This window comes from Lygodium microphyllum, chromosome 13 (assembly GCF_053477565.2).
Source record: "Lygodium microphyllum isolate KBCC chromosome 13, Lygodium_microphyllum_v1.1.10, whole genome shotgun sequence".
NCBI classification, from domain to species: Eukaryota; Viridiplantae; Streptophyta; class Polypodiopsida; order Schizaeales; family Lygodiaceae; genus Lygodium; species Lygodium microphyllum.
The window spans coordinates 100,016,279-100,088,367 of NC_141147.1; the positions used below are offsets into that span (position 1 = coordinate 100,016,279).

A 72,089-nucleotide genomic window follows, 5' to 3' on the forward strand; every position below is an offset into this window, starting at 1 on the left:
GTGATTGGTTATATAGTAATGTTTTTATTCATGTTCATAGTGAAGTCAAATTCTAGTAGTAGTAGAAGCCATCTTGTAATATAACTTATAGGACATGGTTTGTTCATTGAGCAAAGTAAAGCTTAATGGTCTCATTATATTTTGCATGTGCCTATTAGCACACAAGGACTTTGCATGTGCACATATGCAATAGATTTATTTTGATGTATTTATTAGAGAAGACAAAAAATACTATTTTTGTAAAGCTATTAAAATAGAGCGTGTTTTGATTTATTTGCACAAAAGCAAGTCATGCAAGGTGAGGAAAAGCAAGAGACACAAGAAGGATGTTTTCAACCTATTTTGGGCACAGAAGCTTAATTCAATATTATAAATACATGTATTGGTGGGGGGGGGGGGGGGGGGGGGGGGGAAGGGGTGATCACCCATGCATGGGGGGAGATTGTACTCAATCTTGTGTCGTGCATGCCTTCTCTATTTCTCTTCTCTTGTTCAATTTGTGTTTCTTTCAATTTTGATTAATAATGGGTTGTGTATGGTGAAGGTTCTCAACAAAACTAAAGCTAAAATGTCTTTTCATCATTCATTCTAAGGTAATGTAATAAAGTTACAAGCTCTTTAAACATTGTAACTTTTTGTGAAAAAATATATGTACTAAACTCAACATCAATGATTTTCTTTTATCCAATGCTTGAGATAGAATTAGTACATTAAGAAGTGAAAACTACAAAATGTAACCTTGTTGGTATTTCTAGAGGGATTAAGTCTATTTTTTGCAAAAGAAAAACTAATTTTCTAAGGTTGGTCTCCCTTTAATTGGAGGATCTTATTTTTTCACTAGTCTAGAAGACCCTAAAATGCACTTAGTGTTCATCTAATGGTAAAGTTAGTTTTTACTTTTGTAAACTATTTTTGCATGTCTTCATGATTTTAAGGAGGGAGAGAGAGAGAGAGAGAGAGAGAGAGAGAGAGAGAGAGAGAGAGAGAGAGAGAGAGAGAGAGAGAGAGAGAGTGTGTGTGTGTGTGTGTGTGCGTGTGTTTAAAAAAATAAAAATAAAAACTTATTTATGGTCTCCTTAAAATATATGTTTGAATGTCTAATGTGTTGTGGTACCTCTCCCTAGGAGATAGCACTAGTCAGAAAATCAAATACACAACATGATCATATAACTTGTAGCCTACATAACATACTTTCCGTGATAAAATTTCAATTTTTCTATATAAGGAATTGAGTGTGAGATGTCACTTTCTCAAACCATAAATATCGTTAGCATTTATTTATAAGGAAATATTCACCTCTTGTACATGTTCAGAAGATGGTGCAGGTACTATTTGGCTAGATTGTTTATTCAAACCACTTTCGTCCTTAAAACGAAATTAGATTTCCTATTCATTTCATTCTCCATTGGCTTGTACGTGTTTCCAAGCATGTGAAAGCAAAAGAAAGTGTGTAAGTTTTATATTATGTTGTTCATGAGAAGTACCTATTCATTTCATTCTCCATTGGCTTGTATATTGTATTTCCAATCTCTTGAAAGTGAAATAAGGTGTATAAGTGGTATATTATGTCGCTCTAATTGACATATTAAGCATTGAGTGTGCTTTAGTGAGTTATTAAGTAAGCTTTAATATGCTCCTTAAATTAGTGAGGTTTATCTATTGAACCAAGCTATGCATTGAATGAGTTGAGAAGAGTTTATTTATTCAAGTTTGGAACCACCATCAAGTTGAAGTGTTTTTAACAATTGAGTTGCAATGTTCAAGATAGTGATTTATGAAATTAAAGATTCTGAGTATGGATAAGACAATGTTAGTTGGTGAACTATATTGAATCTAGGGTTGCGTGAGTGGGATGGTAAATTATATTCTCTATAGAGACACATGCATACAAGTCAATAGCATTGATCAAAGATAGGATTTTACCTTCTTGCATGAGGTCCTTCTCGCTAGGTCACTACTTGAAGAAAGTGGCAACTTTTTTGATGCACCTAAAATTTTAGTGGATTAATATGGGGTATGGCATTTTTTTAATGCAAAGCTTTTCTCCTTTGATATTGACCCACCCTATGGCATCTAGATCCCATCCACCAAACAGTCTTGACTTGAACGATGTTGAGCGGTGAGGGGTGGTGATTGTTGTGTTGATCTAGGCCAAGTTGACCGTGGTCGAGGGTTCATGAGGATCATTTTTGCCACATTTTGGATGGATATTTTAGATCAATCATATTTGCCACATTTTTTAGGGATCTTCTTTCTAAATTAATGGATTTACACATACTTGTATGATTTCTACCTGAGAACTTTGGGGACTTTGGGTTAAATTAAACCTTCACCAGTCAAAATTTCAAGGTGTTTTTTAAAAGAAGCTAGCATTTCTTTATTAGCTCTACGTACAGTTTTTATAGAGTTAAGGGAGTTGAGAAAGAGGAGTAATGGCACAAGAGATAGTGAGGAGGGGTATGGTGATAGAGTAAGGAGGGGGTAGTGTGATGAAGGTGTGAGGATGATGATCGGGGCGTGCTTGTATGGGGGGGCCTTGGTAGCGGGGATGGGGATGGCGCAGAGCAGCTGCAGAGGCTGGCCGAGGGCGCGGCTGTCGGTATTGATAATGCTAGTGCCTCTTCTCATGCTCTTCCCATGGACGCTCCGAACCTGCCACGCTCGGGCCCTGGCCGCCTTCCCGTGCCTCTGGCTGGGTCCCTTCAAGCTCCTCCTCGCCTCCTGGGGCGCAGGCCTGGATGACCTCCGCCTCCACGCGGCGCCTTCAGATTCGTTGTCGCAGCGCCGAAGCTACATGCATGGTATCCGTGCCTTCCTATACGTCGCCGTGTTGCCCATTCTTCCTGTCAGGGTGACGGGCTGCTCATCATCATCGTCATCATCATCGTCGTCGTCGTCGTCGTCTTCTTCTTCTACCAACATATTCAAGGCCGCCTCCCAATCCATCGCCTTCCTCGCTATCCTCTACCTCCACGCCCGCCACCGGCACCGCCTCCCCGCCTGGCTCCTCCACGGCCTCTACAGCCTCCTTATCTACCTCGGCATCGACCTCGCCTTCGGCGCCTTCGCCTCCCTCCTCTCTCTTCTCTTCCACGTCCAATGCCAGGCCCCCTCCCATAACCCCCTCATGTCCGCCTCCCTCTCTGAGTTCTGGGGCAAGCGCTGGAACCTCCTCGTGTCTGCCATGCTCCGATCAACTGTGTACGACCCCGTCCTCCATTATCTCGATGCCAGACCACTCAAACCACCCCCTATCTGCATCAGCTCTAATGGCGGCAGCCCCGATCATGATGTTGATAAACATACGGTACATAATGATGATATTGACGATCTCGATAAGCATATCACGCCAGACACGCTGGACAAGAAGAAGAAGTCCTCACTCCAAGCTCGCTGCCTTGCCCTCATGGCCACTTTCCTCGTCTCTGGGCTCTTCCATGAGCTCATCTTCTTCTGCATCCACAATGGAAGACAAGCTTCTGGCGAGACCACGGCCTTCTTCCTGGTACATGGCTTGGCCACAATGGCTGAGGTTTGCTTCAGAAGGTGGATGCGGTCGGGGATGCGTCTGCGGCTGCCTCGCCCATTGTGTGTTGCCTTCACCTTGAGCTTCTTGTATATAACGGTCGTCTGGCTTTTCATGCCTCCTCTCACAAATGCTGTTTGCCCATCGGATTTTCTGCGATAGCAAATTAGTAAGAAACGCTGATCTTTTACCTTATATCAGTCGAAGTGGGTGGGGTAATTAAGGATAAGTAGATTTACTTGGACAGCATGCAAAACCATATGCACAACCAAAATTAATCATGCTTCTTTACATTCAATCCTCAACAACATCGAACCTCGCTGATTGATCCACTTGTGCAAAATCTCACAACAACAAATAGTTCAATGGTTATACCTATAGAGTTTTAGATGCTAAGCAATAAGTTTAATGAGTAAAGCTATTTAGTGGAGGTTCCCTTGGGTCGATGAGAAGTTGTGTCTCACAACAATAGGGAGTTCATTGATCATAGATAACAAGCATCAAATGCTAGAGAAGAAGTTCTATGAGTGAATCTATTTAGTTGAGCTTATGTTGGGCCAATGAGCAACTATGATGGTAGCACTCTATCAAACTTGTAGTGTATAATGGCATGCTATGAAAGGAATAGGAAAATCTCTTAAAGTTTTTAAAAATGAACCACTAAGGACGATATGTACTTCGTACAATATGTGTTACAGTGCATGTGTACAATATACAATGTGTACAATGGACTTGAAATGTATAAACACAAGGGTCATGTAGTTCCCTATTATTTTGTTTCATATCCTTGTCTTAATCTAAAGGCTTAAAGTTTCTATATTTTTGCCCACACCTAAGATGCCACATGACAATTGGGCAACATGCACAGCCTGTAGATGGGACAATATCGGCATGTGATGTATCATTTATACTTTGTGTTTGCAAACTTTGGGAGGTTTGCCCTTTCTAGGTGTACTTAGTAAGCTTCTAGCCTTCTTGCCTACTTATAGGCAACTGCACAACAACACACCCATTCAACTTCAACATCGCCTTCATCTCCTCTTCATTGCCTGAATTCCCTCATCATCAACCTCTCCTTTCAATGCATTCACTAATGTGCTCACTCACACATGCATGGGTTGGACTTGAAATGTATAAATACAAGGGTCATACCCTTTCCTATTGTTTCTCCAATATCCTTGTCTTAATTTAGAGGCTTAAACTTTCTATAGTGTTGCCCACACCTAAGATGCCACATGACAATTGGGCGGCATGCATAACCTATACATGGGATAATTTTGACATGTGATGTATTAGTTGTTGCATTGCATTAATAGGCTTTAGGGAGGGATGGTAGTAGATCAACCCTTTCTAGATGTAGTTAGCTAGTTTCTAGCCTTCTTCCCTACTTATGCAAAACACCACAACACTAAATCCATTCAACTTGATTATTTCCTTCATTCTTCTCTTCATTGCATCTCGGGCGGGGGGGGGGGGGGGGGGTCACCTTATAGAACATGTAATATACCATGTGAGTTCAAAAGAAAGGATATTTTTATTATGTTGACTTACAGTTTTCCAAAAACAGAAGGGGTTTATAAATGCACCTCATGTGAAATTTACATTAGGGGTGTTTTTATTCAAAAAATTTCAGAAGCACACTTTTTAAGGGAGGCCGGGGGGGGGGGGGGGGGGGGGGGGGATGTTATGTGGAGTGGGATGGGGATGGGTGGGGGGAAGATGGGGGGAGGGGATCAATACTTAAAGGCATATATGTTCTCATGAGACAAATATTTACAACTAGCATGGGGGAGGGGGAGTGGATTCTATCATAGATTTTCATCAATATGAATTTACCTTGTGTTCACATTAAAATCCAAACAACTTCCAAGTTTGAGGATTATAGGCAACACACCATGTGCTTTTGTCGGGTGAGGCAAAGCATCCATAGTTGTTTCCTCTCCTTGCAATTTTATTAGCCTTTCCCTTTAGGGCATATGCTAGTAAAATGGTGCATGGCAAGGTGGTGCATGGCTTCAAAAAATTAGCCACACTTTACTCAAGTTAAGTGGCTCACTATCTTGAGTAAAGTGGCCCATTTTATGAGTTAAGAGTTGTGGATCTTGGAAAAAAAGGAGTCCTTAAAATTAGGCATTGGTTACATCAAGGCAGATTAAAAGTGTTGGAGGAGGGCAATCAAGAGGTTGCTCATCTCGCTCAACCTTGTAAACTGTCATGGATAGTGGTGAAAATAGAATTGGTACAATGGTGTAGTAGTAAATCACATCTTAGTATGGATAGCACCCCCCCTCTCTGCATATAAGGCAAGAAGATAAGCCAATCATTGTCTTCCACTCATGTTATGAAGCTATTGTTAAGGTGCAAACCTGACTTTAGCCACATTCCTAACAAAAGCTCCTTATGGATTGCGAGTCATTGGCAAGCAATCTACTTACTCGTGTCTTTCTAATTTCATGAGAACCCATATATTGGAAGGTCAAGCGCATCAAATAAGATATTTGACAAATCAAGGGTTGAAGATGGCAGCGATGTCTAGCTCAAAAGACATAGAAGAAAGCAATGAAGATAATGTGGTTGCGGTTTTAGCTGCAGGTAGAGGAGATGGATATTTTTAATAACACTCACGATGGTAAGTGACATCTTTTTAACTATTGAAACCTCTAGTAAAATGTTATTTTCATATACCATAATTACTGGTTTATGAAAGAGTTGAGCTTTAGTAAGGTTTGGGTTTGTTTTAAAATCACTTTCGTATATGTATCTTAGGTCTAATTTCTAATCATTTTGGAGATTAATTTGTGAGAATCTTGACTTGAAATTATACAGGATCTGATTTTGAGCTTATTGAGGCAACATTGAATGACTACAAAGATAAAGGGAGAGTAAGAGTTGTCTACAAAAGTATGATTAAACATATCAAGTCAAAGTCTCACATCATGGCTATATCCAAAAAAAAAAACCAACCATGTAGTTAGGTTTTCTTAAAATGCAACAAGTGAAAAAAACCTTCTATATAAATGAATCATAAAGATCAACTTATGAAAATGGGAGTGCACATTGGATCCTCTTTAATACAACATTTTGAACTAGTTGTCCTATTGAAATGTCTTGTGTGATGTCTAAAACACAAAATTACCTTTTGGGGCTGATATAAGAACCATGGTACTTTGAAAGGCAATTTAAGGTAGCCTAACACTCCTTCTCATGCTCAAAAAGGGTGATCAAAGAGAGTGAAAGGAAGGCTCTAGTCTTGACCTAAAGAGCCCCACCCCAAGGAGATTAAGGCATTGTGCCAAGGGTGTCACTCTGGACTACTCAAGGACCTAGGATGATCACGGAGGTGATGGATATTTTCTTTGAGTTGGCCAAGAGGTCACCCCATTGAAATCAAGACATCAGAACAAGGGTGTTGCAACGGATTGCTCACAAGCTTGCAATGATCGTGAAGGCAATGATTTTTGTTTGGTGGATGTTTATTTGTTTGACTTGGCCCAATAGTTCATACAAAAGTGAAATTCAAAGTACAAAACCATAATCAAGGGTGTGGATGTAAAGAGTAGATGAGGGTAACTGCCTAACTAGTGTGGTAGTTGCTTGGGATCTTGTATGAGCAATGAATGCTCATAATGCTCCACTTGATGAGGTAAAAGGAAACATGATGCTCAATGTATGGTTTTCCATTTGGAAGTGATGAGTTGGAGAAGTAGTCACTATGGTAGTATTATGTTTTAATTTGAATTGTACAGAAGGGGCCATGAAAATGCACATTCGATTCAAATTTTAGATTTATAGAGGGGATATAACTATTGCATTCAAAATTCACAAAAGGGGTATATAAAATGGTGAAAAAAATTTAAAAAGGGGTTTTTAAAGTATCCTTTGAATGCACGTTATATAGTGTGCTTCTATAAGGTGACCCCCCTCGAGCATTGCATGAACTCTCTCATCATTAGCCTCTTATTTCAAGTGATTCACTGATGTGCTCACTTACATGTGTATGGGTTGATTGTACTTAGCTTTTCATGTATTTAGATTAGTGTTAGTATTTTTATCATGCTACACTTCTTCTCTCACTATCTAACTCTCTCTCTTCATGTTCATTTGCTTCCATACTGCACAGCCATGGTGTCATCACTAAGTATTGTGCATATAGAGATATCCATCATGCTACAATATCCTTCCACTATTGCAAAATTTTCCTTCCTTTTAGTCCTTATATCAATGTGATTGGATTAGGTCCTATGGAGGACATAACTAGTAGATCATATCAATAGTCATGAAGAATCAGTAAAATTTGTTCTGGTCAAATCCAAAGGATAAAGATGTCAAATCATTACCATTAGTAGGATCATCTTATGGGATGTGATCTAAATTAAGGATGCAAGGATCATTGTGAAGATTGATCAAACCATGAGGATGGTTGGAAAGACCATTGAGATTAGGAGAATCCTTGCAAAGACCATCAAGTGATCATGAGGATCCCAAGGATCAACACAAAGATTGAGATGATTGTGTCATGGATTGACAAGTAGTGGACCATGACTAGTCTCCTCTCATCCCCCCTTCATCCATATTTTGCTTCTCCCTTCTTCTTTTGAGATGTCCATGCAATATTTGGGAGCAAGACATCTTATGATCCTTAAAATTCAGGGAAAAAATCTATGGGCATCACTTAGCTTATATACAATGTCACTTAAGTGATGGAAAATAATTTCAAATTTTTTTATCATTAAAGTGATGACAAACAATATCACTACAACTATAAAAAATAATATAACACTTATTGCATAAACAATGAAAGTAATTATGTGTGTTAACTACATGTCATCTCTTTGTCGAGGTCACATTAAACAATGTAGCTCAAGTGATGCTTAAGAATTGTCATTATTCTCCCAAACATAGCCTATTTAGAGTAATCTTGGAAGGATATCTCATACATTTAAACCTACCCACCCTTGTCAAGTTTTTTTTAAGATTAAGCAATTGAAGGCCACAAAGATAGTTCAACAACGATTGGCTATTGATTATTCCATACGAGCGATCTCCTATCATAACAAGTGGAGAGAAGGAGGTATACAAGTAGAGAAGGAAGACTTGCAAGAAGTAGAGGGTGAGGAGGAGTTGCAATAAGTGAAGAAGGCAAGCTAGGAAATTGTAGCATGCAGGTCACCACACTTAGTCCAGAGAAGCATTATGAGACGATAATATATCGATGAGGAGTTGGAGGAAATTTTTGTGCATATGTCTCCATATTAGGTGGTGCATTTTAGACATAAAGCATATGTTAAGTTGTCTCAGTCGACATCCTCACATTTTGCATTAGTACACTCCAACACTTTAGTCTCTAGTAGGCACAATCAACACTTCATGTTGACCGTAGAGGGAGAATCAAATACACCTCAATTAACTAAAGTAGATGGTGGATTTGGTGGATACTCTGGAGGTATAGAGGTTGTGTCTCCTCATCATATTAGAAGTTCTCAATATAGGACACTCCTGACTTTAGGGCAACTAGCTCCCAAGGATGTTGTGGAGATATAGATGCTATGATCCCACGACCAGTTGTGAGATGTAGACACTATGATCCCATAGTGAGTTGGTACTCCTCTCACTCTTCAAGATGCCAGTAGGGAGAGTGGCTCCTATGTGGTTACCGTGGTGACACAAATGTTGTGATCCCCTCCCATTGAACAAGTAGATGATGGTCACCCACATTCACCATATCCATAGGTATTGTCTCCCTTGCAACACACTGGATTTTCTCAATCTTCTACAAGTGGCACCCCTAGAGGTACACTTGATATAGAGGGTTCTCTTGGATATGCTAAGCAATATAGTCCTAGGTGGGAGAGGACTTATGTTACACCTTGCCCACTACTAGCCTACATGCACTTGGTGAGATAAAACCATAGGTGCTCATGAATGATGAGGAGGGGGAAGAGATTTATGGCATGCATGTGCAAGATATGTTAGCAAGTTTTTTAACATAATGTATTCTCCATAGGATGGATGATGCAATAGATGAACACAAACATGTTTCATAGGCAATTCGATGCATGCAAGGCAATAAACTATGAGAGAGGGAGGCCCCAATGGCTACACAAGGAGGATTGGAGGATACTCAAGGAGGAGGCCACTTCCTCCTCAAATGGATGGAGGCAGCAATGGGGGTGATGAGGGTATGGCTAGAGGCAATCGTCATGCATCACCCTGGAAATGTTAGCCATAGAAACTACTTGGAGGATTTTGTAAGTTTTCTATTTGCTATGAAGGCTTTATTATTTTCAATATAGCTGATAATATCCCACTTAGCTTGAAACAATATATACAAAAAGGCATGGTTTGAACGCCCTCATCTACAAGCTCTATGTGTGCCATGGTCATGGTATGTCATGTCTCTTTTGATGGTTCAACAACTTGTAATTCTCATTATGTCATATCCAAATTTGGATTAATATTTGCTTATGTTGTAGAACCCTTTTGATGATCTACTATATCGAGATGAGCTCTCAGATAATGATCCTCTGCATTGTGCTCTATCTTATTCCTTTAGTCATGTAATGTCTTCTGGCCTACACCTTTGTTCTTTTTTGTTATGATGACTATGGTTATTATATTTATCATATACAATTTACATCGAGAGATATTCATAAACACTTTTTCTTATTGTAATTTGTTAACCCCAACACGAAGAAAGCAAAATGAAATAAAAAAGACGCAGAGCAAAGGCAGAAAAAAGGTAGCTCGACTAAAAAAAGAAGAGGAGAAAAGGCCAGAAGCGCAAGGGCAACCTTAAAAGTTCAAGGCAAATGCAAAAGGGGAAAGGTGCATTTTAAAATACAAAGGCGTTCCCTGAGATCTTGTAAAAGAGTGCCAGGCGGTGGAAAATCCAGAAAGCCAAAACAGAAGATAAAGACAAAGGCCAAGGCAAAGAGAAACGGAAGACAAAGGCACACGAGGAAAAGCGCAAGTCAAATGTGGGAGCTTTCACTCAACCGCCAAGACCCACGGACTGCTTATTGTTTTAGGCGTTCCAAGCCGAGCACTAATGGCTACCTCTCACATAACCGACGTGCCATCCATATCTACGGGTGTAGTGAGCTTACCTCCGTGCCGTTCGAGTTGCCTCCTCTCCCACGCACTCCGGTAGCTCCACGATCCAAGTGCAAGCTTCAAGAAAGCTCCATCCTCAAGCTCCACGCTCCAAGCTCCATTGCCGCGAGCAAGACAAGACAAGACAAGAGAAGAGAAGAGAAGAGAAGAAGAGAGGAGAAGATGGAGAGCTTCTCCTCCTCGGTCCCTCACCCTCACACACTCACTCCCTCACACTCTCACACTCCCTCTCTCAAGAACAAGCTCAAGCAAGCAAGAAGAAGAAGAGGAGAGCCACTTTTTGCCACACACAAGAATGAGCTTCTCATTCACTTTTCAACTTTATATACAAAACCCTAAATCCCTTTTGGGCGGTCATCCCCTTTTCCCCTTTTTTACATGGCCAGCCATAGCCTAGGCCCTTTTTCCCATTGTCCTTCTATCTTCCTAGCTTCCTTTCCACCACCCGTCTACATTTACAAATTGCATGGGTGAGAGCCCGACGCTCCTTGAATTAAACCATGATGCACTTGCGCTCTTTTACAATAGTTTGACTTGCGCTTTTCCTCGTGCGCCTTTGTTTTCCGTTTCTCTTTGCCTTGGCCTTTGTCTTTATCTTCTGTTTTGGCTTTCCGGATTTGCCACCGCCTGGCACTCTTTTACAAGATCTCAGGGAGCACCTTTGGATTTTAAAATGCACCTTTTCCCTTTTGCATTTGCCTTGGACTTTTAAGGTTACCCTTGCGCTTCTGGCCTTTTCTCCTCTTCTTTTTTTAGTCGAGCTACCTTTTTTCCGCCTTTGCCCTGCGTCTTTTTTATTTCCTTTTGCTTTCTTCGTGTTGGGGTTAACATTACCCCCCTCCTAGACGAGTGCCAGTCCCATGGCACTCACTGTCGTAGGTAGCAAGCGTTTAGCATGCACCGAAGACATGGGTTGCAAGGACGTCTGTGGTTGCTATGGCGGAGTGTTGGTAGTGGTGGGGAGGAAGGTCATTGGGGGCTCATTGGTGGGTTGAGTGGTAGGTGGTAGGGCAATGGGAGTTGGTGGTAGGGCTGTTCTTTGGGGGCTTGCAATGATGGAGTAGAAGTGGGAGTGTGTTGGAGATTCTGTACATGCTGATTCTTGGCAGGCTTACAGGGTGATAAGGATAGGAATTCAGAGTTGAGTGTTGATGAAGAGCGAACGACGCCTTCGTTGGAGTCTTCAATACCTGCAATTGAAAACCTCTCATGTGGTTTCTCCCTAAGGGATAGTGCTAGTCTTCTTATTGTGCACAATACATATTTTGATTAGTTTGGAAGACAGGTCGAACTCTAAGCAAGCTGAGAGTATTGTCTTGCACTTGAGGACCCAAACTGTGTAGATACTTCGGTGCAGATATTATATGAGTGCTCGTGCATACTTAGATATTACGTAGTTAGAAGACCGTGGGCTAGTTTCTCGTAACAATGCATGGATGAAGCAAAGTTGTCCATGTTGAGAAGAAGTACATGTGAAGGTATATGAGACATCCTTTGCATCGTGACTGCACGACGTAGCATAAATGAATACAGGGACCCCGCACTTTTGGTAGCTGGAAGCTATTGGACTCGTTTGATGAGGACGGTGTACTTTTCATGGCCAATCGTGCGGTGCTTACCACCACTGATTGCAATGGTACTAAGACAAAGTGCAAGAGAGAATTGTGCAAGTGGGTCAGGGTGACAGGTCTAACCATAGGCGAGATAAGCTCCCTAGGTATGTCCTGCCCTTGATGTGCCCTGAACAATTGTGGGTGATGCTAAAGGGTGAGGGGACTAGGGACGGAGCCAGTCGACCAAGGTCACTGGACGTACCTAATTTGAGGACCCCTAGGTGCTGTGCTGTGATCGTGGGTGCTCTTTTTTTCTTTCTTTCTTTCTTTCTTTCTTTTTGTTTCTTTTTCTTGTGCTTTTTTCTTTCTTTCGTTCTTTCGTTCTATTCTCTCTTTTTTTTTTTTGGGACTTGCCTAAGTACAACCATTACAATATGTTGAGGCTAGCAGCCTTTCAATGGGTTGGAAAATGTCAAGCTTCAAAGGCTTAAGAAATGGATATTACAGTGATGATTGTGCCCTAGCCTCATTGTTAGAGAAGAAGTTGTTGAGATGGGGAGATACACTTGAGATATTGCAAACCTCCTTGCGACACACACGATGTTGGTACAATTGAGGTAACGACTGTCGTGAGCCAACTATAGAGCTTGACCCAGAAAGGGAGCGTGGCCCATGAATGTGCATTGGGCCATGCGATGTGGGTGGTCAGCAAGGGTGATTTTTGCTTTCGACAACATGGCTTTGTCGCGGCTCTTTGTGGGGTCAATGGTTTTGCGGTGATCGGGCATTGGACACTTTCGCACAAGGACCTGCATTATCTTGCATCCACTTGTCACTTCGTGAGAGTATATGCTCGCTTGTGTTAAGTGCATCGAACAAATACAATCATGATAAGACATAATTTTTTAGAATTCTATGATGTCTATTGGGATGCCTATTTCATTGCTTGTTAAGGTCGCATACATTAACAAAAAATAACGAGAATGTGTATAAATGGGGATCTTGCCCCTTTACTCATCAAAAAACAAAATGTTCTGGCAAGCTGACTTGTCGAGCTACTTGTACATCATAGGGATTTAGTCGATAGGTACGAGGCGGGCTGAGTCCAGTTGGCTCGGCGACTGGGGCGGTGCTAGTGCGGGGCTCCCGTGAGGCTGGGTAGGGAACATGTCGACTGGGACATGAATGGTGTAGTCCCGGGCCGCTACCGTTTCCAGAATGCCTTTAAACAATTCATTAAATTTTGCCCTATCCCTGGCCGCCTTGTCACTTCCTGAGCACCTGGTACCCGAGCGTACGTTGGGTGTCTGTGCAACTGGCGTTGCTACATTTTGTGTGCCTCTCTGAGCGTTCGCTCCCCTGGCCTATGGATTCTTTGGCCTTCATCCGGGGCGGTGTCACTTGGGGCCGTGTTTCTTGGCATACCTTTTAAGAGTGGGCACGTAGCGCACTGGCGGAGGGGCATGTGCTGCATGTTCTTGTCGGCTGCGGAGAGCGTCCTTGCAAGCTAGCTGCCCTTGGTTCTCCATGTTTTCCTTGCGGGGGGCCTATAAGATGAGAATCAAGGATTAGGATTTGTCACATGATAAGACCATTCATATATAAGGGATTATAGTGCACATTATCAAGCGCATAGGAGAGAAGGGGAGGGGTGGGGCATGCAGTGCTTGTTGTAGAGGGATGGACCCTGTGATGTATATTTAGCCTCCTGCCATTAGCAGATCTTGGTTCACGCCGAGTTACCTTGGCTGGCGATCATGGATTTAGGCAGGGCTCCTCCTCGGAAGGATAGACCGGAAAGGGAAGAAGGTGTATGGAAAGGGACTATACCTTGTCTACACCATCAGAGTTGTTGGTCAAGGCTTCCTATGGCGGTAATGTGGATTGCATGCCCTTCACTTGGAGGTGGGGATGGTCACATGGCTTTTAAATGCGTGATGAGAGGAGGACTTGAGAAGCTTATCCTGTCAGACCCAACTCTTCTCCTTGCACTTGACTATCATTGCTTATGTGTGTTGATATTGTTTATACACGGTGACACAAAAATCAGTGTTTATTTATATACATATTTATGAATCCATGTCACTTCACGAGGATAAGAACCAATTGTAGAACTCGGGGTTGTACTGGAGCGTGGCACACGCATCCAGTACTTGTGGCAGCTTACTTAGTACCGATAGATATTTTGCCACATCAAGCAGCATGGACCCTTGTCCGAGTCTACTGGCAACATGTAGCTCCTCCTCAGTGAGAACCTTATCAAACAGAGAGTTTTCTTGGCTAGGTTCAGCCAAGTCTGTACCCCGAATGGTAGTCTGCACTCGAAGGGAAGTTGGTGCCACATAGGTTGGGTCCCTTTGGGATCGCCATTTGGCCAATCGCTCCTCAGAGACTGTCATGATCTGAGCCCCTAGTTCAGCCATTGCAATGCGGTTCTCACACCAACGCTATTCAAATTGACTTCGGCCCTTTGTTAGTCGCTTTAGTTGCTCTATCTCTAAGAGATTTGGTTGGCAGAGCACATCATTGAACGTGACAGTTAAGTGTAGTTCGTCGGCTTCCTTGTCAGAGATGAGTCACATGCGTTCATGCAGGAGCCTGTCGTAGTGCTCGTTAAGATGTTCTTGCTCTTCCCAGGATAGAGGAAAGGGCAAGTAATCTCCAAGCTGCTCCTTGGGGATTGTGCCGACGTCCGCAAGGACGTAGACTCGTGCGAACACCTTGAGCTTAGCATCCAACTCAGCTAAGCATTCTGCGATATTTCTATGTTCAACGAGGGCTTGCTCGGTCGCCATCTCATGCAAGGTTCTAGGAGTTTGTCTAGGCTTTAGCATAGCTGGGGGTTCAGGCCTAATTGAGCAAGATTGGTCAACACTAGGATTGCTCATGCTCTTGGGGTTTCCATGTTTCTCTTGAGGCTTCGTTATTGTGTCATGGTTCTCCTTGGGTGTGACTGGTGTGAATTTGTCATCCCGTCGTGATAGTGTTGTATCCACTCTTGATTGGTCGATGTGAGTTCTATTGTCAGTGGATTGAGTGTTGAAAGCAACTATTGATGGCAACAACTGCTTTGATTTTTCAGAGCACACAGATGTGACTGAGGTTTCACCGCTATTAGGAGAGACATCAATGGACTCATTGGTGGATGGACTTGATGCTTTATTTCCCAGCTCTCCAGCACTCTTGGTCTCAATGTTTTTGGGGTCCACAACCACCTGTAGCTGCTGTTGTTTTCGATGTTTTCTCCTCTTTTTCTTGGTCAGTGAAGGTGCATCTCTCAACGACTCAGCACCTTGGACTAGGTCAACCGTTGATGTGCTTGGTTGGGCCTCAGCATTCTCTTTCTCTAGTGTGTCCTTATGGGACATGGCCGTGGCCTACTGAATAGCCTCGCTAGGTTGTGAGAGCACAACTGCCTCCCTTTTCGGAGAGTCTAGCTCTTCAGCCAACTCCCTTGTGTGTAACTTCTCCAGCCTAGGCTTTAGGCACTTTGAAAGTGCTGGAGTTGTCGAGGGAGTTGGTTGCGACACCTCCTCCACAGGTAAACCACTAAGGACACGTTCCGCAAGGGGTGTTGTCATGGCCAAAGATTGTGACTGCTGTGGTCCCTGATTGGAAGTAGTGGTGGCTAGTTCAGTGGACTGGCTACCATTGGTAGATTGCGGTGCCAAGTCCTTAGGCAGATCAGAAGTGGTCGTGCCTTTTGTTGCCCTTTGCACATTCACTTGTGTAGGTTGAGCAGCGGCACGAGGCTGCTACTGCCGTGCTTCCCGTGTCCATTTAGGTCAAGAGGATGTAGGAGATTTGGGACTCCTACGTGGGCTTGGCACTAATTGGAGAATTTGCTTGTGATTGTTAGATGATTCTGTCATTAGCTTTGTTGAGCAATCAGCCTCATCCTGAGCAATGTTGTGCCTGTGGTGCTCATTATCCTCTTGGGAAATCAAAGGCTCCCTGGGCACTAGTGGACCTTGTGCTTGCTCGACAGTTACCTCTGCTATCTGCTTGCTAAGTACGCCAGGTTGGGGATCTACTTTTTGATAGGCCATGTTTGGTTTCTTGATTTCAATAGCGAGGGGCTCAATCACTCCAATATTTTTGGTTCGAGACTTGGATTTTCATTTAGGTTTCCTCCTACGCCTCTTTGCTTTGGACATAATTTGGGCTTCTGATAGAGGTGGCTTAGCAGGGAGTTTTGGTACCCAAATCCATTGATTGCCTACATAATACCCTTGAGCACGAAGCAACGCCTTGGATATCCATCATGGCATTGTGCTAGCTCTTTGTTGATGCCTTCGTCTATAAGGCTTGGGCTTCTTTCGTGGTCTTCTACGATATTTGTAAGTCCAAACCCCATCCTTGGCCTTGTCTCCTAACCTTTTTGTTTCAAGCATGGCCTCACTCACTGGTTCTCGTTGCTCGACCGGTGCTCGTATCAACTCTTCCAACAAGTCCTTGCCCTCGTTAATAGGCTTGACTGTTACTCAGCACCTTCCTTGCCTTTCCCTCGAGGTTTGATGAGGTCACCCTTGCTAAAGGTTGTGACTATCCTCACACCCGGTAGTGTCAAGTGTATCCTCTGTGCTACATAGTCGGCCTCACACTTGGTCGTCCTTTTGAAGGGTCTTCCTAGGAGGGTTTCTTTCCCGCAGCTAGCACTATTTGGAGGAACATGAAATAGGATAGGCAAGCTTTCCGTTTCAATTGTTGCAAGGATTTTGCACTTCCCTATGAGTGCTTGTGGGTGTCCCCCATAAGGGCTAAGAGTTGCACTAGTCCGTGTGAGCTCTGGTTGGCCTAGTAGGGTCCATGATTCATAGGTCAAGATGTTAAAATCTGCTCCTTCATCAATCAGAGCATCAATAGTATGCTCTCTTTTCGCGGTGAGTTTGACCCTAAGATAAGCAGGTGGTACTATGTCTTTATCTTCCGGGTCTTGGCTTGTAAATTTAAGCCTTCTCACAGATGCCCTTGAGTCTCCACATGCATGACCAAACGTGGATTCTCCACCAATGTCTTGGGTCGTCTGTGCAGTGTTGCTCAAGGTACATCTCTCATCAAGAGTGTCATGTCTAGTCATCCTCGCATTGATAGCTCGATGATGCTGCATTCTACTTCGACTAGACACAGTTTGAACACAATGTACATGTGTTTTTGTGGTGTGGAATTTTTGCATTGGATGGCTAGATTGGCCAATTGAGGTTCTAGGGTCTCTGTTTGTCTCTATTTGGGTACGGGCTTTTGGTTGCTCTTTTGCAAGTGAGAATCCATGCTCGTGTAGAGCCATTACTACACTAAGGTCTGTTTTGGAGGACCTCTCATGGCGCGCGTTTTCTCCCCAACCTACTTGGGGGAGGTGCGGAGGGGGCAGAGTCCCCTCTGCGGGGGTTCAGGGAGGGGGGGGGGCAGTCCCCCCCGGCCCGCAGGGCCATTACGGTAAAAGCCATGCACAATTTGGAGGACCGTTTATAGCCAAATTTTGAACTACGTGCTCTAAATTTTAGCCAGTGATGGATCTGTGATGTGCCTTTAGCTCTACGTAGCCTTTTTGGTCAATTTGGGGGTTTAGATGCGTCAAAATTTGTGTTCTAGATACCTGTCCGATTTTGACTGTTTTTAATTCGATTTTCAGATGTTCGATTTTCAGGAGTCTGATTATCAGAATCGGACGTCCGATTCTGGGTGGTCCGATTTTGGTTACGTTCGATTCTGGGAGTCGGATCGACCTTCCCTTGACCATCCCACACAGTGCTCCAACACTGACCTCGGCAGCGCTCGTACCGCCACACATAGCGACTCATGTTTTAGGAGAATATCGATTATTATCGGTCAGTCTGTATGTGTTCTGGGGATCGGCGAGCTCGTCACGACAGGAGGAATGATTTCATGGAGTAGCTGTCATGAAGAGAGGATGTAGTTTGTTGGGGGCTGCTGCAAGTGTTTTTGTAGAGCTGTGATAATTTTGTGGAGGGGGGTCATCGTGGATGGGATCAAAGGGTCATGTTATCTGGTCAGGGTTTTGATGGCTAGTGATGAGCAGGGAGCTTGAAGGCTCTCTTTTGGCCTGAAAGGCAGCAATCCCTCCACTGACTCCCCAAGCCGAAAGGACAGGGTCCTATGAAGGCTTAGCTCCGACACCATGGTAGTCGTCTCCTCCAAGCTCTAATCTGTATCTCTACAAGAACTTCAGAAAGGGAGAGCTGGGATTCGCCCATGACTCGTGAGTCATATGAGAGAGAGAGAGAGAGAGAGAGAGAGAGAATGTTTGATATAGTTCTGTCCCACACACATGCAACGAGCAACCTGGCAGAGGCTTCAAAAGCAACTACAATGCTTGTATATCTGTGTATGACTCTTCTTCAAGCAATGCCCATCAATACATGATCAGGACCAAACACGAATCTGTCCCCACACTTACAAACACATGTCAATCTGTGTAAGCGTAAATTTTTTTCAATAGTATCTGTCTTGTCGCTACATGCTAGAAAAAACTGATCTGGTTGCAGGACTTGAAGAATTGAGGCCGTGCTCTCCAGATATGCATGATGGAGTGCTCCCATGGTAGTGCCCAGATAGCTGTGCTCAGACAAATTGGTAATGTTTGCCAATTAGTTTCATGGCTACCATATCGAGAGTTCAAGATTGAGGATTGATTGCAATGAGCGCTCCCAAGTTCAAAATGTAATGGCTTTCCCCATATTATACAAAGTGCGAACTTCTGTGGAAATTTGACATCCTTGGACTAATCAAAACTTCAAAGGCAACAAATCGCTCGAACCCATGATACCACATGCAAAAAAAAACAAAGAGCATAGAAGACGACACTGATGCAACCATTACATCTAAGCTTATGGCTAACTACCTCCCATAATTTATGACCAATGGGCCTCTCTCAAACACTTGAGTTCTATATCTTTAATTGCTATTATCATATACGAATAGTGATGAATCGCATAACCATCAAAGCCAAAATCACCGAAGTGGATATCTAAAGCTCACCATCTACAATTCCTTCTGCACAGCTCACACATTATCTCTCTTTGTAGAGGCGTGTGCTTCGATATTGTTACTCTACTGGGAATGACCCTCTCAAACAAGCATTGAAGTGTGAGATAGTATAAAATGTAGAAAGAAATAGGCATATTAACAATGGTGTGGCTATCTAACTAGTATTGAAGTGTAAGTTATAGTGCTAAAGAAGGCATGACTCTCTCCAACAAGCGTTGAAAATAAGATGGTAGAAATGTAGAAGTAAATAGTAGCATTGAAGTAAGCTATAGTGCTAACACATGCATTGAAATGAATGAGAGAGAGAGAGAGAGAGAGAGAGAGAGAGAGAGAGAGAGAGCTTGAGATTGCAACATTAGCAATGTTTAATAGAGACCCTAACGCAGATAATAAGTTTGAAAAGATACATGGAAGTATGGACTTTGGAACCACACACACACATTATACTCACACAGAGTATAATGTGTGTGTGTGTGTGTGTGCCTCAAATTTTAATATGCAAATATGTGCTATTTGTGTTTTTGCAAGCATGGTTAAGTAGCAATGCAATACCATGGTTGCCTCTCTTTGCTTGACCTCAAGTTTCTTCTCCCTGTTCCAAAACCTTATCCACTCTTTAGAAAATAACTTTTTCTTCCTTTCCTCAACCATTTTATCATAAAATACCCAGTCAATCATCTATATCCTTGAATCTTGAGCCTCTAAAGTTTTCCAAACACATAAATCTTCCGTAGCTCTAGTCCCACCACCACTCATGATCATGTTCACACTTGGTCCTAGGTAATGGTAAATATTGGGATGGCATAGATAGTCTATGATAGTGGCAAATAATTCTTGGTCTTCAGTTGTCAGCGATAGTGATCAGGTTGTTGGTGACAAGAAAGTGACCACAACATAACATCAGGGTTGCATTGCGATATCTGCATTTTACGAAAAATCAAATTATACCCAGGAAATGGTCCGATGGGCAGACATGTGCAACTCTTGTAAGCCGAGGAATGAAAAGCCACGCCATGGTTATGTACAAGAAGCTTAATGTGAATACAACACACAACGGGCGAGGCAGCTGCAGACGCATCCATGGCCACATCCATCTTCTCAAGCAAATTTCAGCCATGGTAGCCAAGCCATGGACCAGGAAGAAGGCCGTGGTCTTGCCAGAAGCCGCCCTTGGATTCATGTGGGCGCAAACGAAGATGAGCTCATGGCCGAGCCCCGAGACGAGTAAAGTCACCATGAGAACAAGGCAGCGAGCGCGGAGGGAGGGCTTCTTCTTCTTCTTCTTCTCCTTGTCCGTCTTCTCTAAGCACATCATATGAGTGTCAACATCGTGAGAAGACATCACAGTGTGTTGATCAATATCATGATTGAAGCTGCCCCGGCCACTAGAGCTGCAGAGATCAGGACGCTTTTTGCCTGGCCGTGTTGGTATAAATAAGCCTTATCATCAAAGGCATATTCACATATACCGATGTAACGACCTTTAGGCTATTTAAAGCCATACAAATCAATCAAGAAATGGTCGTGTCCTTCTATAGAACTTCTTCCTTTTATTTCTGTTGAGTTCTTGTTCTTGTTCTTGTTGTCTGTTCTGTTTTCCCTCTGAGAGCCTTCTCATGGCTTCTCTTCTGAACCTCCTACGTCCTCCTGGTTTCCCCACATGGTATCAGAGCAGGGGACCATGCTTGCCATTTTCTACCCCTGCTGTGCATCTCATCTTTCACCGGAGGCTATTCTCAACCTGTTCGAAGGTTTTCATAGCCCGGCATCAACCAATGCTTCTATTCCAAGCAACAATGTCCAGGACGAAGGACAAGTATATGCGGAAGACGATGGGGCTAAATTCATCATAGATGCAAGTTTTAATGCTCTTTCTATAGCATCCAAATCGACTGCCAAACCCCTCGCCAGAGACAATGATTACAAGGCGCAAGGAGACTCGATCACCAAGGACGACAATCAAGCACATTTCATTCCTGCTCTTGCTCAATGAGCAGACGATCAAGACAAAGATATGCATGTAAGCATAAAGGGAAGGGAAGCCCTGGAACGATGCAATATTCTCCAGGCACACACAATCAACAATGGAGGCCCGGCATATGCTTCTATTATATGCAAAGATCAAGGTGAGGTTCTGATTCAATCTGGCCTCTCACATGCATGCATCGGCTCTATTAGCCCAAAGACAACACAATGCAACTTTTAGCCTCTGCAAGTACCCATAGGATGCCCAGACCCTGCCCCTTCTCTACAAGAAGACCCAGGACTCCTATAATTCAACCACGAAATACAAATTCACTGCATGAAAGAAATTCAGCTGCTAGCATCTGAGCACCTCTTACAAGACTGTGTGAAAGCATTCAATGATTCAGAAGTAGTTTCTACCATGTCTGCTCATCTCAAAGGGCATTTTAACACTCTAAGAGACCTGATTTTTATAAAATTCAAACATAAAGAGGCCTGCCTTACTAATGTCACTTCAGATCATGAATATTCCTCTTGTGCTACTTTTCAAGGGCCCCATGCAGCATATGCAACTGATATTTCTGCTATTTATTACAAAGGAACCCCTGCTACAATATTGAATATGCTGTCCTTGGCAGCCCATGATGAAGCCTATGACTCCTTTGACTACCTGCATTCATCCCATCGATTGTTGGTGATTGCAGTAGATTTGGGGGGTTCAATTCCCTCTAGAGAGGCAATAACTTGGAAGGGTTCAATCCCCTCAGTGCAAATATTGCGGGCAACCTTTAGACAATTAGTTTGGTATGTAGTCATAGCCAACAGGGCCTCTGCAAATTCCCTCCAACCACAAGACTATTCTCAATTCCTATTTGGGATCAGAGGAGATTTGATCAAGGATTCAACACTCCGGATTTCTCAAGATGGGCATCTCCATCTCATGATGGAAGCAAACCAACACCAATCTACGAAAAACTACTCACGTGGCTACCTATTGGCTCAAATGAACATATTGGTTTTTGATCCAGAATCTTTTATCGTTGTACATGTTTGTTTCTATTCTACTGCAGTATGTCTATTTTCCAAGATCATTGGCACAAATGCCAGTATTGTGATACCTATTTGTGAACAACATGCTTGCAAACAGTTGCAGTACAACACTACAGAAAACATTGATACCTATGAAGTAGACCATGCTGACATCCAGCTAAGTGATGTGCAAGAAGGATCCCAACTTGCTCCTATTGAAGTTCTTTTAGGCCATCTATATCCTGCCCTTTCAATGATTAGTTTTGGGATACATGAATTTGTTTCTCTTGCAGTTGTGCTTCCAATCTCCTTGATGGTTTATGCAGGGCTATGTCATGCTAAATCAATTGCTACACAAGTATACTGCCTCTTTCACTGGTTGGATATCCTTGGTCTCTTTAATATGTTGCAGCTTCCCTCACTACAAGATATAGGCCTTATACCGACGTTTAAAGCAACGAAAATGCAAATAACAAAATTTGCCCCCGTCGTCGCAAAAAGTGTCGTTATTGGCGACGCCATAGAACAGTCGGTATCACCGTCGCTATCAGCATCGGTATTGGCGTCGATATCAGCGTCGCAAATACCGACGTCAATACCGACAATGATAGCGACGGTTTGCGACGTAAATAACGACGCCAATAACGACGTGAGCAGTAAAATTTGTGACACTAATAGCGATGGTAATAGGGGGAAAAAAATGTGGCAGGGCAGCAGAGCCATACAAAATAGTTTCTACACTGTGTATAATGCGCTTGCAAACAAAAACAATGTATACTGAAATCATAACACTGATATATGAAATAAATACATGATCGCATAATAAGCGATTGGTACAATCATGACAAGATATCACTAATACATAGAAAATGTCTACATAGATCAGGCGACTCAAAAATAAAGGTATGTGAGCTCCAGGGATCCAAGGGCGAGCTACATATCCTCGTCCCCCGAAAGCTCGTCCCACCGCAAAGGAGCATCAAACGAACTCTGCAGAAAAAGAAACAACACATCAATCCACCATACAGTAATGCATTCAAATATCTCATGGTAACTACGGACAAGAAAGATGAGTGACTTACAGGGCCGTCGCGTCTATATAATCGGTCGATCAATGAAGTGAGACCATGCCTCTCTGCATATCGAGTCTCAAGGCCAGTCGGATTGCGATTTGTAATGGAGTGTTACAAAGAAAACAAAATGCTAACAGTTAGAAACATGATTGTCAATACAAAGAATATTATAAAAAAATAAACAAGCAAAACAAAAGAAAAGCTTACAAAGTCCTCCAAATATGTCCTGTGGCCGCCAATCCCAAGATGATAGACCACTCCGACCTCGAGTCGTGTCCTCGCCGCCTCGCACTGCTGAGTCCAACGTCCTGGAGAATCTATAGCCTCCTCCCTCAGTCGGCGCCAGTCGTCTGCATCTAACTACTTGGACTTTGCAGCCCCACTCTTGATTGCCTTGCATGCGTCGGATCGTCTATGTGACATGTATGCACGCATGTAATCCATCATCCAGCCCATAGAGAATCTATCTACTAAGGCTAGCACCAGAAACTCCTCGTGCAAGGATGCTACTATGTAGTCCTTGCTCCCCTCCGGTATGTTCTTCCAATGATCCAAAATATTGTGCCGAAAAACTTGTTGGCACAACTCTCTCATGCGAGCCATCACCCTCCTCCCCTCATCATTCATGATTATGGCTCCTAACCTACCATCGACTAGATATCCATATCCCCCTGGAGTCTGCCTAAGATGGATCCTCTCCCATCTGCATCCATGCTCCTGGGCATATCCAGGAGACCCTTATGCATCCGGTGTACCGACCGGGGTAATATCTCTCAAAGTGGCACCCACAAGGGTGCCACCTGCTGACAGCTGAGCAAAAGCCGGAGTAACTGGAGTAGATGTCTCCACAGGTGTGACAAATCCCTGAGGTGACGCAGCTTCAGCTGAACGATGAGACCGAGATACCGTGTCCATGGCTCCACAGCATCCACCAGAGCTTGAGCCACGCTCCCTGGAAGGGCCACGAGAGCGAGGAGTCGCATCTATATCCCGTGTCGACCGCGGGCTCACTGCCTCTATATCTCTGCAGCATCCACCTGACCCCGAAGCACTCCCTTCCTCTGGCACAAGTTGTGAGCGTTGAGCTCGTCTGCTCGAAGCTGAAGCATCCGATCGTGCTGAAGTAGATCTAGCAGAGCGCCCTGACGAAGACCGAGACAACTCCTGGTCTGCTATATCTCTGAATCTCGTGATCTGGTCTGGAGACATGCGTATGAAGATGTTCTGTAACTCCTCATTGCTCATCTCTCGACTCATCCTGCAAATGTCACCTACACAGACAAAAAATGATATTAGAATAATCAATTTAAATCATACAAAGCACAGTAATATAAATCATTTTTAAAAAAATCTCACTTAAAATGCATATCTTATGTATCCTTATAAGCGATTGGTCAATGAATTGAGTAAGTGGATGCTCCAAGTATGAAGTATCCTATGGTCCCATGCTAATCTCTTGACACAACTCCGCATACACTGGAAGGTCGATAGACATGTTACCACAAAAGAATGAGTCTATCTCATTCTCAAAGAATTCTTGGACTCCTGTATTTCCATCATTGTTAGCCGATACTAGCTCCAAGCTTTCGACGGCCTCCATCCCTTGCAATATCGACCCCTCTATTTACATATTATCTTCATCTATGCTCGGAACATCGCTTCGATCATATACTCTCACACTTCGGGGAGTTGAAGGTATAACATACCACCATCGAGGTTGTTGGGGGTTTGGATAGAAGATTACCTGTTCACAAACATGTACTAGAGAGTTGAAACCATTGTGACATAAACCATGTCGTAATACAATTAGCAAACAAATGAGTTCATGCACCTATTCACAATAGACCGGCAACACAAAGGTGTCGCGCAAATCCATCCATTTTTTTTCAGAATCTATTTCGAGAAATCTAGATGGACCTCGTCGAACTGTTGCTCCAGCTCCTCCAAGTACCACTTTGAACCAGTGCACATCGAATAGTATCATGGAGAAGCTACGATAATCCACCGTAACAATAATTTGTAAGTTTCCAAAATACTCCATCTCATCCACAACCGTGTTTGGATCTGTTGCTCATCGCCGGCTCTCTTGCTCGAACCTTGCCATGATACCACAGTCCATTGTGGAGCGCATTTTGTCAATACGCTCCACGCGAAAGTGCTGTTCACACGACCACGTTGCACTATATATTTTGTACTGTACATTGAAACACTCAAATTAGATATCGCATATAAAATTTAGATACGATAGATTCTAAACCCCTCATCACCTTTGGACTACATCCCCTCGAGAATTCCCACTCCTCCATTGAGACCTCTGTCCCTTCGTGAGACGCTGCAGTCAAAGCTCCATGCAACCATCGTGTTGACATGAACCGCGGCATCTCCTCCATGCCTTCAGGATATCGAATCGGTCGATGACGTGTACTACGTCGGAATTCAACTCACGCTTCCTCTCGATCTTGCCTAGCGATCTGGTACTTGGCGAGCCACGTCTCCATAGAGGGATGGTGCAACATACAAAAGTGATTCACCTTCTCCTCCATTGAGGCATCCATTCTTTTTTCTCATTAGGGCCAAAAACGCTTCAAAAAATGCACTTTTGTTAATCACGGGATTAAGAAAAGGGCCAAAGAGAGTTCGCCACGTGTGCAAGAATATGGTATTCTTGTCTCCTCTTTTTTAGAGATAGTGGAGCCCATTTCGTGATTCTCTCTTCTTTTTTAGCCAAAACCCCTAAAGTCTGACATGTTTTGGAGTCCCAAAGACGTTATTTACTTACAAATCTGACAAAATACGTGACAGAGATGTGATGAAATTAATAATGAGTTTTTTGAAAGTCGGGAGATCTTTCAATATTGTTTTTGGCGCCCAATACATACTCATTTGTATTCTTGGCGCTACTTTTTAGTTCATTCACCCCTCTTTGAGCTTCTTTCTTTGCGCTTTCATTCTTTTCATGGCTTCCTCCAGGCGCCCTTCTCATTTGATACACTCTTGCATGGTCTATAGCCAGGGAGCAGATGGAAATTTTGAGCCCAAAACCTTTGCTGTAAACGATTGGGTTACCATGCTGCCATCTTGCAAGGGCTCTCATAAGGTGAAAAGAAGAAAATGAGATGATATAAAACATCACTGGAAGGGGCGTATCATTGCCTTCAAAATTATGCTCGAAGGCTGGTTTGTCAAGGTGCAACATGTTTACATGGCCAAGGATATGCATTTGCCTCCAAACGAATGTGTTCCCCAACAAACACATTGTAAGTTATTAGTTGAATAACGTATATAATTCTTTTCCATTTATGCAAGTTCTAACAAACGGTTCGTCATTGTAGATATATTTCCGTCAACAAGTATTGAATGGCAACCTGTGGAAAGCCTAAGTGGGACTTTCCATGCCATTCATAAGGTATTGGCAGACATTATTTATGCCGACCAAACTGTGTCTTTTTTTAGTGAATGCAAGGTTTTTATATATTATGCACAGTATGTGGTTCCCTCTAAAGCGGATAGGTATGGGAATATCGAAGATTTGCCATTGCCAAGTCTTTCATCTCTAAACTGGGAGATTCCTGACAAGGTAACGGTGCAGAGTTTCAAATTCAAAATATCTCAGGATATTAAAAAGTCCATGACAGCTGGAAGGATCTCAAGAAGAATACGTTTATCATGGTTTGTACCCCTCCATATCTTCGTGGCTTGCTTCAAAACAGCAAATTTACAAAGAACGAAGGTATCTTGGCTAAGTAGAAACTTTTCGGAAGAGGAGCCTGCCAGCACTGTGAGAAAAAATGTAACAAGTTGGTAAAAAGGGGTCCCTAAAAAAACCAACAATATGAAAGAGACTTACATTTACTCCATCTATCTTGAGTATCTTTGAATCTATTGTCCTGCAGACATTTGAAAAGCACTCTTTTTCCATAAGTATATGTATGACTTTGTGACTTTGCAATGGTACTTCTTGCTAGAGAGAGTTATATGGTTTTCTAGGATCAACAATATCATATGTGGTGTACAAGAAGGTAGTCAGGAGCCTGCCAGCACTACAAATGGAAACATGTAACTAAAATAGATAATCAAATAAAATAAATAATTAACCAAAAAGCAAGCAGTATTCCATTCAACCCACATTCTTCCTTGGCCATGGATACCACTTAGAGAGTTCATGAGGATAATTTCTCTGGTGAGTGTATCCGATGTAATAAAAAAATTTATGGTAGTTGTGATGGAATCAAAAGCTTTGAAAGACATTGTTATATTTGAACTAAATCTAAAAAAAAATACATTGTTATATTTGAACAAAATCTCAAAAAAATTTCCATTGATAACAGTGGATCAACAATACACATAATTTTCGAGATTTATTGGCTAAGAGATGCAATCAATGTCCTAAAGCTAATAGCAAAAATAAAGGAGTGTTATTTGCAATCAATAGCATCATTATTCTATATACTAAAATTTTTTAGAGTCAAAATGCCTTACCTTATGCAATAATAAACTACAGAATCTAACAATTAAATATCCTTTTTACAACTAGCATGGACTTGTCCTCATGAGATATGCTAAGATAGTCCTCTTCCTCAGAAGTGCAAGAAACATTAATAACCATTTGCCCATAATTAACAGGTCCAATTACATCGATTTTTCTCTTGCAAACATCATTCTCGGTACCTTATTCTGCTAATCATATTAAAATCTTTATTCATTAGGGTGATCTTATGAGCATGAGCAGCAACAATGTAAGGATAATTCATAAATTCATAAAGTCAACCATGTGAGGATAAGTTGATATGACGCGAGAGCAGCAAAGCCAAATTTTCGCAGGGTCATATTCGCACCGTATTGTGGAGCAGTTCATACGGCGCGAGCGTGGCAAAAAGCATAATGTTTGGTACTATACTTTTCGCTGCATATCATGGATGACTTGATATGGTGCAAGAGTGGCACAACAAAATCTCCGTAGGGGTCCTCCTCCCTCAGTATCGTGAAGGAGTAAACATGCGCGTGCAAAGTACATCCCCCTTGTAATGACTTATTTTTTGTGAGATCTTAAACCTATCAAAAAAATTCAAAAAAATTTCCATGAGTTTATTAGGCTTTGAAAAATTTTTAGGAATTTTTTCAGATTTTTTTGAGCTCATTTGCTATTTTTAAAAATATTTTTAAGCAAAAAAGGCCTAAAAAAGACCTTAAAAATCACAAAAAAAACCACCAAAAAATAGCATGGCCGATACGGCGCGAATATGGGTATCCGAGCGCCTCGGATACCCATATTCGCGCCGTATCGGCCATGCTATTTTTTGGTGGTTTTTTTTGTGATTTTTAAGGTCTTTTTTAGGCGCGAATATGGGTATCCGAGCGCCTCGGATACCCATATTCGCGCCGTATCGGCCATGCTATTTTTTGGTGGTTTTTTTTGTGATTTTTAAGGTCTTTTTTAGGCCTTTTTTGCTTAAAAATATTTTTAAAAATAGCAAATGAGCTCAAAAAAATCTGAAAAAATTCCTAAAAATTTTTCAAAGCCTAATAAACACATGGAAATTTTTTTGAATTTTTTAAAGCTCTTTTTCTATTTTAAAAATATTTCTAAGCAAAAAATGCCTAAAAGAGACCCAAAAAATCACAAAAAAACCACCCAAAAATAGCATTGCCGATACAACGCGAATATGGTACCCCCTCGGATTCATCAAATTTTAACTTTCTTCTACCCCCACTGTCCTTCCCATATACACTCTTCTTGCAGTTTGCTTTGTCCTTGCCATCCAGAAAAAGCAATAATAACAACCAGAAGGACAATAACTGAAAGAGAAATTGGCGAGGAAAGTGACGAAATAAGCAAACCCAATACGACGCGATATGAACAAAGCCAACACAATGGAACAGCGCCTTCGCTCCGTATTGGAGATCACATGCCGATACGGCGCGATATGGAGGAGACGAGCAGACCGTTTGGACGCTATCGCTCCGTATTGGAGATCACATGCCGATACGGCGCGATATGGAGGAGACGAGCAGACCGTTTGGACGCTATCGCTCCGTATTGGAGATCACATGCCGATACGGCGCGATATGGAGGAGACGAGCAGACCGTTTGGACGCTATCGCTCCGTATTGGAGATCACATGCCGATACGGCGCGATATGGAGGAGACGAGCAGACCGTTTGGACGTCATCGCTCCGTATTGGAGATCACATGCCGATACGGCGCGATATGGAGGAGACGAGCAGACCGTTTGGACGCTATCGCTCCGTATTGGAGATCACATGCCGATACGGCGCGATATGGAGGAGACGAGCAGACCGTTTGGACGCTATCGCTCCGTATTGGAGATCACATGCCGATACGGCGCGATATGGAGGAGACGAGCAGACCGTTTGGACGCTATCGCTCCGTATTGGAGATCACATGCCGATACGGCGCGATATGGAGGAGACGAGCAGACCGTTTGGACGCTATCGCTCCGTATTGGAGATCACATGCCGATACGGTGCGATATGGAGGAGACGAGCAGACCGTTTGGACGCTATCGCTCCGTATTGGAGATCACATGCCGATACGGCGCGATATGGAGGAGACGAGCAGACCGTTTGGACGCTATCGCTCCGTATTGGAGATCACATGCCGATACGGCGCGATATGGAGGAGACGAGCAGACGGGTTGGACGGTATCGCTCCGTATTGGAGGTTAGATGCCGATACAGCGCAAAAAGGAGGAAACGAGCACACCGTTTTGAAGCTATCGCTCCGTATTCTGAGCACTCCTCAAGCTCGTGTGACCACCTTTGTTGTGGCTCTAGCGCTTCTTACTGGGAACACCGATACAGCGCGAGGGGGCCTATCCGTCTGAATCGTTTCTCTCTTATCGCGCCGTATCATCAGAAGTTGTAAACATATCTGAACCCATAGAATTCCTAGGGTCCAAGGTTTCTTCTCCAGGAACTGGTAAAAGAAGAAGGCTTTCAAAACGCTCAAGTGCATCAACATCTGATCAGCCTGTGCATTCTTTTTCCTCTCCATCCTCTGCCACCAGTGTGAGAAAGCCAAGTACATCTCCAGGGAAGCGAACGTCGGTAGTGAGAGGTCAAGGAGTATCAGAGCTCATTGATATCACTCCATCAGAGAGGCTACTTGATTTTATGCTTCAGAATGGAATGGATCTCTCATTCTATGGAGTTGTGAAAAATATTTTTAATCCTGATTGGGAACTTGACAAAGTTCTGAAATCTTGTGAAAAATATATTGAGGAGGCTTTTTTGGAGTTTGAAACTCTTGCAGGTCCTTCTGTTGAAGTTGGCACAATTGAATATGTCCATGTTCCCATTGGGTCAACAGGAAATGAAAAGGCAGTATTTTCTAGAAAGTGCAGGGCCCACTCTCTGAGAGGTTTCATTCAACAGACATATTTTGCTGCACTCATTCCAAAAACTGAAAGATGATGAGAAAATCTGATGCTTTTATTGTTAAAGAATTTCCAATTTTGGAAGAGAGGAGTCTGAATATGTTAAAGAATTGACTAACACCAATGAGACAGCATCATCAATTAATTTATGGAATCCGTTTAAATTGGAGTACGATGAAAATCAAGTGGTAAGATAATTTTGAATTTGCTTTTATACATTGGTAGGTTTACATTTCATGCTCATTCAGTATGGGTTTTATTTGCAGTTGGAGATTGCTGATACAGATAACTTCTTGGGGCGTGGCAAAGGATCGAGAGCTGCTAGTAACACCACCAAAGACATTGCACTCGGCCACTACTTGGCTAGGATTGACCCTGAATCCTTTTTTGTACTTCATAGTAGTTTCTCAGAGGATACAGCATGGCCGATACTTTGTATTAAAGCTCTTACAAGGCTTCTAGGTTTCTCAGGATTACAATATAATGCCAACAAAGTAATGTTTTTGGAAAAGACTGCAGCAATTAGGATTTTTGGCTACGGTCCAGGTTACTCTGCTTCTAGAGCAGGATACTTTTTGGCGTTTTCATCCTACGCCTTAGCTGCAGACAGAACTGATGTAAAATCTATAGCTGGCTACAAGAGAAAAAAATTTCTACGTTATAGAGGAAAGATTCCTGAGGAGGAAGAGAATGTGAGAGTTTTGGAAAACTAGCTTTGTATATATTCTTTCTTATATATAAAAGTGTGATTGCTCATGTGTCATTGCCGTCTTTTATTTGCATTCTTTGAAGTTGTCGTCGAAAAAACCAGTTGAATAGCTCCTCCAAAGCATTGCTTTTTGTAACTCCTCCCCCATGCCTTGTGCTTCAAAAATAACTTGTGCGTGCTTGATAGTGGGATTTTTCCATGCCTTGGTTGCTATATGTTGCTAAGGGGCCATGCTCCTCCACAAAGAAAGGTCCATGAATATGAAGAATATGCTGCAATACAAAGTAACACAAATTTTATACCAATTGAAAAACCTATCAAAATAAACCGATATTAAATAATTATTACTTTACCAGATAAAAAGTGATATCTTTTTCTCCCCATGCCTCTTTAATCGCCTGAACAAGCTTTGTGATTGATCTTTTGAACTCTTCCGCATATGTATATGTTGTCTTATGTTGCCTGAGGAGTTTCAGAAAAACATCAAGGTGTATCTAAAATTTTTGTTTGTGTAGTTTCTAGTGCTTTTTTCATTTCGTGCACTTGAGCTATATATGTGTAAGATGCAGAGTATAACCTCATACAGTAGCCAAGCATTCCATTGTAACCTTCTCCAGCATATCTTATATAGTCATGGACATTCAAAAAAGGAGGTGGTTTACCTGTAGAAGGATCCCTGGGATAGATATTTCCATCCACCCACAAATCTATATGCTTCATTCCTTGTGTTCGCAACCTGTTGGCTTCAATCTCATCTATCAATACTCGATGATGTATACTTCTCCAAGATGTGTAAGTCGGATCTAGCTGAATAGATAGCTTGTATTTATGTGTGCTTGCGCCTGTGTTATTTGAAGTAGTATTGCTAGACATTCTAGCAAATGAACCGAGCAAGAATCTCACAGTGATAGAAAGCAAGTGCAGCAAAAGGAATGGTAAAAGAGAATAGTGTATAGAAAGAAAACGCCGGAGCAAACAAATGCGAAGTTCGTACAAAAATCTCGAAAATACAAAATCTCTCGAGTTCCAAGACAATAAACGGCCGAAAAGGTGACCCCTGACCTGGATTAAAAGATGAGGGCAATTAATGGCCGACCTCTTCAATGAACCAAATATTCTCTCATTAATCACATCTGGACAACCAAATTTAGAGGTTTTATTCTTCCTAAACCTCAACTAATTAGCAACTTAATCACTTTCTTACAAGTGCCATTTTTGAAGCGTTTTTGGCCCTAATGACCCCATTTCCAACCACCACATCTCCAGTCAGTCTATCATCGTCCTTCAGCAACTATAGCATTTCATTGTCTAGATCCACCGTTGGTAGCCATTGTGAAATATGCACTAGCGCCTCAGACACAACCAACCTTTAGCCATGCTACCTTCTGGCCGAGCTCGTTGTCGCACAAAGCCTTTCAGGGTTTTCATGAAGCACTCCAAGAAGAACATCCATCGCGTATGGATAGGTCCAGCAATCTCCACTTCATCTACAAGATGCACAAGAAGGTGGATTTGTATTGTGAGCATGCTGGTGGGCAGGTATTTCTCAAAGAGACAGACTGTCTCCACTGCTCTCCGCCTCACGGATTCAATAAAGGACGTCTTAATCTCCTTCTGTGAGATCCATTGCACCAAATTCGACAACCTGTAAATGGCCCCGCGTATTTCTGGATTAAGACATCCTGCAATCGCGATCGGTAGTACAAACATTATGAATAATGACTACACTCCAAATAGCAAAATGTGCACGCCAATTACAATCCATTCGTAGTACAAACGTGACATATCTTATGCAAATTATGGGATTTTAGCCCTGATAATTGGTCATCTTTAGAAGATGCGGACCTGAGAGAACACATCATACCCGTCGGAGTGCGGATAGACTTGATTACTTACTTCACAATGCGATCTTCTTTAGTAGACAAAACCCAAGGAGCACGAGGAAGCTGCACGCAACCATCAGCACTCGACTGCGGCCAAAGCGCCTCCATCTTACCTACCTCCTTCAAATCCATTCGTGCCCCTATAGTGTCTCTCTTTCCTGTGATCTGGTCCCATAGCAAGCTGCTCACATTCTTGAAAATATGCATGGGATCCAACAAGTGGTTGACCTGTAAGTGGGTTCAATATGGCAACTCGTAGAAAACTGAGAACCGCCGCATTCCGTTTGGATGTGATTCCGCGTGGACCATTTTCAGCTCGTATTAGCTTGCGGCGTTCATACGTGTTGGAGGTTGTCCAAGGAAACCTTCCCTGAGTTCATAATCCTCTGGCAAGAAAGCAACCTGTCCTTGATATACCATCTTCTTCATGGTTTGTGACCTTCGGGAGTCTAACTCTGGCCTGCACAATGGACATGCATAATAACCTGAGGTAATCAAACCTGTTCCAACACCACGACCCAGTGAATACTTGCTTGAACGAGATAAAATATAGATATTATCAACGAGAATGGATGCCTACTCACCTGAGCACTCTCTGAATCCCAGAAAGTCATGCATCGTCCACATGAGAATGGCTCGAATATTGGCTGACCGCCAACCATCGCGCCTGCTCATATCTTGCACGGTACACGTCCATATTTTTGACTTTGTAGCGGCCGGGGACGAGTAAGCTAAGGATGAGATGTCCTTTCTTCGTAGAAAGCCATGGAGAGATATTGTAGTTAACAAGGACTATAGGCCACACACTGTAAGACAACAAACAATTTGTTTTTGTTATCATTCTTTTCTTTTCTTAGATTGTTATCCTCTCCTTCCATCTCTCTCTTTTTCTATGACCTAGCATATAGTATCATAGAACACTAGTATTTAGTACCTAGTACTCAGTACCTAGCACATAATATCATAGCATCTTAGTATCTAGCACCTAGTACTCTAGTATCATAGTGCCAAGTACCCAGTACTTGTTGAGATATCGAGCTCCACTCGTGATATGCCAGGGTAACTGTTGTGCATTTATGTCACCGACTTGTCAGTTTTGCAGATGGGGTTGGTATACCGCCCATGAATAATAGCTAGATGACAGCTATCCTTATCTACTCTAGTTCGTGGTTCAGTTAGCATGCCACCTTAGTTAGTTGAGTTTGGTTTGAGACCCATATATAGGATTCTTCACTTTCTTTGTATGAGAGTTCTTTTGGCTTACACAACTAAGAAGAGGAAAACTGTTTTCAGCCTCCACCTTTGTGTGTATTCCCCCATTGTGCAAGCAAGAAAGCTACAAGTGAGACTCCTTCCTTCTCTCCCACAATCTTGACATGGTATCAGAGCCTTGTTCGTGGTAAGGAGCTCAAGAAAGCAAGCCAAGTTCGCGGTGTTCTGGTAAGAGGACCAGTGTTGCTTTCATTTTTCTGTTTTGGGAGCAAGTCTCTGCAAGTAGCACAGCCGGAAAGTGCAAGAGTGCATTGTCTCAGGTTGAGACGCCCTTCGCGGTGAAGCAAGAGGGCAGTATATGCTGCAGGAAAGGGCTTTAGCCTTTGGTGACCCTTTTTTTTGATTTGAGACCATTTCGGGGCCTGTTTTGGAGGCGGAAGTTTTCTGCACGCACTCAGGAAAAGACCCTATTTTATGTTGTGCGACCACTGTTCTACAGGTCGGTGAAAAGTTACTATAAAAATTGCATCGTATGCTTGTGCGCAGAGACATTGGGAGTTACAGAATCATCCTTGTTGCATGTTGATGCAAAATCGTCACTAGGAAGTGACTGTGTGGTCAAATACCACTTTCGTCAGTTTTGCAGATTTGCCCTTGTGAGGCTGAAGTTGTGTTCTTTGCAGTGACAGAATTTTTTTGCAGTGTTCTGTAATGGCGTCTGATTCTCTTTCACAGATTGTCACTGAAAAGCTTGACAAGAACAACTTCCAAGCATGGAAGTTTAGAATGACGAATTTCCTTATGGAAAAAGGATATTGGGAATTTGTTGCAGGAAATGAAGAAGAACCAGTTCTTCCTGATGTTCCCAATCAACAGCAAATGCAAGCATTTAAAGCATGGCATGAGAGAGCCAGGAAAGTTATGTACTGGCTATCTATTAGCATTTCAGACTCTATGATTGTGCATATTCAAGATGCAAATACGCCAAAGGAGGCATGGGATACTTTGTCAAAAATGTATAGCACAAATACGCAAGCCAGGAAAATGCAGCTCAAGCAAGAGTTGCAAAATGTGCAAAGAGAAAACATGAGCATCAATGACTACCACATGAAGGTGAAGAAGATTGCAGATGCACTTCTTCCATCGGGTCGCCAGTGGAAGATGATGATTTAGTTTCTGTGACCTTGAATGGTCTAGGAAAGGATTATGCACAGTTCCGAACATCCATTTCCGTCGGTGAAAAATTTCCTGATTTTGAGGAGTTGATTGCTCTTCTAATTTCTGAGGAGTAGAGAAATGGTGGTGCATCTTCTTCAGGAGGAACTTCAAAAGAAGCTATCTTCTACTCAAATGCTGGAAGAGGTAGAGACAGAGGTAGAGGAGGCCGTGGTAAAAATCAGAATATGCAGCAAACTCAAGAAAACCAGTCCTATGGAGGAGGATGTGGTAACTCTAGAGGCAAGGGGAGCCAAAGAGGTCGTGGTGGATGGCAAAGAGGCCAAAATGCAAACAACAATGTTGAATGCTACTACTGTGGTAAAATGGGTCAGATGGCTAAAGACTGCTATAAAAAGCAGAATGACATCATGAATGGGAAATTGCAACAAGGGAATTATGCATCTTCTAGTAGACATGGTGATGACAGAAATGAGCATTTGTTTATGGTGCAGCACATGAACAATTCTGTGACAAGTGCAGAAGAAAGCAACGATGTATGGTATGTTGACTTAGGTGCATCAAACCACATGACAGGTCATGCAGAATGAATGGAGGATGCAAGGAAAATGAAAAAACCAGGATTTGTGGAGATTGATGATGATACTGCACATCCTATTGTGCAGATTGGAAAAATTCATTTGTCTATGCAGGATGGGAAAAAGAAATACCTGTCTGATGTATTTCATGTTCCGAATATCAGCAAGAATCTGGTTTCTGTTGGTCAAATGGTTGAGCAGGGCTTGCAGGCCAGATTTAATCCTCATGGATGCTTTGTTGAGGATATGACAAATAAAGGTCGCTTGATAGCAAAAGGAAAGAAGAAGGGCAGAATGTTTACGTTGGATGCAGACATGTCTGAATTGAGTGCAGCAATGTTTGCACATGGGACCGGTGTAGTTGCAAATATTGATATCTGGCATAAACTCATTGGTCATGTTAATGTACAGCGACTTAAATCAATGCAGGCCCAAAATATTGTTGCAGGATTGCCTAAATTCAAGGTTGTAGAAATGCATAAGGTATGTGAAGCCTGTCAATTTGGAAAACAGGCAATCTAGAGAGTCAATGTGATCTGAGCCATTAGTACTAGTGTGACTTGCATGGATTATCCAAAAATACTAGATTTTTGGATAATTTTAGTCTATTTTTTATATTATTTATTGTAAAAATCTGAGAAAGTTAGAAAAAGGGTAGCAGGCTGTAGCATGCACCAAAGACGTGGGTGACAAGGACGCCTATGGTTTCCGTGGAGGAGTGTTGGATGCACGCTAGAGACCTAAATGCTTTTCCCACTCTGTTAGCTCCACATTGAGCTAATAGCAATTGAGGACAATTGCTATCCCACCTCGGAGGTATGATGCTAGGAGGCATATTTCACGGTGGATTCCGTGACCACGGTGGATTCCGTGAGGTTTTGCGATGGATTTTGTAAAATTTTATTACCGAGCCATTGGAATTAATCCACTCTGATGTGTGGACTACTAAAGCTGCATCTCTTGGAGGCTGTCATTATTTCGTCACTTTTATTGATGACTATAGCAGAAAAGTTTGGGTGTATTTTATGAAAAAGAAAAGTGAAGTTTTTGGGCATTTCAAAACTCTTAAAGCTATGGTTGAAAAAGAAACAGGTCTGCAAATAAAATGCCTAAGGTCAGATGGAGGGGGAGAGTACCTCTCAAATGGGTTTGCAAGGTTCCTGCAGGAGCATGACATAAAGCAGCAATATTCATGCAGTCATATCCCACAACAAAATGGAATTACAGAAAGGAAAAATAGGTATATTGGAGAGGTATCTCATGCCATGCTCAATGAAAAAGACTTGCCAGATTTTTACTGGGCTGAAGCAGTTGCTACAGCAGTCTATATAATGAACAGGACTCCCACTGCAGCAATACATGGGATGACTCCAGAGGAGAGGCATACTGGTAGGAAACCAGATATTTCTCATTTGAAGATTTTTGGTTGCATTGCCTATATTCATGTGCCAGATGAGTTGAGATTCAAGTTGGATCCAAAAGCTGAGAAGTGCATCTTTATTGGTTACTCTCTACAGCAGAAAGGGTATAGATGCTATAACCCTTCTACTCATAAGTTTACAGTGAGCAGAGATGTTGTTTTTGATGAGATGAGTAGCTGGTATAAACTAGTAAATGTGATTGATGATGTAGATGCACAAAATGGTAATGTTGCACAGAATTCACAGCAACAGTCACAAAATATTAGTGGACCTGGAACGTCTTCTAGCAGTGGTTCACATTCTTCACCATGGACAGGCAGATTGAGATCAGGAGAATCTTCTCAAAGCAATGCAGATAGTGGTATTCAAGTATCACGAAAAGGAAAAGAGAAGGTAGATCAACCCATGTTTGATGTGATGTAGGTCACTCTTATGTGGATGGTGAATCTAGTGGCTCAGAACAGAGCATTGATGATGAGTTGGGTATTCCTTCTATTGTTATACCTAGAGTAAGGAAGACCAGGGATATTTTGAGAGCACCTGGGAGTGAACCTACTTTGCGCAAGTCTACCAGAGCTAGGTATCCTGTGAATAGGCTGAAATATGATGGATTTACAGCCATTCACTATGCCTATATGGTCAAAGTGATACAGGAACCAGAACCCACTTCTTTTGAGCAAGCCATGGGAAAAGAAAAATGGGAGAAAGCCATGGATGAAGAAATGGATGCCTTGGAAGCAAATGCTACATGGGAATTGGTACCCTTTCCTAAAGGTAAGAATGCAATTGGCTGTAAGTGGGTTTATAAGGTGAAGCACAATGAAGATGGTTCTGTGAACAGATACAAGGCAAGATTAGTAGTCAAGGGGTATGCACAAACATATGGTATTGATTATGAAGAAACATTCAGTCCAGTTGCAAGGATGGCAACCGTAATAGCAGTCATTGCTATGGTTGCATCAAAGGGATGGTCTTTACATCAGATGGATGTAAAGAATGCCTTCTTGCATGGTGATTTGCAAAAAGAGGTCTATATGGAGCAGCCACCAGGTTATGTGCATGATGTTCATCCTGAGTTTGTTTCCAGGTTTAAGAAAGCCTTGTATGGCTTGAAGCAAGCACCTAGAGCATGGTCTGACAAGATAGGACAGTATCTTGTCACTATTGGCTTTCAGATTTCCAAGGTAGATTTCTCACTTTATGTGAGAAAAACAGAGAAATGTATTATGCTGCTTGTCATTTATGTTGATGATTTGATTATCACAAGTGATAGTGATGAAGATATCCTTCATGTGAAAATGCTATTGAAGCAGAAGTTTGAGATGAAGGATTTGGGAGAGCTGCGTTATTTCTTGGGCATTGAGGTGATTAGATCACCAAGTGGGATATTGCTCTTACAGAGGCAGTATAGATTGGACATGCTGTCCAAAAATGGGATGACAGGCTGTAAGCCTATTTCAGTTCCTTTGGAGCAGAATGTGAAGCTGAGCGCAGATGCAAGTGAGCTTCTAGAAGACCCTACTATGTACAGACGCATAATAGGAAGTTTGATTTATATGACTATTACCAAGCCAGATTTGAGCTATGCTGTTGGATTGGTAAGTCAGTTTATGCAGGCTCCAAGGAAACCGCATTTGGATGCAGCTAGATGCATACTCAGGTATGTGAAGTCCACATTGCAGTATGCACTACTTTATGAGACTGGGGTTCAGATATAGTTGCATGGATACACTGATGCTGATTGGGCTGGTAGTATTTCTGATAGACGATCTACCAGTGGATATGTGTTCTCTTTTGGGAGTGCTGCAGTCACTTGGAGCAGCAAGAAACAGCCTACAGTTGCCTTGTTGAGCCACAGAGGCTGAGTACAGGGGCGCATCAATGGCTGCATGTGAGGTAGCTTGGTTGCATAAGCTACTTTATGATATGCATCAGCCTACAGATGGGCCAGTTGTCATTTATTGTGACAACATGAGTAGTATACACTTGGCAAATAACCCAGTCTATCATGCTAGAACAAAGCACATTGAGGTGCATTATTACTATGTGCGGGAGAGGGTTTTACTAGGTCTTATTGATCTAGTTTATGTCAGCATAGAGGATCAGGTAGCTAACATATTTACGAAGGCATTGGGCGCAGAGAAGCTACGCTCCCTCTCTCATTTCCTCTCCCTCCCTCGCCCTGACCCTCACCCACACCCTCTCTTTCTCTCTTTGCCTATTATGTTTAACATCTTATCTCTTTTTCTCTCTCCTCTCATTCTCTCTTTTTTTTTCTCTCCTCTCCCTCTCTCATTTCCTTTTGCTCTCTTCCTCTCCTTCTCTCATTTCCTCTCCCTCCCTCTCCCTCTCTCATTTCCCTATTACGTTTTCGTCTCCCCCCCTCTCCCTCTCCCTCTCCCTCTCTCATTCCCTCTCCCTCTTCCTCTCTCATTTCCTCTCTCTCTTCCTCCTCCTCCCTCTCCCATTTCCTCCCTCTCCCTCTCTTTAATTTCCCTCTCTTTCTCCCTCTCTCTCTCCCTCTCCCTCATTTCTTCTCCCTCTCTCATTATATATAAATTATACAAAAAATAAATAACACTACAAGATATAGACCTTATACCGACGTTTAAAGCGACGAAAATACAAACAACAAAATTTGCCCCCGTCGTCGCAAAAAGCGTCGTTATTAACGACGCCATAGAAACATCGGTATTGGCGTCACTATCAGCGTCGCATGATAGCGACGCCAATACTGACGCTAATAGCGACGGTTTGCGACGCGCATAGCGACGCCAATAACGACGCGAGCAGTAAAAGTTATGACGCTAATAGCGATGGTAACAGGGATAAAAAAAAATTTGTAGCAGGGCAACAAGCTGCCCTACCACATATAGCATTGTGTGCTTTATGAGAGCCATACAAAATAGTTTCTGCACTATTGTGTACAATGTGCTTGCAAACAAAAAGAATGTATACTGAAATCATAAAACTAATACATGAAATAAATACATGATCGCATAAAAAGCGATTGGTACAATCATGATAGGATATCACTAATACATAGAACATGTCTACATAGATCAAGCGACTCAAAAATAAAGGTGTGTGAGCTCCAGGGATCCAAGGGCGAGCTATGCATCCTCGTCCCCCGAAAGATCGTCCCGCCGCAAAGGAGCATCGAACGGATTCTGCAGAAAAAGAAACAACACATCAGTCCACCATACAATAATGCATTCAAATATCTCATGGTAACTACGGACAAGAAAGATGAGTGACTTACAGGGCCGCTGCATCTATACAATGGATCGATCAATGCATTGAGACTGTACTTCTCTGCATATCGAGTCTCAAGGCTAGAGGGATCGAGATTTGTAATGGAGTGCTGCAAAGAAAACAAAATGCTAACTGTTAGAAACGTGATTGTCAGTACAAAGAATATTTCAAAAAAATAAACAAGCAAAATAAAAGAAAAACTTACAAAGTCCTCCAAATATGTCCTATGGCCGCCACTCCCAAGATGATGGACCACTCCGGCCTCGAGTCGTTCCCTCGCCGCCTCATGCTATTGACTTCAACGTCCTGGAGAATCTGTAGCCTCGTCCCTCAATCGGCGCCAGTCGTCTGTATCTAACCACTCGGGCTTCGCAGCCCCACTCTTGATTGCCTTGCGTGCGTCGGATCGTCTGTGTGACATATATGCATGCATGCAATCCATCATCTAGCCCGTAGAGAATCTATCTACTGTGACTGGCACCGGAAACTCCTCGTGTAAAGATGCTACTATGTAGTCCTTGCTCCCCTCCGGTATGTTCTTCCAATGATCCAAGACGTTGTGCCAAAAAACTTGTTGGCACAACTCTCTCATGCGAGCCATCACCCTCCTCCCCTCATCATTCATGATGATGGCTCCTGACCTACTATCGACCAGATATCCATAATCCCTAGGAGTATGCCTAAGATGGGTCCTCTCCCATCTGCGTCCATGCTCCTGGGCATATCCAAGAGACCCCTCTGCATCCGGTGTACTGACGGGGGTAATCTCTCTCAGAGTGGCACCCAAAGGGGTGCCACCTGCTGACGATTGCGCAAAAGCCTAAGTAACTGGAGTAGACGTCCCTACAGGTATGACAAATCCTAGAGGTGACGCAGCTCCAGCTGAACGACAAGACGGAGACACCGCATCCGCATCTCCACATCATCCACCTGAGCCATGAGAGCGAGGAGTCGCACCTGTATCCCGTGTCAACCGCGGGCTCACTACCTCTATATCTCTACAGCATCCCCCTGACCCTGATCCCGATGCACTCCCTCCCTCTTGCCCAAGTCGTGAGCGTCGAGATCGTCTGCTCGAAGCTGAGTCATCCGATCACGCTGAATCAGATCTTGTAGAGCGCTCTGACGAAGAATGAGACAGCTCCTGGTCTGCCATCTCTCTAAATTTGGCGATCTAGTCTGGAGACATGTGTACGAAGATGTCCTGTAACTCCTCATCGCTCATCCCTCGACTCATCCTAAAAATGTCACCTGCACAGATAAAAAATGATGTTAGAATAATCAATTTAAATCATACAAAGCAAAGTAATATAAATCATTAAAAAAAAATCTCACTTAAAATGCATATCTTATGTACCCTTATAAGCGATTGGTCAACGAATTGAGTAAGTGGATGCTCCAAGTATGAAGTATCCTATGGTCCCATGTTAATCTCCTGACATAATTCTGCATACACTGGAAGGTCGGTAGACATGTCACCATAAAAGAATGAGTCCGCCTCATTCTCAAAGAATTCTTGGACTCCTGTATTTCCATCATTGTTAGCCAATGCTGGCTCCAAGCTTTCGACGGCCTCCACCCCTTGCAATATCGACCCCTCTATTTGCATATTATCTTCATCTATGCTTCGAACATCGTTTTGATCATATACTCTCGCACTTCGGGGAGTTGAAAGTATAACATACCACCATTGAGGTTGTCAAGGGTTTGGATAGAAGATTACTTGTTCACAAACACGTACAAGAGAGTTCAAACCATTGTGACATAAACCATGTCGTAATACAATTAGCAAGCAAATGACTCCATGCACCTGTTCACAATGGGCCGGAAACACAAAGGTGTCGTGCAAATCCATCCATTTTTTTTAAGAATCTATTTCGAGAAATCCAGATGAACCTCGTCGAATTGTTTCTCTAGCTTCTCCAAGTACCACTTTGAACCACTGCACATCGAATAGTATCATGGAGAAGCTACGGTAATCCACCGTAATAATACTTTGCAAGATTCCAAAATACTCCATCTCATCCACAACCGTGTTTGGATCCGTTGCCGGCTCTCTTGCTCGAACCTTGCCATGACACCACAGTCCATTGTAGAGCGCCATTTGTCAATACGCTCCATGCGAAAATGCCATCCATGCGACCACGCTGCACTATATATTTTGTACTGTACATTAAAACACTCAAATTAGATGTCGCATATAAAATTCCGATATGACAGATTCTAAAATCCTCATCACCATCGGACTACATCCCCTCGAGAATTTCCACTCCTCCATTGAGACCTCTGTCGCTTCCCGAGATGCTACGGTCAAGGCTCCATGCAAACCATTGCGTTGACATAAACCGCGGCATCTCCTCCATGCCTTCGAGATATCGAATCGGTCGATGATGCGTACTACGTAGGAATTCAGCTCGCGCTTTCTCTCGATCTTGCCTAGCGATCTGGTACTTGGCGAGGCACATCTCCGTAGAGGCATGGTGCAATATACAAAAGCAATTCACCTTCTTTTCCATTGAGGCATCCATTCTTTTTTCTATCCCATTTCCAACCACCACATCTCCAGTCAGTCTATCATCGTCCTTCAGCGACCATAGCATTTCATTGTCTGGTTCCACTATTGGTAGCCATTGTGAAATATGCACTAGCGCCTCAGACACCAACCAACCTTCGGCCATGCTACCTTCTGGCCGAGCTCGTTGTCACACAAAGCCTTTCAGGGTTTTCATGAAGTACTCCAAGAAGAACATCCATTGCGTATGGACAGGTCGAGCAATCTCCACTTCATCCACAACATGCACAAGAAGGTGGATTTGTATCGTGAGCATGCTGGTGGGTAGGTATTTCTCAAAGAGACAGACCATCTCCACTGCTCCCCGCCTCGCGGATTCAATAGAGGATGTCTTAATCTCCTTCTGTGAGATCCATTGCACCAAAGTCGACAACTTGTAAATGGCCCCGCGAATTTCTAGAGTAAGACATCCTACGATCGCGATCGATAGTACAAACTGCCACAAATGAGAAAGCATTATGAATAATGGCCACATTCCAAATAGCAAAATACCCACGCTAATTACAATCCATTGGTAGTACAAACCTGACATACCTTATGCCAATCATGGGATTTTAGCCCTGATAATTGGTCGTCTTTAGAAAATGCGGACCTGAGAGAATACATCATACCTGTCGGAGTGTGGATAGACTTGATTACTTGCTTCACAATGCACTTTTCTTTAATAAACAAAACCCAAGGAGTGCGAGGAAGCTGCACGCGACCATTAGTACTCGACTGTGGCCAAAACGCCTCCATCTTACCTACCTCCTTCAAATCCATTCGTGCCCCTATAGTGTCTCTCTTTCCTGTGATGTGATCCCATAACAAGCTGCCCACATTCTTGAAAATATGCATGGGATTGACCTGTAAGTGGGTCCAATATGGCAACTCGTAGAAACTCAGAACCGTCGCATTCCATTTGGATGTGATTCCACGTGGACCATTTTCAGCTCATACCAGCTTGCGGCATTCATACGTGTTGGAGCTTGTCCAAGGAAACCTTCCCTGAGTTCATGATCCTCCGGCAAGAAAGTAGCGTGTCCTTTATATACCATCTTCTTCATGGTTCGTGACCTTCGGGAGTTTAACTGTGGCCTGCACAATGGACATGTATGATAATCTGAGGTAACCAGACCTGTTCCAACACCATGACCTAGTGAATACTTGATTGAATGAGATAAAATATAGATATTACTAGTGAGAATGGAGGCCTGCTCACCTGAGCACTCTCCCAATCCCGGAAAGTCATGCATCGTCCACATGAGAATGGCTCGAATATTGGCTGACCGCGCCGACCATCGTGCCTTCTCACATCTTGCACAGTGACCCCCTCCTCCTACAAAATCTTAAGCTCATCGACTAATGGACGAAGATACACGTCCATATTTTTTACTTTGTAGCGGTCTGGGAAGAGCAAGCTAAGGATGAGATGTCCTTTCTTCGTAGAAAGCCATGGAGGGATGTTGTAGTTGACAATGACTATAGGCCACACACTGTAAGAAGTTGAGCGCAGACCGAATGGGTTCACGCCATCCATTGCGAGACCGAGCTGAAGATTCCTTGGCTCTCGCACAAAGCCCGGGAAGGTAGAGTCAATGTGGCTCGATGTGCGTGAATCCGCTAATATTCGTTGAACTCCATCCGTGGACCTGTTCTGTGCATGCCATGTTGTCAAGCTCGCCATGCCGGACGTATGAAATATGTGGTTTATGCAGGGAATGAGTGGAAAATGTCTGAGAACTTTTTGAGCCATAGTTTGCCCTTGCAAGTCCTGTCGATACCTGTGAGTACCACACTTTGGACATGTCTCCATAGTCTCATATTCTCCTCGAAACAGACAGCAATCGTTGAAACATGTATGGATGTTATTGTAGTCCATGCCAAGCTTCCGTAAAACGTGTCGTGCATCATCACGAGACTCAGGCATGGTATTTACAGGTGGTAATATATGATATTTCAATAACCTGAAAAAAATCATAAAACACCTTGAAAAAGCACAAATGTTTGTAATAATAGTGTCGAAAAAAAAATCAATGAAGTGTATGTACAAGGTACCTGAACAACTCGGTCACACTCGTATCGCTCCACCCGTATTTTGCTTGCACACTTAAGAGTGCAAGCAGTGTCTTCAGCCGAGATACTCGACACCCATCATATAATGGTATGGAAGCTTCCTCTCTAAGCGGATCAGAAGTCTCGACATCCATGGGAATCAATGCATCGATCATTGCCTCCATCTTAGGCTCCAAGATTGTAGGTAGGTCTGGAAGGTTGCCTGTCTCCTCTAGAATTGACGGTATAGATTGGCCTTGCGAGTGGTGGATTGGCTCTTGCACTCCATCCATCGCACGCCCACGAACTCTTCTAATTGGCCGCAAAGGGCGCACTCCCCCTTGGGACAAGACATCACCTCCCTAGATAGAAAATTTGCCAGCAAGACCCAATCTTATTGTATATGGTATTCAATTAGCTTGCGAGTACAATGCATGATTGATATTAACTTCAAATTACTGTTTGCTGAAAATCCGCAATCGCCTGATCAATGATCTCAAATTGAAACTCGCTAAATTGTTGTACGTGTTCTATAGAAAATTGGCGTTTTCGTCTAATTGCCAACTTGCATTGAGAGCAAGGACATGTGACACACTGATTAAGATACGCCTCGCGATCTTGAACAACAAGATCTTCTTCGTTTTCCATCTTGTCTACGTTATAATAAACAAGTTAATGACTTGTAATACAATTTGGGAAAATGAGGCTCAAATGGATAGCTTTATGGAAATGTATGTCAAGTTGCAAGTTGACCATAAGCTCTTGCTTGAGAGGTTTTAGCCTCTGCAAGAGGTTGATAAGCAAATTTTGAAAAACATTGAGGTTGATATTGATGCATTCATGGTGTTGAAATCTAAACTTCAAGATATAAGAAATGCTTTACTCACTGATGTAAAAAATGCATGGGACATAGTAGTTGAGAGATTTATTGATGTTATATCTCAGCCATATACCATGCTCAAGGATTTGTTTGTCCCGGTAGATAATTATTCATTATTGTGGAAAAAAAATGCATTGGTTCATAAGGTTCATGAGTTGGAGACTAAATGTTTGGACTTGACTAAAAGATTGGATAATGCCTTAGATGCTAAAAGGAAAAGTGATGAATATGTTACTTCATCATTGCAACAAAAAGATTGGTGACAAGGATGCTATGATTAATGAAGTTCTTCATGAGGTGAATATAGAGTTGAAGGGGATGGAACACGATTCTTCTTTGGGATTTAGTGGTGATCAGTCAATTATTGAGGTGTCTTCTTGTAAGGCCATTATACCTTATATACCTAGCTACAGTCTCTAGGTTATGTACTTTGAGTATCTTATCCACGCTCTACTAGGATTACTTATACAACTGCACTAGAGGGCTTTGAGTATAAGTAATCCTAGTCAACAAAATACAACTTTGTCAACAAATCCTAGTTGTATAAGTAATCCTAGGTGCCATTGATGAATATCACTTTCCACTTTGTTTCATCATAGTTCTTTCTTAGTCTCATTTTGTTGACACCTAGGATTACTTATTCATCATAGTCTCTTTCTTAGTCTATTGAGGCCATAAAATAAACTAAAGAAAATAATCATCAATTAAAGAGAAATACAATAGGGAACATTCATACTCATCCCTCAAATGTTACATATATATCATAATATGCATTAATCATGCATGTGTGTGTGTGTATGCGTGTGCGTGTGCGTGTGCGTGTGCGTGCGCGTGCACCTGTGTGTGCATGTGCGTGTACGTGTGCGTGCATGCGTGTGTGTGTGTGTGAAGTAATATCATGAAGTAGCGATATGTGTCAGCGTACATCCTAGTTATGGGATATCAAGATGTCAAGTAAATTCTATATGCTTATGTACACTTACCCATATATTCATATATTCTTTCTAGCACAACATCAACATTGATAGTTTAGAAAATTTATAAGTATCATTGAGGATCTCTTAGTCTAATAATAAACCAATCTCAACAACAAGCATCTTAGTAATGTGGTTTTTTTGTCCTAGGTCCATGTATAAAAATTAATGCCATCTATGAAATTTATCAACTTTTATTGTAATGATTGGAAGACATCAAATGCAACAATGTAATACAAGGTTACCATGTCAAAGACAATATTAAATAGTAAAAATGTTTGTGCCTGTGTGGGGGTGTGTGTGTGTGTACCATAATTATAAAATTTGTTCCAATCAATTATACTCATAGTCATAACCTTTGAAGAAAATATCCTATGCTCAATTTAAGGGATTCTTCTTCTATGGCCACACTTTTGGGTTCATTTTGATGAAGTACCATAATGACTATTAGCTAGGGGATCATTTTCTTTTAGTCCTTCCGTTGACTAGTTGGCATGATTACTAATTTGTTATGCCTATAAAGTTAATACAAAAACAAGGAATTATGCATATCACAATTAGATCCCCTACTTGGATATTATGAAGGATATGACCAATTTTAAGCCATCTTAAAGAGTCCCCAATGTACATGGCCCATGGTAAAGCACATTGCATACCATTATCGATAAGTCCATTATCGTGCATCTTAAATCTCCTAATTAGACTTTATAAAGTGTATGACCAATTTTTAGCCCTCTTTTTGGAGTCGTTGATGTAATGGTACCCATAAAAAAAAGCAAAGTGCATACCATTACCATAATCGTGGATATGTTATCGTTCCAATATATACACACACAGGTAGACTACATCTTGAGTAGACAAAAGCTATCTATTTGAGTAGACATACATCTCCATAAAGCTATCCATTTGAGTATACATCTCTTTCTCTTTCTCTCCCTCTCTCATTTCCTCCCCCTCAGAGAATGCACTCTCCCTCCCTCTCCCTCTCCCTCTCCCTCTCTTTCTCTTTCTCTCCCTCTCTCATTTCCTCCCCCTCCCTCTCCCTCTCTTTCTCTCTCATTTCCTCTCCCTCTCACAATATATTCTAACACTCTCCAAAAGCAAAAGGGAGAGGGAGAGAGAGAATGCACTCTCCCTCCCTCTCCCCCTCCCTCTCTCTCTCTCTTTCTCTTTCTCTTTCTCTTTCTCTTTCTCTTTCTCTCCCTCTCTCTTTCTCTTTCTCTCCCTCCCTCTCCCTCTCCCTCTCTTTCTCTCTCATTTCCTCTCCTAAACAAGCAAAAGAGAAAGTGATTTAAACTCTAAACAAGCAAAAGAAGGAGAGAGGGAGACTCACCGATGAGATATGGCGACTGTGGGGCGGCTCCTCTTCGTGATGAAGGCTCCTCCTCTCGTTCGCAAACAACGGCGGCGGCGGCAAGCCTTCTTCCTCTCCCTCTCTCACGTCAGTCGCTCTCTCTCTCGCTCTCGCTCTCAAAACACAAAACGCAAAAACGCGAAATAAACCCTCTCTCGGTTTCGGCCTGTTTTTCTCCCCTGTGGTGTCAAGATTGTGGGAGAGAAGGAAGGAGTCTCACTTGTAGCTTTCTTGCTTGCACAATGGGGGAATACACACAAAGGTGGAGGCTGAAAACTATTTTCCTCTTCTTAGTTGTGTAAGCCAAAAAGAAGTCTCATACAAAGAAATAGAAGAACCCTATATATGGGTCTCAAACCAAACTCAACTAACTAAGGTGGCATACTAACTGAGCCACGAACTAGAGTAGATAAGGATAGCTGTCATGAAGCTATTATTCATGGGCGGTGTACCAACCGCGTCTGCAACTGACAAGTCGGTGACATAAATACACAACAGTCACCCTGGCGTATCACGAGTGGAGCTCGATATCTCAACACTCCCCCTCGAGCTCAATCCCAATTCCTGCACACCAAGCATGTCTCTGAACTTGCGCAGCTTCTCTGTGCCCAATGCCTTCGTGAATATGTCAGCTACCTGATCCTCTGTGCTGACATAAACTAGATCAATAAGACCTAGTAAAACCCTCTCTCGCACATAGCGATAATGCACCTCAATGTGCTTTGTTCTAGTATGATAGACTGGGTTATTTGCCAAGTGTATACTACTCACGTTGTCACAATAAATGACAACTGGCCCATCTATAGACTGATGCATATCATAAAGTAGCTTATGCAACCAAACTACCTCACATGCAGCCATTGCTGCACCCCTGTACTCAGCCTCTGTGCTCGAGAAGGCAACTGTAGGCTGTTTCTTGCTGCTCCAAGTGACTGCAGCACTCCCAAAAGAGAACACATATCCACTGGTAGATCGTCTATCAGAAATACTACCAGCCCAATCAGCATCAGTGTATCCATGCAACTGTATCTAAACCCTAGTCTCATAAAATAGTCCATACTGCAATGTGGACTTCACATACCTGAGTATGCGTCTAGCCGCATCCAAATGTGGTTTCCTTGGAGCCTGCATAAACTGACTTACCAATCCAACAGCATAGCTCAAATCTGGCCTGGTAATAGTCATATAAATCAAACTTCCTACTATGCGTCTGTACATAGTAGGGTCTTCTAGAAGCTCACCTGCATCTGTGCTCAGCTTCACATTATGCTCCAAAGGAACTGAAATAGGTTTACAGCCTGTCATCCCATATTTGGACAGCATGTCCAATCCATATTGCCTTTGCAAGAGCTATATCCCACTTGGTGATCTAATCACCTCAATGCCCAAGAAATAACGCAGCTCTCCCAAATCCTTCATCTCAAATTTTTGCTTCAATAGCATTTTCACATGAAGGATATCTTCATCACTGTCACCTGTGATAATCAAATCATCAACATAAATGACAAGCAGCATAATACCTTTCTCTATTTTTCTCACATAAAGTGAGAAATCTGCCTTGGAAATCTGAAAGCCAATAGTGACAAGATACTGTCCTATCTTGTCAGACCATGCTCTAGGTGCTTGCTTCAAGCCATACAAGGCTTTCTTCAACCTGCAAACAAACTCAGGATGAACAGCATGCACATAACCTGGTGGCTGCTCCATATAGACCTCTTCTTGCAAATCACCATTCAAGAAGGCATTCTTTACATCCATCTGATGTAAAGACCATCCCTTTGATGCAGCCATAGCAATGACTGCTCTTATGGTTGCCATCCTTGCAACCGGACTGAATGTTTCTTCATAGTCAATGCCATATGTTTGTGCATACCCCTTGACTACTAATCTTCCCTTGTATCTGTTCACAGAACCATCTGCATTGTGCTTCACCTTATAAACCCACTTACAACCAATTGCATTCTTACCTTTAGGCAAAGGTACCAATTCCCATGTAGCATTTGCTTCCAAGGCATCCATTTCTTCATCCATGGCTTTCTCCCATTTTTCTTTTCCCATGGCTTGCTCAAAAGAAGTGGGTTCTGGTTCCTGTATCACTTTGACCATATAAACATAGTGAATGGCTGTAAATCCATCATATTTCAGCCTATCCACAGGATACCTAGCTCTTGTAGACCTGCGCAAAATAGGTTCACTCCCAGGTGCTCTCAAAACATCCCTTGTCTTCCTTACTCCAGGTGTAACAATAGAAGGAATACCCAACTCATCATCAATGCTATGTTCTGAGCCACTGGATTCACCATCCACATAAGAGTGACCTGCATTCATATCAAACATGGGCTGATCAACATTCTCTTTTCCTTTTCGTGATACCTGCATACCACTATCTGCATTGCTTTGAGAAGATTCTCCTGATCTCAATCTGCCTGTCCATGGCGAAGAATGTGAACCACTGCTAGAGGACGCTCCAGGTCCACTAACATTTTGTGACTGCTGCTGTGAATTCTGTGCAGCATTACCATTTTGTGCATCTACATCATCAATCACATTTACTAGTTTATACCAGCTACTCATCTCATCAAAAACAACATCTCTGCTTACTGTAAACTTATGAGTAGAAGGGTTATAGCATCTATACCCTTTTTGCTGCAGAGAGTAACCAATAAAGATGCACTTCTCAGCTTTTGGATCCAACTTGGATTTCAACTCATCTGGCACATGTACATAGGCAATGCAACAAAAAAATTTCAAATGAGAAATATCTGGTTTCCTACCAGTATACTTCTCCTCTGGAGTCATCCCATGTATTGCTGCAGTGGGAGTCCTGTTCATTATGTAGACTGTTGTAGCAACTGCCTCAGCCCAATAAAAATCTGGCAGGTCTTTTTCATTGAGCATGGCACGAGACACCTCTCCAATATGCCTGTTTTTTCTTTCTGCAATTCCATTTTGCTGTGGAGTATGACTGCATGAATATTGCTGCTTTATGCCATGCTCCTGCAAGAACCTTGCAAACTCATTTGAGAGGTACTCTCCCCCTCCATCTGACCTTAGGCATTTTATTTGCAGACCTGTTTCTTTTTCAACCATAGCTTTAAGAGTTTTGAAATGCCCAAAAACTTCACTTTTCTTTTTCATAAAATACACCCAAAATTTTCTGCTATAGTCATCGATAAAAGTGATAAAATAATGACAGCCTCCAAGAGATGCAGCTTTAGTAGTCCACACATCAGAGTGGATTAATTCCAATGGCTTCTTACTCTCTTGAACATGTCTAGGAAACGGTTTCCTTGCCTGTTTTCCAAACTGACAGGCTTCACATACCTTATGCATTTCTGCAACCTTGAATTTAGGCAATCCTGCAACAATGTTTTGGGCCTGCATTGATTTAAGTCGCTGTACATTAACATGACCAATGCGTTTATGCCAGATATCAATATCTGCAACTACACCGGTCCCATGTGCAAACATTGGTGCACTCAATTCAGACATGTCTGCATCCAACGTAAACATTCTGCCCTTCTTCTTTCCTTTTGCTATCAAGCGACCTTTATTTTTCATATCCTCAACAAAGCATCCATGAGGATTAAATCTGACCTGCAAGCCCTGTTCAACCATTTGACCAACAGAAACCAGATTCTTGGTGATATTCGGGACATGAAATACATCGGACAGGTATTTCTTTTTCCCATCCTGCATCTGCATAGACAAAGGAAATTTTCCAATCTGCACAATCGGATGTGCAGTATCATCACCAGTCTCCACAAATCCTAGTTTTTCCATTTTCCTTGCATCCTCCATCCATTCTGCATGACCTGTCATGTGGTTTGATGCAGCTGAGTCGACATACCATACATCGTTGCTTTCTTCTGCACTTGTCACAGAATTGTTCATGTGCTGCACCATAAACAAATGCTCATTTCTGTCATCACCCTGTCTACTAGAAGATGCATAATTCCCTTGTTGCAGTTTTCCATTCATTATGTCATTCTGCTTTTTATAGCAATCTTTAGCCATATGATCCATTTTACCACAGTAGTAGCATTCAACATTACTGTTTGCATTTTGGCCTCTTTGCCATCCACCACGACCTCTTTGGCTCCCCCTGCCTCTAGAGTTACCACGTCCTCCTCCATAGGACTGGTTTTCTTGAGTTTGCTGCATATTCTGATTTCTACCACGGCCTCCAAATCGGCCTCCTCTACCTCTGCCTCTACCTCTTCCAGCATTTGAGTAGAAGACAGCTTCTTTTGAAGTTCCTCCTGAAGAAGATGCACCACCATTTCTCTGCTCCTCAGAAATTAGAAGAGCAATCAACTCCTCAAAATCAGGAAATCTTTCACGAACTGAAATGGATGTTCGAAACTATGCATAATCCTTTCCTAGACCATTCAAGGTCACAGAAACTAAATCATCATCTTCCACTGGCGACCCAATGGAAGCAAGTGCATCTGCGATCTTCTTCACCTTCATGTGGTAGTCATTGATGCTCATATTTTCTCTTTGCACATTGTGCAACTCTTGCTTGAGCTGCATTTTCCTCGCTTGCGTATTTGTGCTATACATTTTTGACAAAGTATCCTACGCCTCCTTTGGCGTACTTGCATCCTGAATATGCACAATCATAGAGTCTGAAATACTGATAGACAGCCAGTACATAACTTTCCTGGCTCTCTCATGCCATGCTTTGAATGCCTGCATTTGCTGTTGATTGGGAACATCAGGAAGAACTGGTTCTTCTTTATTTCCTGCAACAAATTCCCAATATCCTTTTCCCATAAGGAAATTCGTCATTCTAAACTTCCATGCCTGGAAGTTGTTCTTGTCAAGCTTTTCAGTGACAATCTGTGAAAGAGAATCAGACGCCATTACAAAATACTGCAAAAAATTCTGTCACTGCAAAAAACCACAGCTTCACCCTCACAAGGGCAAATCTGCAAAACTGGCGAAAGTGGTATTTGACCACACAGTCACTTCCTAGTGACGATTTTGCATAAACAGGAACCAAGGATGATTCTGAAACTCCCAATGTCTCTACGCACAAGCATATGATGCAATTTCTACAGTAACTTTTCACCGACCTATAGAACAGTGGATGCACAGCATAAAACTGGGCCTTTTCCTGAGTGCGTGCAGAAAACTTCCGCCTCCAAAACAGGCCCCGAAATGGCCTCAAATCAAAAAAACAAGGTCGCCAAGGGCTAAAGCCTTATCCCGCAGCATATACTGCCCTCTTGCTTCACCGTGAAGGGCGTCTCAACCTGAGACAATGCACTCTTGCAATTTCCGACTGTGTTGCCTGCAGAGATCTGCTCCCAAAACAGAAAATGAAAGCAACACTGCTCCTCTTACCAGAACACCGCGAGCTTGGCTTGCTTTCTTGAGCTCCTTACAACGAACAAGGCTCTGATACCATGTCAAGATTATGGGAGAGAAGGAAGGAGTCTCACTTGTAGCTTTCTTGCTTGCACAATGGGGGAATACACACAAAGGTGGAGGCTGAAAACTGTTTTCCTCTTCTTAGTTGTGTAAGCCAAAAAGAAGTCTCATACAAAGAAATAGAAGAACCCTATATATGGGTCTCAAACCAAACTCAACTAACTAAGGTGGCATACTAACTGAGCCACGAACTAGAGTAGATAAGGATAGCTGTCATGTAGCTATTATTCATGGGCGGTGTACCAACCGCGTTTGCAACTGACAAGTCGGTGACATAAATACACAACGGTCACCCTGGCATATCACGAGTGGAGCTCGATATCTCAACATGTGGAGCGTTGCTATTTGCGTCGCTTTTGCGACGTCGGTATCCGCGTCACTACCTACCCTCGCTATAGGCTTAAATCCTTGTAGTGTAAAAAAGAGAGAGAATACACTCTCCCTCCCTCTCGTTCTCTCATTTCATCCCCCTCCCTCTTCCATTTCCTCTCTCTCCCTCTCCCTCTCTTTCTCTCTCTCGCCCTCCCTCTCCCTCTCTCCCTCTCCCTTTCTTTCTCTCTCTCGCCCTCCCTCTCCCTCTCCCTTTCTTTCTCTCTCTCTCTCTCCCTCCCCCTCCCTCTCCCATTTCCTCCCTCTCCCTTTCCCTCTCTTTCTCTCTCATTTCCTCTCCCTCTCTCAATATATATACACAAATCATATAAGAAAAAGTAAAAGAGAGAGAGAATGCACTCTCCCTCCCTCTCCCTCTCTCATTTCCTCCCCCCTCCCCCTCCCTCTCTTTATCTTTCTCTTTTTCTCCCCCTCTCTTTCTCTTTCTCTCCCTCCCTCTCCCTCTCCCTCTCTTTCTCTCTCATTTCCTCTCCTAAACAAGCAAAAGAAGGAGAGAATTAAACCCTAAACAAGCAAAAGAAGGAGAGAATGGACTCACCGTAAAGATATGGCGAGGTTTGGCGGCCCCTCTTCGCGATGAAGGCTCCTCCTCTCCTTCGCGAACGGCGGCGGCGGCGGCACGCCTTCTTCCTCTCCCTCTCTCACCCTCTATGTAAAGTGGTCGCTCTCTCTCTCGCTCTCTCTCTCGAAATGTCTCACGAAAATGCAGGAAATGAAATGTGCTCGGGTTTCGGCCCTGTTTTTTCCCCTGTGGGGTATCGCTATTTGCATCGCAAATGCGAGACAAATAGCGATGCAAATAGCGACGTCGCTATTCCTGTGTTGCTACCCGCTATCACTATACCTCTCTTTCCTTGTAGTGCCTCTCACTTTGGGGGGGATGCAGAAGGTTTTAAAGTTCGTGTGAAGCTGCAGAATCCATATAATTATATGCAGGTCATGGAAAAGTCGAAAGCCCGTGTAAAGATGAAGTCTGAGCTAATCACTTTTCTCCTATGAAGAATGTATTAGATCCTGGCATCCAAGTTATGTAATTTCACACAAGCATCTATCTATGCACGGGTTCGACTCACCACATCTACAAACAATGGGTGACATATCACACATCTCTTGTTCATAGGAGCAACTTGATGCCACTTAGTCATACCAGCCCATGCACTGTAATAAACACATCTCCTCATTTTGATGATAAGTCTTATGGGGGCGGTGTTGGTATAAATAAGCCTTATCATCAAAGGCATATTCACATATACCGATGTAACGACCTTCAGGCTATTTAAAGCCATACAAATCAATCAAGAAATAGTCGTGTACTTCTATAGAACTGCTCTTCTTCCTTTCATTTCTGTTCAGTTCTTGTTCTTGTTCTTGTTCTCTGTTTTGTTTTCCCTCTGAGAGCCTTCTCATGGCTTCTCTCCTGAACCTCCTACATCCTCCTGGTTTCCCCACAGGCCGACTATCGAGAAAATGGAGGACAGGGTTATAAACAGTTGATCGGAGCATGGCGGACACGAGGGTGTTCCAACGTTTGCTCCAGAATTCAGAGAGGGAGGCGGACATGAGGGGGTTGTGGAAGGGGGCCTGGCATTGGACGTCGAGGAGAAGAGAGAGGAGGGAGGCGAGGGCGCCGAAGGCGAGGTCGATGCCGAGGTAGATGAGGAAGCTGTAGAGGCAGTGGAAGAGCCAGGCGGGGAGGCGGCGACCGAGGCGAGCATGGAGGTAGATGATAGCGAGGAAGGCGATGGATTGGGAGGCGGCCTTGAATATCGTGGTGGAAGAAGAAGAAGACGACGACGATGATCAGCAGCCCGTGGCCCTGACGGGAAGAATGAACAACACGGTGAAGTAGAGGAAGGCACGGATATGATGCCCGTAGCTTGGGTGGTGCGAGAGCGAACCAGATGGCGCCGCGTGGAGGTTGAGGTGATCCAGGCCTGCGCCCCAGCAGAGAAGGAGGAGCTTGGAAGGGGCGAGCCACAGGCACGGGAACGCGGCAAGGGCCCGAGCGTGGCAGCTTCTGAGCGTCCATGGGAAGAGCATGAGAAGCGGTACTAGCGTTATTAATACAAACAGTCGCGCCAGCTTCGGCCAACCTCTCCTGCTGCTCTGCGCCAGAGCTATCCCCGCCACCAACGCCAGTCCATATAACCACGCCCCCACGCTCATCCTCACACCTCCATCACAGTCCTTGCTCCCTGTTTGCACGTTTACCATCAGATCAGGCCCTTCTCCTTCTCCTTCGCCTCATCCCTTCTCCTCCTCTATTGCAATATTTGGCACAACATGGCCTTCCTTGACTCACATTATACACACACATGGCATAAGATTTCTTAATATTGGCTTACCTCACATGCCTTTGTTGACTCGCATAATTTACACACTCTCGCCCCATGAAGAAGTTTGAATCAATGCATTGAAATATTTACAAAGGGCCTTTGCCAACCAAGCACACTCAAAGACATATAGAAAACAAACACATGGAGCTAAAAGGGTACAACAAACATATAAGAAAAAAAGCTCTCCCTCTCTCTCTATCTCTCTCTCTCATGTCAAAACTACAACTTTCTCCCTCTTTTCTTGCATGTATCAACTAAATTACTAAAGTAAACTAGCATGCATTGGATGCACCAATTCTCTTTCACTACTTTCTCTTTTAGGCCGGTTACACACCAACACGTGGCCGCCCAAGTGTGCAAGCACAAGCCAATAGGAAGGCCTGAAATCCAAAAACGGACGCCCCCTCTTACACACTGGGGGCTCTCATCAACATCTCCATTGAAAGGGGGTCTTCATTGCTCCCCCCGCCCTCTTTAGGCGTTCCGCAAGGGGTGGGGGAGCTCCCCTGTCTGGTGTCATTCGCAAGCACAGTGAGTGGGCTCCATGCATCCCTCTTTGCCTGTTGCCACATTTCAGCCTCATCAAGCTTCCCTCTATTGCCCGTTGCCGGGGAGCCATTGTGAAGAAAGAGGTTCTCCACAAGTATAAACGTCGTACCAGGGGTCGCCATGCCTGTGTGTTTGTCTAGATTCATCCCTCTCTTCACACGAATCTATACATAGCCTGAAGGTGGGAAGCCATCTTTGATGATTATGCATCCAACCATGTCTCTCTCTCTTCCAGAAACTAGTTGTATGTTAATGCATGGCCAAGTGGTTGTAGGTGATTCGCAGGCTTCAACAGTGGTCTTATCACAGGTGATTCACAAGCTTCACAGGTGGTCTTATCACATGTATACTCTCTCTCTCTCTCTCTCTCTCTTTCGTGTAGGAAATTGAAGATACACAACAGAAATGCATTGCTGTTATCAAAAATCGCTCCGTTCATTCTATTGATAGAAGCTCTTTTTGTGGTGAGCTTTGGAAGTAAAATTGCCCACATGAAGGAAAAAAATGTCCCGAACCACTAGAGGGGAGGAAATGTGGTAAAGAAGGATGAGCAGGTCATTGAAATGGATGAGGTCCTTAGGGAGAAGCCAAAGGGCTTAATTGGTTTAATTATGTTGGAACCCATACGTAATGCAACTTGCACTGATTTTGGAGGGTCTGAAGTTGCTTTCTGTAAAACAGATTATCATGACAGGTTGAATGTTTGTGTTGTGTTTATGAAGAAGTTGAAAGTTGTGTGCATACATGTTTTGTTTGTAAGCATACATGCATGCGTGCATTTGCAAATTGAATAATTGGTTTGTTGAAGGGTGTTCAAATCACAATATGTTGTACGTGATTAGATTAGCTATGTTTTTATCTTATGTTGTAGTGTACTATACGTTTTGAATGTTGTGTGTACACATGTTTCATTTGTCTGTATGTGTGCTAACTTTTAATCTTAAAAAGGTATTATATTTGCAAATATAGTTTCCATTTGGAGACCAAGCATAATGGTTTTTGCAAACCAAACAAGATCTATACATCATGGCTTTTGTAAAGAATGATGAAGCAATTATTGAGTTTGTATATACTTAGTTTCTTCATTTGCATATTTTTTTAGTCTATGCCAACCTTGGGTTGATTGAGAACAAAATTTCACATCGTATGTGTTTTGTTAAGTAGTCTCAAAGTATCTATACACATTTGTGTACACTATGTTGATTGAGAACAAACTTTCACATAATATCAATTTCGTTATGCACACTTGAAGTATGCATACATGTTTTTGTATTACTACATTTGTGTACACTATGTTGATTGAGAACAATATTTCACATAATATCGATTTTGTTATGTTGAAACTGTTGGAAAAGGCTGTACATAGTGCTGCCTATCTTTTTGAAACTATCCATTGTCCATTGTTTGAAACTGTCTAAAACTGTCCATTGTCCATAAAATGGAACTGTCCTTTGTCCATAGTGCTGCATATTTGTAGGCAAAAATTCTCATCATGACATTCACAGATGGTTTGTGCATGGCTTCAAATTTTAGCATGTTTGAGCTCTCTTGATTAGTGTAATACCAATGCAAATGTGGCATCGAATGTTGCTATAAATCATGGGAGGCATATGTTGAAAATAGTATCCATTGTGGTGCCTATTTGTAGGGACTTGTCTGTTTGAGTTGTCATAATTATTCTTACGTAAATAATAATAATGGATCAATTATATAAAGAACAATAAACCTGTTTGTCCATTCACGTATTGTAAATGATGGATCAATTTTCATGCATAAGGTGGAGCTCGATGGACTCTCAAGAGAGCACTCCCATGGAGGAGTTTCATCAATTCGTGTCTCAAATGAGCCAAGATGCAATATGCAATAATGACTTCATGTACATTTTGAGCCAAAGTGTGGGCGTTCCAAGCCACATACCAAGCCATAGTGCCGTTGGCAATATCCCTATAAATGTGTTTCCAAACCGCCCTATTCGTACCATTCCAACGACCAAGACAATTAGGCATAGAGAGAACCACAACAATACACAATACTATAATTCTTCGTCCAATTGCACATAGTCCTCAACATGGCCCCTTGACACCGCCACAACATAATTCCTGTGATGCCAATCAGGACACATGTGAAGAGGTTGACTTGGTTTAGACTCAAGAACCAATGGTGCTATCTTCCAAGAATGCAAACAAGTAGCGTCCACAGTGAACATCATCAAAGTCTGATGCTCCTAAACCTCCTAAACCAAGGAGAGTGCAAAAAGGAAATAATTCGAATGACGGAACTAAGACACAAGTTCATTCAATAGCCACAAAAAAACAGTTTGCGCAATGGAAGGATGCATGGACAATATAGCTCATTCACATCTTAGGATCCATATTGAGTGTGGAGTTCTCAAAGCCACCGAAGCAAGGAGTGGATATATGGTCCAAGGTAGCCACCTAGCTAGCATCGCTATTTCCAGAGTTTGACAAAGATGGTGAGGCATGCAGAAAATGCTGGGGGATGCGTTTATGAGTCATATAGAAAGGATAAGGCCCACAATGCCATATCAGGCAATGATCGTAGGATCATTTGTCAGTGGTATGATCTTGTGGATGAATATATGTGGAATCGTGCCAATGTTTTCAGCGATGCACATGCCTTGTCTATTGGTGGGTTGTCTTCATCAGAAGAAAACACTACATCAGTCTCCAATGATCCAGGTGACCACACCCAGGAAGACATTGGCTCCAACGAGCCTTCGAAGATTGTGCATGATCAAACAACCAACCAAGGAGCACGCAATAAGAAGGGTAGAAAGATAGAGGAGTCTCTCAGTGACATGGCTATCACTGCCCAATGTTAGCCAACCAAAAATCAAACTTGGAGGGAAAAAAAACATTTGAAGAGCGCAAGCTCGTTATCATGGATACACTTGTCTCCTTGGTATCTGGTCTGTTAGATGTAATCAAAAGTCTTAAACAGGAATGATGGTTTCAGCTGTAGATGAATTTGGAACTTTTTTTAAAAAAATGGTTTTAATTCTACCTATACATCTCTCTTCAATTGTCTCATAAAGTTTCGTCAAATCTTTTGACAGGTGAATGAATGACGAAAGTCTTTTAATAATGTGTGTCATCGATGTTGTAGTTGCTGTCATGGCAATGTTTCAACTATTGTTAAGTGATCTAGATGACAAGGACGATGACAGTATGCAATTGCATACTTTGATGGAGTACATGGCTCGAGGTTATGTTGCACGTCAAGCTAGGATAGGTCAGTGAAGGCATGATCGACGGTCATACTGGGCAAGACCACAAACTTTTATGGAGCATAGGCTTCTGGGGATCAGTTATTCAAACCGAATGTTCCAAAGTAGGTTACAAATTAGCAAGAGTATATTTGAATATCTCCTCGTGAAGTTAGCACCACAAATGCGATGCAAGAACATGAACTATAGAAGGGCAGTACCTGTGGAGAAGTGTGTCTGTGTGACTCTCCATCACTTGGCGAGCAGCTCAAGTTTGGGACTAATAGCTGATTTGTATGGAGTCTCAACTTCATTTACACAGTTGGTTGTTCTAGACTTTTGCGATGCAATAGTTGCTTCTGGATTGCATGGTATGTATATAAAGTGGCCAATGCCACAACAAATGCAAAAATATTCAATCAGGCCCTTCGAGGCATACCGTAAGTTGTTGGTGCAGTAGATGGTAGTCATATACCCATCATTTCCCCAAGGGAGAACCGCAAAGATTATTTTAATAAGAAGGGCTTCCACTCTATTATTTTGTAGATAAGTGTGGTAGCCAATTATGTTGTTTGGGACTATGGCATTGGCTGGGCAGGTTTTATGTACGATTGGAATGTTTTTCAACATTTAGACCTAGGAAAACAATGCACAAACAAATCTCTCTGACAATACTGTCTATAGACGATTATGTTTATCCTGCACGCTTTTGGATGCTTCCTCCTTTCAAGGGTAGTAAGGATGGGCTATCTTCGAAACATTATTATTGGAATTACATATAATCAAGTACTCGTATGCCAGTTGAAAGGGCATTTGGCATCCTTAAAGTGCAATTTCATATATTGTTAAAGAGATGTGACATGCTTTTACAAAATGTCCCGAAGATGGTGGCATCATGCCTTGTTCTACATAATATATGCATTGTGCATGGAGATAGTTTTGATGATGCATGGATACATGAAGTGACAACAAAACTTGAGAGAGAAAGTAATGCGCCTTGTCAAGTCATGGACCAGCAAAATAGTTTGAGGAATGGATTAGTAGAGGTTGCTACGCTAACTAACACAGGTACCACGCAAGCAATACAAAGAGCTCAAGTAGTAGAGCCAACACAAGAGGCAAGCCATCTTGGGGGGGCATCTTGAAGAGACAACCTTGCTCAAGCCATGTTTCAGGAGAGGGAGAATGCAAATGTTTCAGGAGAGAGAGACACCCTTGCTCAAGCCATGTTTCAGGAGAGGGAGAACGCAAATGTGAGAACACTCTTTGGTGATTCTGACTCTATGGAGGAGATGGACGACAAAGACAATGGTGAATAAACTTCTGTAGCATTTGCAGTGCAGGTGGAAAGGCCTAGTCTGCTATTATCAGGCCCTCCACTGTAGCAACCTCCACGAAATCAAGGGCAGCCTTGCTCAACCTCAAGCATGGCAACAAGTTTCTCAATCTTCTCAAAGTGGCATGTTGATTGTAGGGGCCATGCAGACTTTTGTTGTAGTGTTTTCAAGCTTCTCACGGGGGATTCACTAGTAGTCATAAGGAGATGTCACCTACGTGCAAGAAATATATGAAAATACCCCTTATCTACCCCCTATTTATGGGACCTTACCTTATAAAATGTACCTTCCTTCCGTTAAATAACCCCCCTCCCTTACACTCACGTGATATCATATGGTAAACCCTAGTGGTCCCCCCGGGACGCCCCTCTAGTGCAAGCACTGTAGGTGGTTTTCCCCAGCAAGCTCCAACTCTAAGTTCATGATAGTCATGTGCCATATTGGTAGTGGGAAGTGTCATGCCATATGGTTGTTAAGCAACAACAGAAGGAAAAGTTGAATTCGCCACAAGGTGTTGTCAGAACATGTCTTCTAACATGAAAGAGCTTTTGAGCAAAGTATGGTTTCTTGCGAGTGCACTACAAATTCAGTAATTCCACATCGAACCTTCTTCCAACCCCTGACAAGAGTTGAGCACTTCAAATTCAGTAATTCCACATCGAGCCTTCTTTCAACCCTTGATAGGTATATGTTGAAATCTCTGTGTCTTCTAAAACACAATATTAGTGAGTTTGGGAATCTCCCAATTCCCATTTTTTGAATACTAAAAATGTGGCACCCGGATAATATACCCATAAGTTTCTCAAAACCATATGATGTGACCTATCATTGGAAAGCGCTTGAAAAATGATATCTATTTAGCTATAAAGCGCTTGATTTGGAGTTCTAGTGTTCAAGTTATGACAAATCCAAAGATTTGACCATGTGTCCCAAACTTATGGGAAATTCCCATATTCCCTAATATGGTGTTCTAAGATATACACCCTAGCAATACCTCAAACACATTAGCAGAGTGGCCACAACCACAACAACAACCATATGTGTGACAACTTCAACAACAGCTCTGCAGACACAGTTTCAACCACATCAACTTCAATAGTAGCATCAGCCCTTGCAGCTCCAACAAATAGCTCTAATGCAACACTATGTTGCAGCATTTGGCTATTTTCAAACAAAAATTGTAGCAGCAACAAACAACTCAATACTATGTTGCAGCATTTGACTATTTTCAAATAGAAATTGTAGCAACAACAACTTCAACAACAGCAACAGCAACCCTTGCAGCTCCAACAAACAACTCTAATGCAACACTATGTTGTAACATTTAGCTGTTTTCAAACAGAAATTACAGCAATAGCAACTCTCTTTGCAACAACATCAGCTTTCTTTGCAACATCAGACTCCATCACTACTTCAGCATCAAGCAGTCCTTCAACAGCAGCCACTATCAGGTCTTCAATAGCAGGTGATTTTACCACAATAACAACAATTCGTCTTGCAATCTCTTGCATGCAAAGATGGCACAACAGCAGCAATCTCAATCATAGCTGCAACACCAGCACCACATCAGCTTCATTGGCAGCTTTGATTTCTCAAACTCAGGCCCCTGCTCTAACACAATTAGCCCATACTATTGAGCACAATCACATCCAAGTAAGTAATTTTCAGTCATCCTTGCATGATTTTTCTAATTTTTCAGTCATCCTTGAATCTGCAGTGCAAGTGGAAAGGTGGAAAGAGGGGTGGTGTGCTAAAATTTCTTCCCTCTTTCAAACTTTCCACAGAGAGCTCGGTAGAGCCATGGCTCAACAACATGGTGAAGGGGTTCAACCCCCCTACTCTCTTTTTCATTACTAAATGAGGACTTGCCTTACTCATGCCTTACTTTTGCCTTGTCCCTTTCTAAATTAAGCTTCTACTCATGCCTTACCCCAATGAATGAGGACCCATTGGTACTGAAAATGGAGACAAACCTACACTCAAAGCCTCTCTAGGTGGTTGTGTTTTGGTTACCATTGCAGCACACTCAATTTTCAGACTACATCACATTGCTGTGTTTGGTTGTGCTAGGTCTGGAGACTGGTATGTCATGTGTTACAAAAATGAATGAGGTATCTCTAATTGCTCAGTTATCTCTAATTTCTTTGCATTGCCTTTAGGAATGAGATGAAATCTAACAAACTACTTATTTTTAAGTCTTAATGGCAGAACCAGAGTCATTGTATGGACATGCTTGTCAAACATGGGTTTCTAGCTTTTGAACTGAGATAAGTCTTCATGATGGCTTTTTAGAGTGCACATGCATTTTTTGAGGCCTTGTTGTGCTAATCATGTCTTTGTCAATAACTGACCAACAATGTAGCATATCAGCTGAAGAGACAGTTTTCTTATCTTGAAGAATTTTTTTCCAACGGCCCCTATCTCAGTCAAGCTACAATCCATAGTCCTTGTTATTATTACAAATTCTGCAATTACAACAAAATTACAACACAAGGAACAATTGCAAAGAGAATGAATTGGCTATCAAACATGGAGAACAAAGCGAGACAAGCAAAATATGTCAATTGGAAGGATGGCATGCAGTATGGACACACATAATTTTATTAGTTAGTAATTTCTTAAAGTTTTATAATGCTTTTAGTTTTATTAGTAACTTTTTAAAAAGTTTTTTTAGTCGATTTAAAGTGTTCAATCAAGTATTCTTAAAAAATTTATTATGAGAATGATGATCAACATCGGTAGCATCCCTTCATTCACGTGTGCAATTCATGAAGTCTTCGGTGCATAGGTGGTGGTGGATGTGTAAACGATTGCGGATAGAAGATGGATGAACACTTATTGACAACGAATAGTGTCCACTACCCAGTGTGTAAGCAGGTGGCGTGACTGCCCAAGTCAACTTTTCCTGTGCCCACCAACTGGGCACAGATTGGTGGGTGGGCAATGGCAATGTGTAACCAGCCTTATATTCTTCTTCTTCTTCTTCTTCTTCTTCTTCGAACTGGTCAGTTGTTTTTTTTTAGGCTACCTAAAAGCATTCCATTTTGTTTCTTTAACATTTTTATGTTTCCTTGTATAAAAGTAACAAAAAATAAAAAGAAAATTATGAGGTAAGAAGGTTAGATTGGCATGACATTAATTAGGTTTCATGATAGGTATTAAACATTAAGATATACATAAATGCCCCTCTATCTCTTTTCTCTTGATTGTCCTCACATATCTCAAGGCTCTCTCTCTCTCTCTCTCTCTCTCTCTCTCTCTCTCTCTCTCTCTCTCTCTCTCTCTCTCTCTCTCTCTCTCTCTCTCTCTCTCTCTCTCTCTCTCTCTCTCTCTCTCCCCAAATTATTGTGTGGGTAATCCATCATGGCACTCTTGGAGGGATATCTTTTACTTATTCAAATTACCCATGTTTTAATATCTACACTATGAAGTTAGAAACTCATAGATTTAGTCTAAGGCCTCTTGTATGCCAACTAAGGTAGGCCATTCAACTAATGCCCTTACATCTCACACAATAATTGAGTATAAAAATTAGAAAGACTAGTATGTAGGAACTCCTCTAGCACTTGCATTGGTGAGATATATATAAAACTCCATTAGAAACTCTTGAAGCTTGTATTAACCCCTTGTATATCAATTTCTTTGATATTATGTATCATGATTTCTATTTCTAAAATCTTAAGCTAATGTGTTTATTTCAATATGTAACTCTAAATTATTAAGATACCCCTTTGAAGTTGAGATCATATAAGTGGGAGAAAGTGTGTGAGTGATTGTTATCTAATTCACCAGAAACTTAGATGATAGAAATTTGTGTTGGGCTTGAAATTGGTGCTGCAAAGTAGGTCTTGGAACAGCCACATCTTGAATGAAGATCAACCTTTCCAATCTTGGCACTCAAATCTCTCTCCAAGAAGAGCTCTTGAAAGCCTATAAAAGAGGAGGCTCTCCTTGGGTGTGGGGGAGGTGAAGGAAGCATCACTTTGCATGCATCTAAGAGGAGAAGAAAAGGAGCAAGTGATGTGGAAGCTCTGCTCAAATCAAGTTCCAAGAGGAGGAGACAAGGTGCAAGTGTTGTGGAAGCTCTACTAAAATCAAGTTCCAAGAGGAGATCCCTACACATATTTTGTAGGAGAGAAGGTGCAAGTGCTGCGAAAGCTCTGCTGAAATCAAGCTCCAAGAGGAGATCCCTACACATATTGTGTAGGAGAGAAGAAGAGACTCAAGAATGGATCAAAAGGTGCCAACTTCCAAGTTGTGCAACTGTTGGCCGGTTGTATACCCGTGCAAGAAAATGTGATCTTATTTCCAAGATCTACAAGTAAGAATTGGTTTATGTGTAATGGAGTAGCTTGCTCCTTGTCAATAATATAACTCCACAAAGGGGGGACTGGCCTAGATTCTTCTAGTCCCTAGTGTGTTTTCAATCTCTCTATCTCTCTCTACATCTTTCTTTTCTCTCATATGTTCTCTCTTTATGCGAGCATAATATTTACCATATATCTTTTAAGTATATAAGAAAGTCGAGCATGTATCTTAGATCTTATAACAGTAGTATCAAAGCAAGTCTCTTTGCTTTTCTCAAAGTAAAGGCGATCCTTGCAAGAAAAAGGTAAAGATGGCAACTGATGAAGCACCTACAAGTGAGCAATTGCACGCTCAATCGGCAGAGTATCATAGCTTGTTGGAGATTCCCAAAGTATGTCAATTGATTGAGAACTTAAGGGCAAGGGAAAAAGCTACTTATGAAGGACCGAATCCTCCAAAAGATAGTGATACTGGAGGAAACACCATTGCACCAATTTATGGTGAAGGTGCAAAGCATCCAATTGCTGAGAAGTTTCCTAGAAGGAAGAAGGACTCTCGGGTCAAGAAGAGTAAAAAGACCTCACCTCGAGTGAGGCGGATAAGAAGGGAGTCATCTCCCTCAGCAACCAGCTACTCCCTTGATTACTCAAGTTCCTCCTCCTTCTCATCAACTTCTAGTTCCTACTCTCTTGGTTCTAAGCCTCGTGAAATCCGCAAATGGACAAAGAGGGACCATAAGAGGAGCAAGATTAAGAAGACTAAGACTTTCAAGTCTGGGGATAAGGACATAAAGTTTGACTCTTACTCCAGTAAGAGAGATCCTGCTAAGGCATTAGCGTTTGTCAAGAAATTTGAAGTTCCTTTTTCTAATGGTAATTTCTCAGAAAAATCCAAGCTCAGGCATCCAAGCATGCACTTGAAAGACACTGCTAGCAATTGGTGGTTGACTCTCATTTTGGAGGGAAGAAAACCTATGACTTGGGAAAAGTTCAAGAAGAAGTTTTATGCTCAGTTCTTACCTCTTGATTTTGATAATGATGTTAAGAAGGAGTGGGATTGGCTATGCCAAAAAGAGAATGAGAAGGTTACTAGTTATGTGGACAAGTTTTGGTCTACTCTTCTCAAGGTTACTCCTTTCATGGAGATCAGTGATGAAGAGAAGAAAAGGAAGTTTGAAGCTGGCCTACTCCCTCATTTACACAGAACCATGAAGGTGTATCCACATGAAACCTTATCTCCCATGATGGAGTTTGCCATCATAGCTGAAAGTTTGCATATACTGGTACATCTCAAAAGTTGGAGATGAGTTCTTATAAAGCTAGACAAGAGTAGCTCTATGATCAACCAAGAGACATGACTAATCAAAGAAGACCTACCTTTACCCATTACCAATATTCAAAGCCAGAGGGTAACAAGAAGAAGCACAAGTATCTCTCACCCTCTGAGATACAAAAGTACAAAGAGGAAGGAAGGTGCTTTCTTTGTGGTGAGTTAGGGCATATGAAACTTAATTGTCCTCACAAAATGAAGGAAGAAAATGTGGTTAAAGATCCTCCTCTGCCATCCTCAAATTCTATTTCGAATGTGTAAGCTAACACTCATTCAAATGAGAAGAAAAGAAAACTATTAAAGGGTTGGGGGACACTCAACAATCAACGAGTTTTGATACTCTTTGATCCAGGGTCCACAGCTAATTTAGTATCAGCAAATACTGTTGAAAGGCCACAAATTCCATCGGATCAATTGGGAACACCAATTGGATCAGATTCAGCATTTGAAGGACTTACAACCAATTCTACTCCTATCCAAGGGAAGTTGAATCTTAGAATTGGGGATTACCACAACCAACAATATTTTCTAATTGCGCCCATTGGTAACTGTGATGTTATCTTAGGCATGCCTTGGAATTTCAAGATTAGACCTCTTTTTCCGATCTTGTTAAGAAGATGCTTGCATTTCAATTCAAGGGTCGGAACATAGTATGCATTGCTGATGCTGGAGATTGGCCTGTGCCAATGGTTAGTCAAGTTAGCATTTCTAAAGAAATAAAGAAATCTATTTTTGCGTACATGATTTTTGTGAGAGAGTGAAAAAAAGCTAATGATTCAAGGGAACTTGATGCCTCTAATGAACACACAATACCAACTAATGCTTCTAATTCTCAGACTTTAAAAGAACCCCTCTCTTTAATTGATCAAGCCAAACATGATTTTGTTAAACAATATGAATTTGGACTCTATACGAGTTTTTAGTCATGCCATTTGGTTTGATTAATGCACGTGCCACATTCAATCAATGATGGACAGAATTTTCAGACCTCACTCAAAGTTCACAGGTGTCTTCTTTGATGACATTTTAATATTTTCACGGTCTGAAGAAGAGCATAGAAAACATGTATCTATTGTTTTTCAAGAGCTTTGAGCATAGGCTATAGGTCAGTGCTAAGAAGAGTGAATTTTTCCTTTCGAATATTCATTACTTGGGCCATATTGCTTCTAAAAATTTGGTGAGAATAAATTGTAAGAAGATTCGAGCCATTGTTGAATGGCCTACATCTACTTCTATACATGAAGTTATAAGTTTCTTGGGCCTATGTTCATACTACAAGAGGTTCATACGAGGTTTTGCGTGCATCTCCTCTACATGACCTTACTAAGAAGCGAATGCCTTTTTGCTGGGGATCAAGGAAACTACAAGCCTTTGAAAGAATTAAGTTTCTTGTGACTCAAGAACCAGTTCTCATAGTTCCGGATCTTCAAAAACCTTTTGAAGTTCACTGCAATGCTTCTGTGGATTGCATTGGAGTTGTGCTTAACCAATAGCATCATGCAGTAGCATTTGAGAGCTAACGCCTTAAGAACCATGAGCTACATGCTCCAGTATATGAGAAAGAGCTTATAGAGGTGGTATATGCTCTTCAAGTATGGAAACACTATTTACTTGGTGTAGATTTTGTTATTAAAATAGATCACCAAAGTATAAGGTACTTCCTCACTCAAAATAAGCTCTTAGAGAAACAGATGCATTGGGAAAATTTCTTATCTATGTTTCATTTTCAAATCCTTCACACATCTGGAACTAAGAATGTGGTGGCAGATGCTCTATCATGGCGACCTCGAGTTAATGCAATCACAATTGTTTACCATAACAAGTTCATGGATTTACCCTAAATATATGCAACTGATCTCGACTTCTCAACCATATGGGATCAGTTTAACTCACGTTAGTCAATTACACCTTATTCAATTTGAGATGGTTATTTATATAATCATCAAGCAATTTGTATAGCATTACCATTGCGACTCAAGGTAATAGATGAAGCACATGCATCTCCATATGTTGGACATAGGGGTATTCTACCCACTACTCAAGTATTGAAAAGATATTTCTTTTGGCCCACTCTTAGAGCTGACATTTAAATATATGTTCGCGAGTGCAAGATATGCCAAAAATTAAAGTATGACAGGCATAAACCACCTAGTCTATTGAAGCCATTACCTATTCCCAATGAGCCTTGGGAAAGTATAGCCATGGACTTTATCATGGAGCTTCCTCACACACAAGCAAGCAATGATGCAATCTGGACTATCATTGATAGATTTGGTAAGCAAGCTCACTTTATGCCTATGTGAAAGACAATCAAAGCTGATCATATGGCTAAGCTATTCATTGCTCATATTTTTAAGCATTATGGCATACCTAAGTCCATTATAAGTGATCGAGATCCCCGCATGACCAGCCTCTTTAGGAAATCTCTCTTCGAGAAGCTCGAGATTCGGTTAAAGTTTTCATCCTCTTATCATCTTGAAACAAATGGGCAGAATGAAAGTGCTAATTCTACTGTTCTGGACCTTTTGAAATCCTATGTCTCTAATAATCAAGGGGAAAAGTATTTTCCTTTAGTAGAGTTTGCACACAATAACACAGTGCACTCTAGTACTTGTAAGGCAACCTTTGAGATAATCTATGGCAAGCCTCATTTACTACCCGTTCTTCTTATGAAGGATAAGATCTTTGCAGTAGATGATTTTGTTAGAGACATTGATCCATCTTTTACTCAAGTAAAAGTTGCTATTCAAAGGCCACAGGAGAAGCATAAATATGAAGTTGATAAGCATTTTCGTAAGTTTGATCTTAAGTTGGGATAGTATGTTCTTCTTAAGTTTGAGAAAGCCCACTTGAAGAAGTAGAAAGGTCAAAAGGGTAAAGTGGTTAAGTTTTCTAGTCGCTATTACAGCCCTTTCAAGATCACAGATAAGATAAATGATGTGACTTTTTGTTTGGATCTAACAAGTCATTGGAACATTCATTATGTTTTCCATATAAGTTTGTTACATCTCTATATTGGAGAACCTCCAATGGAACCAATCAAGGAAGATTTACTTGACATAGAAAAAACAAAAGAGTTTCTTGTGCCTGAAAGAATTTTACACCATTAGGACAATACTCTAAGGTCAGGTAAGGTATTACGGAAGTATCTAGTTAAGTTTAAGAAATATCCCCCATTGGACACTTAGTTTATGACTAAGAGAGAACTACAAGACTTTCGAGATCTTCTTAAGGACTATGTATCCCCTCTACAGCTAAGGTCAACTATTTAGAAGCCAGAGGGATGTCACTAAATTGATTACTTTACATATTCTCAATTTAATAATTTTATGTCAATGATGATATAGCATGACCATGAGACCATTTAGAGACCAGTATTCCTAGTGCATCACTTAATGGGGTGATCAGAGCACTGTGATGGGGATATTAAGGGTTATGTACTCAAGTATGTCACTAAATGCCTAAATTGCCAACGAATTAAGACCGAGCGTGTCAAGATGCCAAGAAAGCTCCAGCCACTTGACATCCTTCAAATGAAATGGGATTATATCAGCATGGATTTCATAGTTGGATTACCCCTGGTACAAGGAGGATATAACTTCATAATGGTAGTCATTGATATGCTAACAAAAGTTACCCACCTTATTCCTCTAAAAACCAATTACAAGGCTTCTGATATAGCCAAGATTTTCATTAAGGAAATTTTTAGGTTACATGGATTACCCCAAAGAATTCTCAGTGACCGCAATTCTCTCTTCACCTCAAACTTTAGGAAGAGTTTGTTTAAAACTCTAGGAACCCAGCTCTGCTTCAGTACTGCTTACCACCCCCAAACCGATGGTGAAACATAGTGGGTAACCAAGTTATTGAGGACATACTGACGGCTTATTGTAATAAGGAACCCAAATGGTGGATCCAATACCTACTCTTAGTTGAATTTTCCTACATTGCATCATACCATCAAAGTATTCAAATGACTCCTTTTCAGGTACTATATGGGCAAGATTTTCTTAACCCATTAATTTTTTTAGATCCTACCCTATGGGTAGAACCATCTAGGAAAATGCTAGAAGAAATGGATTAGCACAAGTGAAAGCTATAAAGGCAAGATATTCAAGTTGCCAAGGATTGACAAAAGGCATATGCTAATCAACGTAGGCAAGAACGCATCTTTAAAGAAGGTGACATGGTTTTCCTATGAGTTTGCCCAAAGAAAAGTTCCTTACCTTTGGGGGATTCAAGAAGCTAAGTCCCAAGTATTGTGGGCTATATAAGGTGCTAAATTGTCTAGAACCAATGCATACAATCTACAACTCCCTAACAACTTGAAAGTACATAATGTATTTCATGTCAGTCTATTGAAAGCATATGTTCCTAACCTAGACCATGTACTAAATGACGAATAAATTGTAATGCCCAATCAAGGAATCCTTGAAATTCAACATGGATCTTCAAGTACTATT

The 72,089-nt window shown here is 42.1% G+C and overlaps 2 protein-coding genes across 2 annotated transcripts; one reads left to right on the plus strand and one right to left on the minus strand.

Annotated features, from left to right (window-relative positions):
• The first annotated feature begins 2,162 nt into the window (after positions 1-2,162).
• On the plus strand, positions 2,163-4,966 carry LOC148026966 (acyl-CoA--sterol O-acyltransferase 1-like). Its single transcript, XM_087691519.1, has one exon. It carries the CDS (start codon positions 2,504-2,506, stop codon positions 3,686-3,688), a length of 1,185 nt encoding a protein of 394 aa, XP_087547645.1. The 5' UTR covers positions 2,163-2,503; the 3' UTR covers positions 3,689-4,966.
• A 15,171-nt stretch (positions 4,967-20,137) lies between these two features.
• LOC148026967 (long-chain-alcohol O-fatty-acyltransferase-like) lies at positions 20,138-56,755 on the minus strand. Its single transcript, XM_087690361.1, has 4 exons — positions 56,363-56,755; positions 55,999-56,299; positions 34,726-34,742; positions 20,138-20,266 (listed from the first exon to the last, which is right to left on the minus strand). The coding sequence occupies exons 1-4, from the start codon at positions 56,753-56,755 to the stop codon at positions 20,138-20,140; spliced, it is 840 nt and encodes a 279-aa protein (XP_087546487.1).
• Between the last annotated feature and the right edge of the window lie 15,334 nt (positions 56,756-72,089).

What these genes read in the sequence shown, in the direction of transcription:
- LOC148026966 (XM_087691519.1), top strand. Translation starts at nt 2,504, where the DNA reads ATGATGATCGGGGCGTGCTTGTATGGGGGGGCCTTGGTAGCGGGGATG.
- LOC148026967 (XM_087690361.1), bottom strand. Translation starts at nt 56,755, where the DNA reads ATGGTAAACGTGCAAACAGGGAGCAAGGACTGTGATGGAGGTGTGAGG. An exon ending in CCGTGTTGTTCATTCTTCCC is followed by an intron (nt 56,300 to 56,362) that starts GTCAGGGCCACG and finishes ACGATATTCAAG; the next exon opens with GCCGCCTCCCAATCCATCGC.